The sequence below is a fragment of the Aristolochia californica genome, unplaced genomic scaffold, assembly GCF_029961685.1.
Source record: "Aristolochia californica isolate CCGP_79_NKW_82.1479 unplaced genomic scaffold, dmAriCali1.0.hap1 SCAF_13, whole genome shotgun sequence".
In the NCBI taxonomy this organism is placed as follows: domain Eukaryota; kingdom Viridiplantae; phylum Streptophyta; class Magnoliopsida; order Piperales; family Aristolochiaceae; genus Aristolochia; species Aristolochia californica.
The window spans coordinates 8,295,973-8,368,061 of NW_027181804.1; the positions used below are offsets into that span (position 1 = coordinate 8,295,973).

Here is a 72,089-nt window from a genome sequence, read left to right on the forward strand (position 1 = left end):
TCGAGGATTATGTTGTAATTATAAGTGTACTATACAGGTTTAGGGATTCTCTTGTTTTTTATGTTTTTCTAATGAGTGGGCACTATTCACCAAAAACTGTTTTCCTGTACATGAAGGCGTCAACACTAACACTAAATGCGAAGATGATCTTCATGTACATGACTGACATGATCTTCATGTTGGACATGAACTTGATCTTCAAGAATCCATTTGGGGCACTAACCCCCCCTTATGAAACAACAGTCTCAGGTTTTGTTAGATATTGAACTGAACCACATTAAAGGATGAACGAAACAACATCTTTACAATTAAATAAGGGTGGTATTTATACAATTTAGATTAGAAAAGTTAAGTTTTACATGATAAAGATAAATACAATATGGGATAAATCCAATGAGATTTTTACCAATAACTGAAGGGATTATGCTTATGCCTTATCATGCCCCCACAAGATTGGCCACTTGTTAGAGAGGTTAATTTTGTCTCGTAGCAATTGAAACTGTGAACTAGGCACTATGTAAGGAGATTTGTTTCGAGGTTCTTGGAAGCAAAAGGATGGTAAGAGTAGTCGTACTAGTAGCAGAGAATAGCAGCAGTTGGGGCGGACGAACTCACATTATTTGGTGAAGAGATGTAGAAGAGTAGCGACACTGGTAGCGATTGGAGTGAACGGAATCGAAGAGAACGCATTGTCCGGTGAAGAGATGTGGAAGAGCAGCGGCACTAGTAGCGGTTGGGACTGACGAAATTGCATCATCCGATGAAGAGATGTGGAAGAGCAGTGGCACTAGTAGCTACTAGGATAGACAAAATCGCATCGTTCGGTGAAGAGATGTGGAAGAGTAGCAACAGTGGTAGCAGTTGGGGCGGATGGAATCACATCATTTGGTGAAGAGGTGTGGAAAGCCAGCGGCACTGGTAGTGGCTGGGGCGGACGAAATCACTTGTCTAGAGAAGAGAGGTGGAAGAGCAATGACACTTGTAGTTGCTAGGAAAAGCAGAGGCTCTGGTAGCAGCTGGGAAGACAACGGTTGAGAAGAACAACGACTTTAGTAGTGGATGAGAAGAGAAATGGCATTGGTAGCGGGAGAAGAGCAGGGGTACTAGGAGCAATGGCTGATAAGAGCAGCGGCATTGTTAGTGGCAAGGAAGGGCAACGATATTGTTAGTGGTTGTGGTGGACGCAATCAAAAAAGTTGCATCATCTGTGAAGGTTTTCTTTTTCTCGCATGTGCAAAATTTGCACTTGTGAGTCACACGCTGCGTAGGTATGAACGTAGGACGGGGCGTCGGGGGGGGGGGGGGGGGGGGGGGGAATTTAATTTCCCCCCTAAATTTAGGTCTCCTTCTACTGAGATGATGTGGACGGGCACCTGACGGTGGTTGTAGGCAACAGGTAGGTGGCATGTGGTTGGTGGCAGCAGGGTGGAGGGATTTGGACGACGACTAGAAAGAACAATGACGAGCGCTACAGATGGTCAGTGAAAGCTGACGGTAGTGGAGGTGAAGGAAAACTGGGAGGGAATGAGAGTGACGGAGATGGAGATGAAGCTTGATGGTGATGTAGGTGATAGAGGTGAAAACAGAGTTGGAAGCAGCTATCAAAGGGAGTTGCGAGAGCTGGCTCGAAGGTGATGGCTTGAGGAAGGTCGACGTTTCGGCTGGAAATCGTCAATGGGAGAAGGAGTCGAAGAGGAAGGAGAGAAAGGCATGAAAGGGGTGTAGGGTCTTTGTTGGCGATAGGGATCGATGACAGCGATGGGGAAAGAGTAGAGCCAGGGTTTCGAAAGTGGTGCTACGGAGGTTGGGGAGTGGAGTTACGGAGGTCGGGCCCTTGGTTCAGGGAGAGATGTTGCAAAGGTTGGGCTTGTGGTTTGGGGAGAGGTGATGCGGAGGTCAGGCTTGGGGTTCAGGGAGATTGTTTTCCTCAATATCGACGAAGAGGGAGGAAGCAACAAAGGGGGAGAGGGAGAGAGTGAGGTGGATGGAATCGAGAGCGAATTGTGCAGGTGGTTCAGGTTGGTAGGGTGTGGTAGAGAGTGAGTTACGAGTGGAAAGGTAAAGGAAGCAGAAAAGAAATTTCAGTGGATGGTAGATGCAGAAGATCAATCTGCTCTGATACCATGTTAGATGTTGAAATGAACTACAGTAGAGAATGAACTGAACAACACCTTTACAATTGAGTAAGAGTGGTATTTATACAATTTAGAATAGAGAAGTTAAGCTTTTCATGATAAAGATAAATATAACATGGGATAAATATTTCAAGGACAATACATATGCAATTCTTGGGTTGCATCAGATGTTTACTGAACATCTAAGCCTGATTCCAACGTAGTCTCATGATCTAATTGTTTGATTCCCTTAGGAGCGACTAGTAGTGATGATGTCGTATTAGATACAATATTAGTAATTGAACCTCACAAGGAAGCTTCCATGTAGTGATAAAGATAATTTCTCTGAATAGTTTCTTGTTTAGAGATCAAAAGGATTCCTTCTCAGGAAGTGTACTTTATTTTTCTTTTGAAGATGAGATTAGCGATAGAGAAAAAGGGGAAATGATATTCACAAGTTTTCAACTAGCATTGTTCTAACTACTAAGTTTCCTAACTCCGTAGAAGGAAAAAACAAGGAAAGAAAAAAGAAAAAAGAGATTTGTTCTAGTCTATTTATTCTTACACGTTTTATTTTTTTAATTCACTGCCCCTGAAAAAAATCCAATTCTTTTAGAAAAAAAATGGTTTATACTTAAATAATTCAAAATGTAGGTGTAACTGTGTGTTTTTTCAAAAAAAAAAAAAGTATTTATTATTACTTGAGCTTATTAGTTGATTAACTAGTGCCAATGACTTAAAGGAGAATAAGAGCATACTAGAAATGGCAATATTTCCCCTAATGAGAATCTTAATTTTGAAAATAATCTTTATGTGGTGAGAGGTTATTTCAAATCATTCACTTAGTGGTGTGGAATCACTCTTTTGACCATGAAGTATTTTCTTAATAATCTATTTAATGTGATTAATTTTTGTGATCTTATCCTTGATTTGAGCAGACAGCCATTATGAAAACCCTTCACCATTAAAAATAGTTGAAACTTGTTCCTCTTAAAAAAAAAAAATTGGAAGTGTTCATTTAAAAGAAAACCCAGAATGAGGTCCCTCGGTTTTTTCTTTATTTTTCTTTTTTTTGGTCCTGGTAACTAAGGTCCCTTAGTTTTGTTTCCCCTTTTGAAGTTGATACTGAATTTAGTGGGGTTAAAATTTAAACATTGTGTTGTTTGGATCTCAAAGCTCCAAAAGTGAAGAAAAGACAAAGAAAGTCACAAAAGCATGAAAGAGATAGTCGAATGAGAACTTTTTCAATCTAAGGGGATCACATTTCCCAAAACTGTAATCCTGGAGAAGGGGAGAAATAAAAAGGATGAATGAATCTAAGAGATCCCCTGGATCAATTAATCTTTTAAGCTTTGGGGACCTCTTCATCAGAGGTGATAATCAGAGCCCAACCACTCTCTGGCAACTAAGGGGGGCACCAAGCCAAACCGTTCGAGCTTGGCTCAGTTTAGTCAAGCTCAAACTTGAAATAAGGTTTATTAAGTATAGCAAGCCAAGGTCAAGGTTTTCCAAGCTCAGCATGTTAGCTCATGAGCGGTCTCGTTAGTACATATTTTTTTACGAAAATAATTTTTACTCTAATTGATCTCGTCAATTTCCTCTTTAGTTGGTTGATGATTGTTCTTATTTACCTCAAACCTCAAAGATGATCGATCGTTCAACCCTTTTGAGTCCCTTGGCATAAAATGTTGTTGTTTGCCAATCGAATAAACACCATTGATGAGGGTTTACTCTTTCTAATAGGCCTATTAAAGTGGTTATTGTACACTAGTATACTCCATTGCAAAGTCTTGGACTCGTTTGTGATACAATTCAATGGTATTATGCCAATCAATATATTCTCTTTTTTTTATATTTTTAAATATATGTTGAGCTACTCAAACTCGAGCTTGAACTCATTTACAATGTTTGAGCTTGAGGTTGAGTTCAATTTAAGGATCAATACTGAGCTTGAAGTTTTAAGGTGAGAGCTTGGCTCAAACCTTATTTTACTCATTTTGCTGTTGATTGCCCCAAACCGCCCCTATAGAGCGGATAACTTCATTGTTCTCCCATGTTCAACTCACAACCCCTTCAAAGCTAAATAAAAAATTCTCTAATTCTCTCTCTCTTCCACCTATCATTTAGTCTCTTCAATAATTCAATTATTTGTGTCGAAATTTCTTTAGCCGACTGGATTAGGAGACAATGAATAACAAACTATCCTGCTTGGACACGGATGACGTGAACACTAGGCAATATCCAGAAGCGAATTGGAGTAAAAATTGCGGGCCTGAGATGGTTATTTGTTTAATATAAGTATGAGTAGTTAATGCAAGCTCATGAGTTCTGCTGAATCTCTATATAAGGCTTTGTAGCAACTGGGCTCTGTACTTCGGCTACTTGTTGCGGATTCTCAGATTACAACAACGTGACAGAGAAGGAGAGTGAGAGAGTGAGAAAGAGAGATGAGTCTGCCAGAGATGAATGAAGGAAAAATTATCTCGGATGCTTGGGATTACAAGGGTCGACCTGCAGAGAGGTCGAAAACTGGGGGATGGACAGCTGCTGCTATGATTTTAGGTCCTTAATAAACCAGCTTCTGGTTTTCTTTCTGTTTTGGTTTTCTCACTTCCGTGATTTTAGATCATTCGTGAGCAATTGATTCTCAGCTGATCGAATTCTCTGTTTTTTGAATTGGGTAGGGGTGGAGCTGTTCGAGCGGCTGACGACTCTGGGAATAGCGGTGAACCTGGTGACTTACCTCACCCGCACCATGCACCTTGGCAATGCCATTTCGGCCAATACTGTCACAAATTTTCTGGGAACATCTTTCATGCTCTGCTTGCTCGGCGGTTTCGTGGCCGACACCTTCTTGGGAAGGTTGTTGTTATATCATTCTGCTAATCCTGACCCAGAAATAAAGACTGATTTACTTGTGTTTCTGAGTCTTTCCTCTTCTTTGTTCACTTAGTAACATGAATTTTGCTTGGTACCAGGTACCTCACCATCGCCATTTTTGCCACCGTTCAAGCCACTGTAAAAGAACACCACCTTCCTCCTTTCCTTCTTACGATTATGAGCGAGAAGTTCTGCTTGTCTTATTTAAATTACTGGTTTGTGTTGTTCAGGGAGTGACTGTTCTGACTATATCTACAGTCGTCCCCAGACTGAGACCTCCTCCCTGCGGCGGAGGGGCACCCTGCCTCGCCGCCAACGGCTTACAGGTGACCGTGCTCGACCTTGCTCTCTACCTCACCGCCCTTGGCACCGGTGGCCTCAAATCCAGCGTGTCGGGTTTTGGATCCGACCAGTTCGACGAGTCGGACCGCAAGGAGAAGAGCCAAATGACCAACTTCTTCAACTGGTTCTTCTTCTTCATCAGCATCGGTTCTTTGTGTGCCGTTACAATCCTTGTCTACATTCAAGACAACTTAGGCCGGAAATGGGGTTATGGTATCTGCGCCTCCGGGATTGTTCTGGGTATTGTGGTCTTCTTCTCCGGGACTCGGAGGTACAGATTAAAGAAGCTTGCCGGCAGCCCGTTAACGCAGGTGGCGACAGTGATCGTGGCAGCGTGGAAGAATAGGAGGTTAGAATTGCCGTCAGATCTTTCTCTCCTTTACGACGTGCATGATCTCTACAGCTCCGGCTTGAAGCAGAAGAAGCAGAGGCTGCCGCATAGCAAGCAGTTTCGGTTAGTTTTCTTTCATTTTTCTTAGATTAATTCTCTCGAATTGACCATGATCAGAGTGCCCGAGTGTGGACCTGCTCGCTCAGGCTTTCCGTAGTCATGATCCCACGAAATGGATCCAAATAAACAAATCTGAACCACAGCGTCTCCGAACAAACAGTTCCCTTCCAGTTCTGGGTCTCGTTCAAAGTTCCGTAATTCCGTCAGTGAAACTCCCGATGGAATCTTGTAGCATCAGTTTGCTTTCTGCCCTTGCATCTCCTTTGTCTGTCACACGTTCGACTTTTGAAAATTTGGAGAGGAGAGTGACAGCAATGGCCATGGGCACTCAAACCACAGGCTCAAACAGTGCCTCAGGCCTCGGTTCATCGATTCTGAACGAAACTCGAAACCACTGGAAGAATCTGTATCCAATCCAAACTCGATTCTAGATGAACTGCTGCTCCACGAGATCAACAAATCCCATATCCAGATATTTCTAATTTGATACAACAGAAAACTGGTCTTTCACCTAGGTTTCTTGAATTTTCTACTCCGTTGGTCGCCTCATCACTGAGTGATTTGGCTCTTCCAAAGCAAAAACTAAAGAGAAAACTGGCTTCTTGCAAGGAAAGAGAAAACTGACAAACGAAGGACAGATCAGTTGGAATCAATACGGTCACGAGCAGTCTCTGTTTCAGTCTCAGTCCATCCCCTCTTCTCGTCTCTGTCTTCTTTACTCCAATCCGCACTCACCTACATGCCAGTATGCAACAACACTTCCTTTCTCGATCTCACAAATAGTAATAAAAGAAAACTTCTTGGCCCTTTGCACAAGTCATCGATCTTTTGTCCATCCACAGATATAAAATGTGTTCTTAGATTTCCTTCTTCTTTAATCTTTGTTTATCATACAGAGGTTCTAATCCCAGCGGTTGTGCAATTGCTAATGGACTTCTTTTTCTCAGATTTCTGGATAAAGCAGCGATCATAGCCCCGGACATGGAGCGCGGCCAACAGCCGACGAGAAAATGGCGAATTTCCACGCTCACCGACGTGGAGGAGGTGAAAATGGTGATCCGAATGCTGCCGATTTGGGCCACCACCATATTGTTCTGGACGGTTTACGCCCAAATGACGACCTTCTCAGTCTCACAGGCAACTACCATGGACGTCCATATCGGAAAATCCTTCAAAATCCCTCCGGCATCTCTGACCGTCTTCTTCGTCGGCGCAATCCTCCTAACAGTCCCCATCTACGACCGGCTCGTTGCCCCCTTCTGCCGCAAGTTTACAAACAACCCACAAGGCCTCTCCCCTCTCCAGCGCATCTGGGTCGGTCTGGTTCTCTCCATACTTGCCATGGTGGGGGCCGCGCTCACTGAGATCAAGCGCCTCCAGGCGGCGGAATTGAACGGCCTGACGAACGACCCAGAAGCGGAAATTCCCCTGACAGTCTTCTGGCTGATTCCGCAGTTTCTTTTGGTGGGTTCTGGCGAGGCGTTCACGTACACAGGGCAGCTGGATTTCTTTCTAAGGGAGTGCCCCAAAGGCATGAAGACGATGAGCACGGGGCTATTCTTGAGCACGCTCTCGCTGGGCTTCTTCTTTAGCTCCGCATTAGTGTCCATAGTGCATCGTGTCACCAGTACGAAGAAGCCATGGCTCGCGGATAATTTGAACAAAGGGAAGCTTTACAATTTTTACTGGCTATTAGCTGTACTGAGCGTGGTGAATCTCGTGCTGTTTACAGTTGCAGCAAAGTGGTACGTGTACAAGGACAACAGGTTGGTTGAGGACGACGGCAAAGAGGAGCTTGGAGAGCAGTTGAAGATCACCGAGGCGACTTACCAGGCATGAACAGACTGAGAAGATCTTTTTGCAAGTATCATCCATTGTGAGTCTCGCTTTTGTATGTATAAAAAAGGTTTGAAAAAGAAAGAAAGCTTCTGTCACTTTTCTGCTTCTCTTCACTCATGTCTCTCTCTCAATCTCCCTCTTTGAGTACAAATGAATGTCTCCCACGCTATGGGAAATGCCAAATCTGTCATAGTAGCTGTCTTGTCGTTTCCACTAGTTTGTTGAAGATCTAGTTTCTTACAAAACTTCTTACGGGTGGCCTTGTGAAAAGACATGTCTAGGGCAGTTATTAAAGCCTAAAATTAGTCTCCTTACCGTTTCATCTCACAAATTTGAACTTCTTATATACTTAATAGATTTTTGATGTAACCATTTAATTTGAATTAAGTCACTTAAATAGAGGGTTGATCCAATACGAAAACTCATTTGGTGTGAAACACCCAGAACGTTATTTCAACGGCTATCGCATATTTCACCCCAAATAGTTTTTCGTATTGGATCAACCGTAATTTAAATGTTATATTATTTATAACAAATTTTGCCGCGGAACTCCAGAGGTCATATTCAAAATTATATTAGGCATCATATATATAATAACCTCATCTTCATGTAGAGAAGATAAAGTTTTTCATTTCATTGGAAAGAATGGCTTCTTACATTAATCTAGCATTATTACCCGGTTGTATCACCAACCATTGTCACATGTGTCTAGTACAAAGGTCTCACTTCCAAAGGCAATTGGACATTAATTTAACCTCTGCAATCACGGAGGAATTGGATTAGGTGGGAGGACACCCTCGAACAAGTTGCAGGCGTAATGGCTGGAATAATGCATGAGAGAAAAAAAATCTCCTCACGTGCATGCCTCCATTTGAGAACCAGGGATGTTTGGTGCTATGCGTGAACGAATCAATGCGTTGCTCTCGTCCTCACTGTTAGGTGGTTCTTAAGTCTCCTCAATAATTGCAGTAAATTAGTGACCGATGAGGGGCGGTAGTTGCCCCTAAAAAAATCTTGCGAACAACCCGGCTCTGGCCATGGATACAGCTCAGAGACTTGAGATCTCTCTCCTTCAATGGCTTCTAGCTGGATACGTTACGAAGAAGATAAGCTTGATGAGGCCCCACGGAGGGGGCTCGCCATGCTTGAGTGTTGGGAATGTATTCGTGTAGGTGGGGATTCAATGAACGGAAAATGGTCCACAACGGCTAGAGACTAGACAGAAGAGATGACTCTGCTTGAGCTACTCTTAACTTAGATTATAGATGATCATGAGGTCGTAATCCTGATATGTCTTGCTAGTGTCCGTGTCTTCAACTGCATATGACGTTGTACGTGGACTCTCTTAAAATAATAGCCTCTGGTGCGTCTATCCACTAAAGCTTTTAGGGTTCCACATAGCAGGTTGGATCAATTGGATACTTGTTGCCATATTTATCGAATATTATCCTCTTGAATTTTTTTTTTGTTGATTTCATAAAAATTAAGACATGTTAGATTTAAAGAACCAATTGTACACTACAAAGGAGGCAAACATGTTAAACCGTTCCAATCAATTTAAATATCCGCTCCCTTCATCTAATTATGAATTCGCAATTATACTTTCATCGACGACTTAATTGAAATAACCTAACTATGGTGTTTGGAGAATTTCAGAAATCCCAGGCTTTAAATATAAAGCACGGTCAATCAATTATAATCAATTGATCGATCATCTAGGACATGACCATTTCATGCTATAACACATGATCGATCATCCCTCATCGTTTGATCGATCATCCTTCGTCAATTGATCGATCATAGTTGTCTAGGATAGCAAAATTAACATGGAATGATTGATTGATCGATCAGTCAGAACTCTGTCAGTAAGGGACTTCAAGCATGATTAATCAAATAAAAATACACTAATCGGTCATACTTGTATTGGACAACCAGAGGGAATCTTGATTGATCGATCAACTTAACTTTTTGGGCCAACGGTAACATATTTATCGATCACTCTATCGATAAAAAATCACCCACTGACAGAAAATTAGCCATTATGATCAATTGATCGATCGGTCACTTACTAGTGAACGATCATTCAATGGTCTAATTTTTGCTGACGGGTAAATAACGGGTAATTTGACTTGGGAAATCTATTATAGCCCACCAAACCATGAGTAAAAAAGAGAATGAGCATTTATTGGTATATCTTCAAGCCATAAATCTGTCTTACAAATTCTCTTTAAAAGTGCTTTAGAGAGAAAGAGAATCTTATATTTGAAAATTCTTCTATCTCTTCCAATCATCCTTACATGCATCATAGTACAAGTTCCAAGTAAGGGTGTAATTTCTCCCTTTCTTTTATGTATTTGTGAAATGTTCATCTAGAACCTATTAATCTAAATAGAAAGGCCTAACTAGAGTTAGAATCTAACAACAACCTCTTGGGGAGATTGACTTGTGTAAAGTTATGTATTGAGTTACACATGGCCAATGAGAGTCAGAATCTCTTTGTAATCGTCTATCTATTAGAGCATAATAGTGGAAATTTTTTCAAGCAAGGGTTCTTGGGCGGTGACTACCATTAGGGGAACATCAAGAACAAAAATCTTTTTGTCCCCGTGGTGTGTGCATGTTTATAATTATATTGAATTGCTTTTATGCATGATATTTTTATTACACTCACTAATCAATTTTAATTGGAAAATTTCAATTCATCCCCTCCCTCCGCTCCCTCTTGAGAAGCCACCTGAACCAACAATTGGTATTAGAGCATGCCAAGAACTTAACTGGACTCAAAATTGAAACCGATAAATGGCATCTCAAGATAAATCTGAAGGACAATATGCCAACCGTCCACCATTATTTAATGGAACAAATTATGGATAGTGGAAGGTAAGTGGAATTCTCCCTTCAATCCATGAATTGAGACATTTGGCATGTAACCAAGAATGACCCCTTTGAGCCCAAAAAACTTGAAAATGACATCTCGATTGCAAAGGAATTTAGTGAACTAACAAGAGAGGACAAGGAGCAAACCAAAACAAACTCCAAGGCCATAAACCTCTTGTTATGTGCCTTAGGACCAAATGAGTTCAATAGGGTCTCCAAATATAAGACCGTTAAGAAAATTTGGGAAAAACTAGACGTCACACATGAAGGAACCACTAGAGTGAAAGAATTTAGAATCAGTGTCTTGATAGTCCAATATGATTAATTCAAAATGAAACCGGGCTTTTCAATTGCTGAGATGAACTCAAAGTTCACTTATATAATAAATGAGTTGAATATCTTAAGAGAAGAAATTTTCTTATATAGGCTGAATGATAAATTTCTCAACGCACTACCAAAGTCATGGGACATGATGAAGATAGTCAATCATGAGAGAGCTAAGTTTAGAACCATAAGCTCGGAAGAGCTAATTGGAATTCTTCTTATATATGAGATGGAACATAAAGATGTATAGGAAGAGCAACCTAAGAAGAAGAACATTGCTCTTAAGGCCAAAATATGTGCTAAAATTAGCTCTAGTGAAGGAAGTTGAGATGAAATAAGTTTTATCACTAGACATCTTCAAAGAGTCTGTAGGAAAGAGAAAAACTTCCAAAAAGGCCAATTCAGAGTTCAAAATGACAAATTTCAAAAGAAAACTAATGTTTGTTTTGAGTGTGGTACGCCAAGACGAAGAAGGAACAATTGTCCTAAGTTAGAAGAAAAAACCCCATCCTCAAGTAAAAATTTCAAGAACAAGAAGAAGAAAGTTTTTATCTCAGCTTGGGATGCAATGGATGAAGAGTTTATCAGCTCGAAAGAAGAAGAAAGTGACGTAGGACTTATGGCTATAGAAGAACATGATAATGAGTCAACTACTTCTAAAGAGGTAAGTGAGTCATACTATGAGTATGAACTAGAACTACTTTTGGAAAAAAAATCATCCATAGTATAAATAAGTATAAAGAAAAATGCAGTGCTCAATTACACAAGATTGAGAAGCTCAAGGAAGAGTTAATTATCTTGGAGGCAAATAAAAGCCACATAACTAATACCTCAAGACAAAGTGGATTGATAGATAAGTTATCATATGATAGACTTGCTTTCGAAAAGAAAAGTTTCGATTTAGAATAGCAAGTCAGACTTTTATCTCTCAAATGTACAACCAAGAGGAAAGTTGGGAAGAACAAAACAAAGAAAAATAAGAAGTTCGCACTCATTCCTCACATTAGATGCCACCATTGCAATGAGGTGGGACACTATGCCCACATTTGCAAGGTTAAGAATGAAAATGACATTAAACAAATTTGGGAACCCAAATTGATTAAAAATATTGTGGTAACCCAAAAGAACTAGGGCAAACAAATTTGGAAGCCCAAATCACCTAACACCCCCCAAATGTTATCCCAAAGGGAAACCCCTTAAATGGGTCTCTAAGGGTTAAATCTCTTACGGTGTAGGTATCTCTATAAGCTAAGGCACTGAAAAATGTTTGGATTTTAGATAGCGTTTGGTCAAGGCACATGATTGGTGATAAAAAGAAGTTAATTGAACTCATCCCCAAAGATGGAGGTCATATAACTTTTGGATACAATAGCAAAGGTACCATTAAAGGAATTGGTAAAATCAGTACCTCCACCTCTTTCATATCTGATGTTTATTATGTTGAAGGGTTGATGCATGATTTACTTAGCATTAGTCAATTCTGTGATAAAGAAAATATGGTTTCATTTGAAAAGGACAAATGTTTAGTAAAAAATGAAAATGATGAACTAGTTCTAGAGAAACATAGAAATAGAAATTTGTATGTTGCAAATATAGTCAATATACCCTCAAACTAGTGTGATCTGTTTGGTTGTGAAAATTGATGAATCTTGGTTATGGTATAAGAGACGAGGACATCTGGGAATAGATTCATTGAACAAATTAGTGAAAAAGAACCTAGTGACAACACTACAGAATCAAGAATTTTTAAGAGAGAAACCTTGTGATGCGTGCCAACTTGGAAAGCAACACAACTTATTTCAAAGCTAAGAATGTAGTTTCAACCTGTTGATTTTCAGGACTCCATAGATCTAGCTCATGGAGAAAAGGAGAGACGACATATTAAGAGAAAATAGGAGGAAAAATGAGGATATGGACTTGTGTCCTAACCCTCCCCCTGAGGCTCAATTTATAGATGAATAAGATTATCATATTATAATAATACGCCTAAAACTTAAATTAATTACATTAATGTCATCTTTATGAGATGACTCTTTATTTACCATAATGCCACTACTGTGTGGGCTTGTGACTTTCTACTTGGTCTATGGGCCTTGAGCCCATCTTCCACCTCTCTTGGATGTGTGGACCTTCCTTGGTCTTGTGGGCTTGAGGCCATCTTCTAAAACATTTGGACTTGTAGGCGTTCTTTGGTCGTGTGGGTTTGGGCCTATCTTCCAACACTTTCCCTCAAGTTGGGGGTAAGAGAATATCATGATCGCCTAGTTTGCTACAAATGGTGTAAAGGATCTTCTCGTATAAAATGGCAATCCACCATATCTTCTAACACTCCCCTTCAAGCTGGTGGTCTCTTTGTTCATTTCCAAGAGAACCAACTGGCATAATATAAGAGAGAGTAAAATCATTCCTACTAGTAAGACATCACTCCGTACTCCAGTCAAATGGTCATAGTCACAAATACTTTTCGATCAATTTCATAGGCGAAAAAGTAGCCCTACTATGGGACACAAAGTGTACCCACTTTCTCAGGGTAAATAAAAAAATACCTCTTGGGTGAATAATAGACTTGACTCACGCCGGATGTTGGGAACACTCTTATCCTTTATACGTAGTGGGTGTATAGGCATTGCTAAAAAATGTAGTAATAAACTCCTCCATCACAGTGTCCCTCCACAGGGCACTGACTCTCAAATGGTAGGAGAAAAAATGCCAAATAAGGGAGTAAAAGGTAATCACCAGAAGATAGTATTTCGGGGCCACCATATGCTTTCTTCTTCATCAGAATAGCCAATGCTAACAACAATCAGCAACTGAGAAGTCATTCTTCAATAATAATGTCTCTATTAGAGAGACATAATAGTAGCAACTTAAATGGGTATGGGCCCAATAGCACGTACCAAATAATGAAAATCCTTAAAAAGGACTCATAAAATAATCTACAGATACTCCATCACTATATAAGGAAGCTGCACCACATAGTATGCTAGAATGGAGTAATAATCCAAGATGATAATCTAGTTGGAGACAAGGATTGAGTCGAGCCGAATTAGGTATCAAACCAATATAAAAGTTGTAGAAGAAATAGGTATAGAACTCGGGACCTTGACCCATATAACAAAGGCAATAAGCAAGTGGACCAAGTCTGATTGACCTGGACCAAGTTGACCCGGACTGAGTTGTGCTGAAACCAGACCAAGTTGACCCGATCCACTCAGTTAACCCAAGTGAAACAGAGTTAGTTTGGTTGCCTGCTCGCTAGGTTACTCGGGCAGAATAGAATAAAACAGAACATAACAGGTCAGCCTGGTTCGCTGGGTTGACTAAGCAAATTAAATAGATGTTCATCATGATCGCTTAACTGAATAAACAAGCTGAACTTTGGCTTCCCCACGATGCTTGCTTCTGAACAGAGCAGGACAAAAAGCTCGGCAGAGAGACAACAACTTTTGAAAAAAAATAATAAAGACCGTGGCAGAAATCTTCCCAAAGAAGTAGCAGCGAGCGAAGGAACAACAAAGGGAATTTTCCAAAAATAGATCAACCCAGCAGAGAACGAATTGGCTGTAAGATAATAAGCAGAAGCAAAAAACTTTTATGGATGTTGGCTGATTGATTGCACTTATATCTCAAAGAGGTGAGCAATCAGCAGCGTTGACAACAACAAGAAAAGGGAAATAATTTTTTCGACAAACCAACAATAACCGAATGGCAATAGAATAAGCCGTAATGCTAAGACGATTAATCTGATCCAGTGAAGAACAACAACTTCCAAAGATAGTTGTGTCAGACCGATTCAATCCAGCAAGAGTTTTCTTCCAGAGATAAATCCATCAGCAATGCAATTTCAGAATATTTGGTAACATTGGAGGGAAGCAATGGTTGAGCTTGATTTCTTCGGAATGGAGAAGCTGTAAAATGTTGCCAAGTCCTATGAGAAGCAACTTGGTCAGAACGTCAGAGTGATTCAGACCGCTATGGCGTAGATCGATCCGTAAGTGTTGAGGATGGTTTTCGCTAATGACAATTTTGACAGAAAATTCAGAGAAAATAACTATTATTTTCAAAAAAATGATGGAATTTTTCTCCCACGACAAGATATCCTATTGCCGATATGCAGCTAGCCCCGGGAAATATGAGGTTGCCAATGTAAGCTGACTATTGAATACGGTGATCTTCTTTGATTCTGTGATCTTTGGGGATTTATTTGATTGATTTAAAGAGAAAACAAGCAAAAGATGATCAAATATTGCGGATGATCCATTCAGTCAGATTATATCGATTTTTCTAGTTTGATATTGGTCTCTTGTATCCCTCACTTGAACGCTCTGGAATTCAATTGAAAAGTCCCCGCTTAGAGAAATTCTTCTCTTCAAGCCTTTTTGCAAGAAGATGTTAACCTACATAGCGTGTTCAAAGCAATTGGACGAGGAGGAGGGTGCACATGGTACTCCCAGTACGAAAGACGTCATAAAAAACCTAACTACACAAATCATGGACATTGTTAGGAATTAGACGCCAAATTCCAAATTAACGATAGCAATAATAATAATAGCGGAAGAAAGAAAAAGCAAACACGAAAACAAACAAGATATATACAGGTTCGCCTCAAGGCGAGACTGCGTCTTGTCTTGCACCGCTGCAATAATCCACTATGAGGATGAAGTAGTTTACAAGAGAAATCACACACACTTACAAGTGGTTTCTCTAACCTCTCTCCCAAGTTGTAACTGAAGATGCTCATCGGATGAATGATAAAACCCTAATAGCGACGTTCGCCCAATTATAAAGAGAAAATTAGGCCGACCGATTTAAAAGAGTGAAATTCTCAAACTACCCTTAATGAAACAACAGTTAATATACCATAGTCTAACAAGTGCCTAATAAGTGCTAATATTTCATCTTCATAGTAGATTACTGTTGCGGCAAAAGACAGGACGCAATCTCACCTTGAGGCGAACCTGTATAAATCTTGTTTGTTCTCGCTCTTTCTTTTCTTTTCTTTAGTGATTATTATTATTGCTCTCGTTAGTTTGGAATTAGGGCATCTAATTCCTAAAAAGTGTTATCATAGCTTTGGTTCGTGATTGAGAGCAATGGCATGAATTTTGATGGTATGAATTTTGCATTCTGGAGGATACAGATCGAAGACTATCTATATAGTAAAAAACTGCACTCATACTTTTGGATATGAAACCATAAGGTATGAAAGATGATGAGTTGAGTCTCCTCGATAGACAAGTGTTGGGAGTAGTCCAGTTAATACTGTCGAAGAACATCGCTCACAATGTGGTGTCAGAGAAAACCACAACTGGGATGATGAAGATTATATTTGACATGTATAAAAAGCTTTCCTCAAATAATAAGGTACATCTCATGAAAAAAACTCTTCAATTTAAAGATGATAGAAAATACATTAGTGGCAACGCATTTGAATGAGTTTAGCATGATTGTCAATCAATCGACCTCCATTCAGATAAAATTTGATGATGAAGTTCATGCTTTAATTCTTTTGGAGTCTCTGCCAAATTGTTGGGAGCTAATGAGGGTTGTGGTCGGCAACTCTATGGGCAACAAAAAGTTGATTTTTAACGATATTCAAAATATCATTCTTGCGGAGAAAGTTCGTAGAAAGAACTCTAGTGAATCAGCGAAATCTAATTTTACCATAAATGTAGATACTAGAGGCAGGAACCTTGAGAGGAATTCCAACAAGAGCAATGATAGAGGAAAGTTTAAGGAATGGTAAAACCAAGTCCAAATTCGGAAGGAATGTGGAATACTGGAATTGTGGCAAATCTAGTCACGTAAAGAAGAACAGTAGAGTACCGAAGAAGGATGAAAGGAAAAACGATGTTGCAAATGTGGTGACTGAAGAAGTACAAGATGTTTTATTCATGTCAATTGATAGCTCTATTGACTCTTGGGTGTTAGATTCAGGAGTCTCTTTTCACACCACTGCGCACCGTGAGATCATGGAGAATTATGTTGCAAGAGATCACGGGAAGGTGTATCTTACTTATGGAGAACCTTTGAATATTATCGGCATTGGCAATGTCAATTTGAGGGTATCAAACAGGCTAGTGTGGAAAATTCACAAGGTGAGACATGTACCAAAACTGATGCATAATCTGATCTCAGTAGGGCAGCTTGACGATGAAGGTCATAATGTAATTTTTAGTGGTGCTGCCTAGAAAGTCACTAAGGGAGCCATGGTTTTTGCACGAGTTAAAATTGGAACTTTTTATATCACTTCCAGTTACAGAGACATAGTTGCAGTTATTGATGTTGTTACTGATTTTGATGTGTGGCATTACAGGCTCAATCACATGAGTGAGAAGGGAATGAAAGTGCTTCAGTCCAAAGGGAAGCTACCGGGTTAAAAACTATAAATAATAGTTTGTGTGAAGGCAATATTTTTGGCAAGCAGAAGCTTTTCTAAGGCTGGAAAGGAGCAAAAGATAGCAAAATTGGAGTTGGTTCACACTGATGTGTGGGGGGCTTCAATTGTTACTTCCTATGGTGGTTCTAACTACTATGTGACATTTATTGATGATGCAAGCAAAAAGGCATGGGTATATTTCCTCAAAAAGAAATTTGATTTTTTTGATACCTTCAAGAGATGGAGAGCAATGGCTGAGAATGAGATAAACTTGAAGAAGAAGTGTCTACGGTCAGATAATGGGGGAGAATACATAGATGATGATTTCAAGTGGTATTGTAATAATGGAATCAGGATAAAGAAGACCATTCTTGGAAAACCTCAATAGAATGGTGTGGCTGAGAGGATGAACAGAACTTTGAACGAGTGCGCTAGGAGTAATAGATTACATGCGGGATTGCCTATTTGATAAATAGAAGTCCCTCAACACCATTGGATTGCAAAATACTAGAAGAGGTATGGAGCGGCAAAGAGGTAAACCTTTCTTTCTTGAAAGTGTTTGATTGTATTTCTTATATTCATATTGATTCTACTATTAGAAGTAAACTTAATTCTAAATCTAACATATGGTTTTTTATCAGCTATGGTGGTACCGAGTTTGGTTATCACTTCTGGGATGACCAAAGTCGTAAAATTATCAGGAGCAAGGATGTGATCTTCAATGAAGGTGCCCTATATAAAGACAAGTTGAGAATAGAGTATGAGAACACAAGTAATGAAACCAATAAGTCTAAAGTGATTCAATTGAGAGATCTTCCAACTATTGAGATGGAGAATATTGCTCATGAAGACCAAGAAAATATACCCGTTGAAATAAATCAAAACATTCCTGTGACTAAACTCAGGAGGTCTGTCAGAACAAGCAGACCACCACAGAGGTACTCCCTTGCATTGAATTATATTTTTTTGATTGATAAAGGTGAACTGAAGAGTTATGAGAAAGTCGATCAAGTTGATGAATCAACCAAGTGGTAGTTGCCCATGAAGGATGAGTTCAATTCACTATTATCCAATTAGACATGGCAGTTGACCAAGCTACCAAAAGGTAAGAAGGCCTTAAAAATAAATGGGTGTACCAAATAAAAGACGAGAATGATGGTAGCAAGTGGTACAAGGCAAGACTGGTGGTAAAGGGCTTTCAAAATAAAAAAGGCATTGACTACACTGAGATTTTCTCTCCAGTAGTAAAATTGACTACTATTAGAACAGTGTTTGGACTAGTAGCAAATGAAGACTTGCATTTAGAGTAGTTAGATGTAAAGACAACTTTTTTTCATGGTGATTTAGAGGAAGAAATTTACATGATGCGGCCATAGAGTTTCAAATCACATGGAAAAGAGAAAATGGTGCGTAAACTTTAAAAGAGCTTGTATGGTCTTAAACAAGCTCCAAGATAGTGGTATAAGAAATTTGATATCTTTATGAATAGTAATTGTATCTTGAGGTGCCAGGTGGATCATTGCTGTTATGTGAAGAAGGTCGATCCGTGTATCGACTCAGTGTAGGGTGTTGATTAGGCTCTACAACTTAACAGACATGGCCCTGAAGTTCTTTGGTGCATACCGTCAATGCAAACCTTGTATGGTTCAACCAGTAGCAATATGACCAAAAGTAAAGAAAAACAATTGGTTTCTGGAATCCTAAAAACCATACCTGTGAGTCCTTAAATCAATGCTCTGATACCATGTTGATTTTCAGGACTCCATGGATTTATCTCATAGAGAAAATGAGAGATAGCATATTGGGAGAAAACAGGTGGAAGAAAGAGGTTATGGACGTATGTCCTAACCCTCCCCCTGAGGCTCAATTTATAGATGAATAAGATTATAATAATATAATAAAACCTCTAAAACTTAAACTAATTACATCAATGCTATTTTTATGAGATGACTCTTTATTTACCATAATGCCACCACTATGTGGGCTTTTGGAGGTTCTCCTTAGTCTATGAGCCTTGAGCCCATCTTCCACCTCTCTTGGATGTGTGGGCCTTCCCATGTCTTGTGGGCTTGATCCCATCTTCTAACACACTTGGACTTGTGGGTCTTCCTTGGTCGTGTAGGCATGGGCCCATCTTCCAATACAACCTCTCGTCCTCTTCAACTAATCCACATGGATTTAGTTGGACCTACCTAAACCTTAGGCTTAAATGGTGTTAGAAGATGGGCCCAGGCCCACACGAGTATGGATAAGGTCCACACGTCCAAGAGAGGTGGCAAGATTATAAATAAGGTGTCATCTCACAAAGATGGCACAAGGGTGTAATTAGTCAAGGTGAACATGTCTACTTATGTCTTTTCTCATGTAAAGCTTATTACCTTAAGGACATTGTAGGCATTGTAAATTCCTCTAAAAAACTATAAGTAGAGGCCCTTGGCTTGGGGTAGACCATCAAGTTCTCTCCTCTTCTCGCAATTCGTGCAAACTCTCTCTCTTAGCCTAAAGGCTCTCCTTCTTTCTTTTCCTTTCTTTCTTCTATACCCGAGTTCTCTCTTTGCTTTCCTCTTTTCTTCTCTTCTCCCTCTCTTGATTTGATCGAGGTTCTAATCACGGAGTCAAAAATTCAACATGGTATCAAAGCGATGAATTTAGGATCCCCACATCAAGATGATGCTCTGAAGTTTCTATGAAAAACTACTCATATAAGGTTCGTGAAGCAAAATTGAAGCATGCTGAGATAAGTTTTTTGTCCTCGTTATTATCATCTATTGATGGCTTCTTGATCTCAGTTTTTTTATATTTGGAAGATGGTTTAGAGGCTATCCTCTTAATCCTATGAGAATATTGAGATTCATATGTCTCGGTTTGGAAGAAGCTTGTAAAGGCTGGATTTTTTTAGTCCGTACAAGTTTTTGGCTAAAATAGGTTATGTTGAGGATTTGTTTTTCGCATGGGAAGCTACTTTTCGTGCATGCAAGATTTTTCTATTGAAAATCTATTCTCTCGTGTTTTTTATGATCCAAGTTTGATATTTTTTGGTTTTAAAAAGTTATAAGAAAAAGTATGAACCAAGATTTATTTTTTTAAGAACCAAGATTCTTCAGTTTTTTTATTCAAAACTAGTTGTAAAGCCATGAGTTTTTTTCTCCTTGCATAGACTCCCACATGAAACTAAGGTTCAAAGATCTATTTACAAAAAAAAAAAAAAAAGGAAGAAGGAATTTAATTTGTTCTCTTATCAATCTTCTCGAAACAAGCATGAAGGTTGTTTTTTTTGGTTTGCTGAGCATGAACAACTGTGATTGGTGATTTTTTTCTTTGAGAATCTCTCCCTACCACATTGGAGATCATAGAAGATTTACTTGTTCAAGGATTTCAAGAAAAAAAAGGCAAGAAAAGTTGGTTTTTTTTACTCTTAAGCTTGGGCCATTCAAAAAAGAAAACTTCCTCTTTAGAACCTCCTTTGGCCAGCAACGAATTCTGTGAGATTTGATGGTGTTTGGAAAAATTACAAGAATCTAATTGATATCCTTGAATATTATGGTCTAGGAAATATATATCTATCTATATATCTATCTATCTATCTATCTATCTATCTATCTATCTATCTATCTATCTATCTATCTATATATATATATATATATATATATATATATATATATATATATATATATATATATATATATATATATATATATATATATATATATATATTTGTAAATGGTGCCATGCTACAAGGGAAAGCTTCCTTATTTATATTTGGAAGTGGTTGATTTGTGAAAGATCTTCTAAAAATCATGATTTGATAGAAAATTTTGATTATCACTTTTTAAAAAAGATATGATTTTTTGGCCAGCCAAGATTTTCCTTAATTCATTGCATGATTAATTGACTAATTTCAATAATTGAGTTCCGGTTGAAATTGGAAGATTGGGATTAGATTTTTCATTAAGCCAAGTTGGTTCAAGTTGAGAATTACTTGGGCTCTTTGATTTGGTTCAGTTAGGCTTGAACATTACTGTCTCCCTTCATCCTTTATAAGTTTTACTTGCCTCCCATGGCTGAAGAACATATTGGACATAAAATCAATATTCTTAAAATTACCACCATACCCTTAAGAGTATATTGGACATAAGAACGATATCTAAATCAGTTAAAAGGTTTCTTATTACCTGAGACCCACTAGGTCACCTCACCAAGCTCAAACTACCTATTGATGAAGAAGATAGTACTTACAATAAGTAGTTGAAAAATGACACCTTGGTAGTTAGTTAGCTTATCAATAGCATGGGAGAGCAAGTATCAAACAATGTAGTCTACCTGGATACAATCAAATAGGTTTGGGACACATGTGTCAAATTGAACTCTATCTCTGACAATCTACATGAGTACTTGGAAAGATCCAAAGGTCTTCTTCAAGAATGGAAGCTAACTCAGCCTAACTCCTTTGATGTTTCTGTTCAAAACAAGCAGAAGGAAACCTTAGAACCGGCAATCTGTTTGGCAAATATTAAGCCATATCTTGAGGTTGCTAAAGCTCAACTCCTTAGCTCCTCCATTATTCCCACCTTTGACGGTGTATGTGCCACCTTATTACGCATTTCAGACTCTTGTTCTCCCTCTCCTACTGAAGTATCATCAGCTATGTACTCCGGTAACAAGGGCACACCATCCGACCGAGGCCATGCTAAAAATTATAGAGGTGGTCGAGGAAGAGGTGGAAGGACTGGTCCCTGTAGAATAGGTAGTAAGGAATGCACTCTTTGTGGGAAATATGGCCACACCATTGAACATTGTTGGAAACTCCATGACAAACCTGAATGGGCCACAACTAATCAAGCTTCAGCTAGTGGCACAAAGGAGGACAAGTCAGCACCACCATTAGAAAAAAAGTCACCGATTATGACTATGACCTCTTCCAGAGATTGAAACTTTGATGGTCTCTCCTCCAAGCTCCTCCACCACTATTGCTGCCACCACTTCTTAAGGTATTCTCTTTGCCACTACCTCCTCTTCATCCAGGATTATTGACTCAGGGGCCTTCGACTATCTCACTAGTAACAAAGGTCTACTCTACTCTGTCTCTCCTTGTCTTTTCAATAAATTTATTACCATAATTGATCGATCCCAAACTAATTTTTTTGGAAAAGGATCCACCTCTGTTACACAATCACTTCCGCGTACAGATATTCTCTTTGTTATTACCTTTTCCTTGAACCTCTTAGCTATTAGTCAGCTTACTAAACATTTCAATTTCTCCATCACCTTCTCACCCGCTTCCTGTGTGTTTTAGGATCTTACAATGAAGCAGGTGATCGGTGGAGGTCGTGAACAAGGGGGACTCGACTACCTGGACATGCCTCAAATAAATGCAGTCTCAACCAAGCACACTAAGATAAGTCTATAGCACAATCTGTTTGGACATCTATCAACACAATCTCATCACCTTCTATTTCTTGTATTTAAAAATTTGTCCAATTTAAACTGTGGTGTCAACTAAGCAAATATTAGAGCACATATTCTCCTCAGCCTATCCTTAAAGATGTTGCTCCCTTTTTCTTTGGTCCACATAGATGTATGGGGTCCTTTGAGCGTCTCAAACATTTCCTGAGTTAAGTACTTTATTACATTTATTTATGATTTTACCTGTGTCACATGGATATTTCTTTTTAAAGAGAGATTTGAAATTTTATCCATCTTTAAGTCCTTTCATGCTATGGTGGTTACTCAATTTGGTTAAAAAAATAAAATTACTTTGTATAATGCCAAATAATATCTCTCTAGTGACCTTGACTTTTTTTGTCAAGAAAATGGCACTATCCATCAGAAGTCTTTTGTCTACTCCCCTCAACAAAATGGAAGAACCGTCATCTACTAGATATAATTCACGGATTATTATACACCATGAAATTACCATACTTCTATTGGCCACATGTCATACTTACTGTGTGATTTCTTATTAATAGGCTACTCTCATCCGTTCTCGGTAATAAATCCTCATATTCATTATTATTTCCCAATGAAGAACCTTGAGAGTCTTCAAGTGCACCACATTGAAGTAAATTTGATCCAAAATCTATCATGTGTATCTTCTTAGGATACTCTCGTACACATACAAGTTTGCTATAATCCTACTCTCCAAAGGTTACTTGTGTCTAGGGATGTGACTTTTTTTAAGACACTTCATACTACTCCAAAAACTCTCCTCCATGTCTCTCCTTCGTACAAGCCTCTTCTCAACTAGTTGTGCCTCGTGTTGTGGATACTCTTCAACCCCTAGAAACATTGGTTGACACCACGCATGCGAAGTTTATGGATCCCATCGAGGTAAGTCCAAGTTAAATTTGGACCACTATATGATACTCGGCCTATCGCCTTATGGAAAGAACCTAGAAGTTGCACTTGGCGCTCTACTTCTCACCCCATATCCAATTTTGTATCTCATCATCGTTTTTTTTCTTCATGTTGTCAATTTCTTGCATCTAACTCTTCCATCTTCATACCATAGTCCTACCAGGAGGTTCTAAGGCATCCAGGATGGAAGGCAACAATGGAATAAGAAATGCATGCACTATAAGAGAATCAGACATGGACTTTAGTTCCTCTTCCTTCGGGCAAGAAACTCGTAGGCATTAAGTGGGTATATACGGTTAAACATAATCCAGATGGATTAGTTGCTCACCTTGAAGCACACCTCATTGACAAAGGCTATACTCAGTGCTATGGGATTGATTATGAAGAAACATTCTCTCCGGTGGTCAAATTGAACTCAATAGGTATATTATTATCTTTTGCTGCTAATTCTTCCTAGCCAGTCTATCAACTTGATGTGAAAAATGGTTTCCTCAATAGGGATATTAAAGAAAAAAAATTTATGCAACAACCACCTAGATTTGTGGTTGGGGGGGAGTCAGTATGTCGATTGATGAATCTCTATATGGTCTGAAGCAGTCTCCTCGTGCGTGGTTTGATAAATTTAGCCAAGCACTGATATGGGCTGGATTTCACCGATGTTTAGTAGAGCACTCTGTGATTATTAAAGACACTCTCAAAGGGAAAGTACTTCTAGTAGTCTATGTTGATGATATTGTCTTAACTGACAGTGATTTTGATGGCATCTAGAAAACCAAAAAGAAGATATGTGAAGAATTCAAGACAAAAGATCTTGTACTACTTAAATACTTTCTGGGTATTGAGGTGTTACTGCCCAAGCATGGGATGATACTATCTCAGAGGAAATATGTCATTGATCTACTAGACGAGACATAAATGATGGGGTGTTGACTAGCAGATATCCCCATGGATTCAAATAGTAAATTATTTGTAGGCTCTGGATAAGATGTGGATATTTGGAAATATTATAGACTTGTGGGAAAACTTATTTATCTATGTGTAACTAGACCAGATATCTCATATGTAGTAAGTATAGTAAGTCAATATATGCACAAATCACAACTTACTCATTGGCAAGCATTGGAAAGAATGTTGCGATATTTGAAAGGAGCTCTAGGAAGAGGGTTTCTCTATAAAAACCATGGTCACTTCAATATAGAAGGGTTTTCAAATGCAGATAGGAAATTCACTTCGGGTTACTGTATAATGGTTGGAGGAAACTTGGTTACTTGGATAATCAAAAACTAGAATGTGGTTGCAAGGTCCAATGTAGAAGTAGAATATAGAGCCATGGCACACACAATCAGTGAGCTTCTATGGATCAGGCCCCTTCTCACTAAACTGGGATTCTATAAAGGAGCCTCAATGGATCTATATTGCAATAATTAAGCAGCGATTCATATCACTTCAAATCCGATTTTCCATGAAAGAACAAAGCACATTGAGGTGGATTGCCACTCTTTACAAGAAAAATTATAGATCGACATATTATCCCTCAGACATATCTCCTCATAAGGACAAGTTGTAGACATCCTCACAAAGCCAGTCACTCACAAAATCATGTCAACCATTTATAGTAAGCTAGACATTTATAGTGTTTTCTCACGCCCAGCTTGAGGGGGAGTGTTAGAAGATAGGTCAAGCCCGCACGAGTATCGAGAAATCCCACACATGCAATAGAGGTGGGATGATTATAAATGAGGTGTCATCTCATAAAGATGGCACAACGTGTAATTAGTCAAGGTGAACATGTCTACTTATGTTTTTTCTCATGTAAAGCTTGTAGCCCTAAGGGCATTGTAGGCATTTATAAATTTCTCTCAAAAACTATAAATAGAGGCCCTTGGCATGGGGTAGAGCATCAAGCTCTCTCCTCTTCTCCCAATTCGTGGATGCTCTCTCTCTTAGCCTAAAGGCTCTCTGTCTCTCTTTTCCTTTTTTTCTTCTCTACTCGAGTTCTGTCTTGGCTCTCGTCCTTTCTTCTATTCTCTCTTCCTCTTCTCTCTCTTGTTTTGCTTGAGGTTCTAATCATGGGGTCCTAAATTCATTAAAAGGGAAGCGCTTCAACCTAGAGGTGGTAAACGACTATTCAAAGTTGACATGAGTAGATTTCCTAGCCCACAAGGATGATGCTTTTCCATCCTTTGTTAAATTATGTGAAAAAAACTCAAAAGGAACAACGCTATAGCAATGTCAAAATTAGGAGTGACCGTGGAGGAAAATTTGAAAACTCCTTTTTCAAGGAATATTGCACAAAGCATGGTATAGACCATACATTCTTAGTTCCTTGAACTCCTCAATAAAGTGGTGTTGTTGAGAGAAAAAACCAAACTTTAATTGAAATGGCTAGAGCAATGCTTCATGCATACAACATGCCATAGGTTTTGGGTTGAAGTTGTGAACACCGCATGTTCTATCATTAATGAAGTACGCATAAGGCTACTTCTCAACAAAAATTCGTATAAGTTGTATACAGGAACCCTTCCCAACATTAGATATTTCATAGCCTTTGGATGCAAAGTATTCATATTGAAAGAACCAAAGGAAAAATTAGAGTTGACTCTAGAGATGATTTAGGAAATTTCTTGGGTTATTCTACTCATAGGAAGGCTTATAGAGTTTATAACAAGACATCTATGGGAGTAGAGGAGTCGATTCATGTTGAATTTGACGAATCTGATTAGCCAAATCCAACACAAACTCCAATATCTGATGATGAAGAGGAGAACCCCTTTGATTCATCCCTGGGATCTCAACGTCAAGACCAAAATCTTGAAGAGAAACCAATTGACCCAAATAACCAAGAAGAGCCACCTATAGAGCCCATGAACTATAAGTTCATGGTTGATCATCCTCTAGAACAAATTATTAGTGACCCTCAAGGCAAGATTGCAACTAAAAGGGCAAATCATGAAACTATGTCAAATAGTGTCTTCGTTTATCAAATAGAGCCCAAATGCTTTGTTGAGGTCGAAAAAGATGACTTTTAGTTTATGACAATGCAAGAAGAAATGATTTTTTATGAACAAAGCTAGAGAAGAAAATTAGGTAGTGAGAAACAAAGTTAGGTTAGTTGCCAAAGGAAACAACTAAGAAGAAGGCATAGATTTTTAAGAAACCTATGCACCCGTGGCAAGATTAGAGGCAAATAGAATCCTCCTAGCCTATGCTTGTCACATGAAATTCAAGTTGTACCAAATGGATGTAAAGAGTACATACATTCAAAAAGAATAATATATTGAACAACTCGAAGGATTTGAAGATGTGAGTAAGCTTGACCATGTATACAAATTGCATAGTATATGGGTTAAAGAAAGCTCTAAGAGCGTGGTATGAAAGATTAAGCATTTTTTTAGAAAAGAATGGCTACATAAGAGGAAGCGGAGATAAGACTCTATTTAAGCGGACATAAGACTCTATTTACTAAGAACCATGATCAAGACTTGATTATTGTTATAATTTTCGTGGATGATATCATATTTGGTTCTATAAATCCTTCTCATTATGAAGAATTTGCTAGTGTAATTATGAATGAGTTTAACGGGTGAAGCCATATTCTTCCTTGGACTTCAACCAACTCAAACCGAAAATGGGACATTCATAAATCAGTCCAAATGCACTATGAGATTTCTTAAGAGATTCAACATTGAACACCTTAAGTCAATTAGCATACACATGAGTTCATCCTTGAAACTTGACTCGGACAACTTCGGTAGGGTCATAGATCAAAAATTTTATAGAAGCATGATATGATCCCTACTTTACCTTTTAGCCAGTAAACTGGATATAATGTTCTTTGTATGCCTATGTGCTAGATATCAATCTGATCATAGAGAATCTCACTTAGTGGCAGTAAAAATAATTTTTCGTTATCTATTTGGACACCCAACTCTTCAACCATTTATCTAGTCTGTTACTTGAATGCTAATTTGGTCGGTTAGAAAATTGATAGAAAGAGTACAAGTGGTAGTTTCCAATTACTTGGAAATATGTTTGTCTCTTGATTTTTCAAGAAACAAATTCAGTTGCACTATCCACTATGAAACTGAATACATAGCATGTGGAAGTTGTTGTGCTCAACTTCTTTGGATGAAACAAAAACTATACAATTACGGCTTAGAGTAAATAGAAATTACAGTCCATTGCGACTACATGAGTGTCATAAGTCTAAGAACCCGGTTCACCACTCTCGATCAAAACACTTAGAAATTGGATATCATTTTATCAGAGAGTTGGTCAAATCCAAGGTTATTAGAACTGAGTTTGTCCCCATTCAAAATCAAATCAATTAGCGAATTTTCTTACGAAGCCATTAAGATTTGACTATTTCTCTAAGCTTTGAGGTAGGCATTAGCAACCCACCTAGAGTCACATTGACTTAAAAACTTGAGCTTAATGTACACACCCCATAGTTATAGTGCCAAAAGAGTGAAATAAAAATTAAAATATCACATTTCAGTCACTTTGCTAAGGTCGTTGATCGATCAATACCTATTGGTTGATCGATCGACTTAAGCAATTGCTCGATCAATCAAAATAGAATGATTGATCATTCACAAAGTGAATAGAGAAGATGAAGAGCCACATTCGAATTCTTAACCCATGTTTTCTTCCCAAATCATTTCTGTAAAGTTGGGTCCAATGCCCATCCCAAAATGACTAGCCAACTTAGGAAGCCTATTTCTCAACTAATAAACCCAAAATCTTTGTACTCACTAATCCATGTGGGACTGTTCCTTAACACTCCCCCTCAAGTGTAGGCCCTCTTTTGTGGCTTTACATGTGGATAATTTGAGTGGAGGCCCACATATGAATACATGCTCTCATACCATGTTGAATATATGGAAAAAAGAAATACTTCATTGACTTATTATAATCAGAGTACATAAACCTCTATTTATAATAGAGGAAAGTAGTAGAGCCCAATTATAATAAAACTACCTTTGTCCCAATTACACCCAAACACTTTAAGATAAGTCCTAGAATAATTAAATAACTCAATATAAATAGAAGACAAACATAACTCAAACTAGAACTCTTCTTTGAGGACGTGACCATAAGATAAAGATGTCAGCTCGTGGCTATCTTTGTGGGTCCCACTTAATCTTCTAATCAGCTCGTGGTTATCTTTGTGAGTCCTTGATTTTCCAACCTACTTGTGGTTATCTTTGTGAGTCCTTCTTGATCTTCCAACTTATGTGATAAGGATGACAATTTGTGGTAATCATGGTGGGTCCTACTTCTTATGTGATTGGGCCCATCTTACAATACTCTTAGATATGTGGGTTTTCCTTGGTCGTGTGGCCCATTTTACAATACTTTTAGAAATACGGGCCTTCCTTGGTCGTGTGGCCCATCTTACAATACTCTTAGATATGTGGTCTCTTCCAATACTCCCCCTCAAGTTGGGGGTGAGAGAATATCATGAACTCCTAGCTTGCTACAAATGATGTATAAGATCTTTTTTTATAAAATAGTAGTCCACTGTATCTTTCAACATTCCCCTTCACGCTGGTGGTTTTTCCAGTCCTCTATTGGTTTTTCCATGAGGTCCAACTGGCATAAGATAAGTGAGAGTAAAATCACTCCAAGCCGTATGATAGTACTCCCGGCACACTCCTATCTTCTATAGGTAGTGGGTCTATACGCAATGCTCAGAAGTGTAACAAAACTTCTCCATTACCGTGTCACTCCACATGACAATGACTCTCAAGTGGTATGAGTAATAAATTCCAATTCAGGGGGGTATAACATAGATGCAGTAATAAGCTCTTCCATCATGGTTATGTAGCATAGATGTAGTAATAAGCTCATTCATCACTGTGTCCCAACCCGGGCAGCGACTCTCATAGGCAGTAGATGTAGTAATAAGCTCCTCCGTCACATAGATACTGAGGCCACCTCTTCTTCAATAATAATGTCTCATCCAAAGAGACACAATAACTGTAGCTGAAATGGGTATAACACGACCATCTTCCAACATATATAACACGAACCAAAATAATAAACCTTGTAAAAAGACCCATGAAATAATCTTATATAAAAATTTCTTCTTAGATGCACAAACTTCATTTGTGTTCCCCTTTTCTTGAATATTTTGGTCGCATAAAACTTATCTATAACATATGGAATAGAATACCTCTTTCTTGTACTTCTTGTACTTCTCCCCTTCAAGCTAGGAGGTAATGGCAGTGATCCCAGCTTGAACCAAATATCATAGATGTAGCAATAAGCCCAAATAACATAGATGTAGTAATAAGCCTTCAAACCAAGGATAAGTGAGATATTTTCCTGATATAGCAACTCAAAATGTGACGCAAAACAATTAGCTTAAATTCGGATTTTCAATGCAACATGATACCAACATGACCTTTGATTCTTCTAATGCAAATATATCTTTAAATATAGATCAGATTGACACGAAATTTTCTCTTTAACTTTCATCCAAGTGTAACTTCTCTTCATAAAATATAATTATCATAAGATAAATAATCTAATAGATTTCGGTCTATGTAATCTGACCGAACTAAGTATTGTTTCTCATTTTTGCCAGCATGACCATTGACTCTTCCAAGATCAATATCTCCATATAAAAAACTCAGATCAAGAATTGGTTGAATATGTAAGAAAATAGATTTAAAAATATTTATTTTTATATATAATTCTCCGGATAAAGTCTCGTTTTTTATAGCATAAAATACCTCGGAAGTTGAAGATTTTTGCTGCTACTCGAACCTCTTTTGCAATCTGAGCTTCTCTGCTTCAAATATCGATTTCTCTTTGTAGATAACTCAGATCGAGAATTTTTTAATAGATAAGAAAATAGACTTACATATTTTTTGTTTGATATATAATTCTCTATATAAAGTTTCATTCTTGATAGCATAAAATATCTTGGAAGTTGAAGTTTTCTGTTGTTGCTTGAACCTTTTTTTTCCAATGTGACCTTTATTGCTTCAGATATCGATTTATCTTTGTATATAACTCTGATTGGAAAAATTCGTTTTTCTTTGGACATTATACTCGAATATCTTTTTGTAAATATATAATTTTCAATATGAAAAACTCATTATAGAGGTGAAAAAAAATAAAACAACTAATAGGTGTAGGGATTGAAAAAACGTGAAAAAATAACCAGATAATAGATAAAAAAAAAGAATCACATTACCTCTGTATGTTGACCAAGTCAACTCACAGAACCTGCTCTGATACCATGTAAAGTTGGGTCCAAGGCTCATCCTAAAATGACTAGCCAACTTAGGAAGCTTCTTTCTCAACAAATAAACTCAAGATCTTTGTACTCACTAATCCATGTGGGACTATTCCTTAATAAAACCTATTCTATCGATCTTTCAGAGCTCCAACGACCCCAAATCTCCATTCCATTTTCACTTTTGAGAGATTGTTCATCAAATCCAAGGCTAAAACCCTTATTTTCTCCATTTTTTCTCTAAAAAACCAAATCAAGCATCATGGTGAGAACAAAAGTCATTGTGAAAAAGGATACTCCAAGAAAGGAGAATGATGTTAGCGAGGAAATGCCAAATTGAAAGGAGCATTTCCTAACTCAGATTCAAAGAGATAAGAATCTCTGACACTTTATCTTTAAAAGCATAGTAGATCCAATTAAGATCAATCTCTCCATTTGCCAATGAGAGATTGTTGAATTTGATGAAATATTTGAATTACATAGGCATATTGGAAAGTGAGGAAGAGGTTTACCTCTCCTTTCTACACTAATTTGGAGGTAGAAGAACTCTCTTCATGCAACCTCCGGCTCATGAGCTATGTAAAGAACACATATATATAAATCAATCAAGTCTAGTGAGGTTGGTGCTCTTCTTGGGAGAACATCTATGGGATTAACAAGATTCATAAAGGAGAGTTGGCCCATGAATCTTTATCTGAACTACCCTCAAAATATCCGAGTATTGCTTGGGCGAACGTGTGAAAGCTCCTATTATGTCAAGATAAACTACTTAAGCGTGGAGCATCAGGTCTCCATGGAAATTGAAATGCACATTGTCCCACCTCACTACAACTGACATCTTCTAGCTATGGGCCATTGTCAAGAGGATTCCGCTCAATTATGGATACTTTATGACATGTCGTACGTTGGATATAGAAACAAGTACTTGAGGAGATGGCCTTCCCTTCACCAAAGAGATCACCGCTATCCTACGCCAGAGTGGTGGAGATCTATCGAATGAGGTATCTGTGGACACGACAAGGAAGATGTCCATTGGAGAAATAAAGGTTAAAAATTTTGGTTTTTCTAAGTAGCATGAACAATGGATTCACAAGGAAAAGATACCAAAGGAGAACAAGGAAACGATACCAAAGGAGAACTCTGCAACCAGCAGGTTCTAGAGACGAGATGAGTCCAGAACCTTCCGCGGATCAATATGAATTCGTAAACATGAGAAGAACAGAAGAAGGTGCATCATCATCTACCGATCGACTTTCCACCATTGAAGCAGCCATAAATGATGTTCGAGCTACTTAGGTAGCAATCAAGTTTAGCATTGTGCTGAAGGCATGACTACAAAGAATCAAGTAGTAATTTGACACCATCCTCAGCTGACTTTTGCCTTCTGCCTAGTTGAGCTTAGGATCCACCTAATTTTTTACTCCAGGTGTCCATGAATATACTTGCATATTTTGATTTCATACTTGTACACATTTTGTAATTACTGGAACATCTTTTATGATATGGCCTTTGAGCTACTTTTTATTCAATACTTTGTGTTTACATTTATTATCTTTTTGAGTACGACAAAAAGGAGGAAAAGAAAACATAGAGAACTTGGGTAAAAAAGACCTAGGCTCTCATAAAATTGCTCTTAAAATGATTAAAAAAATATGCACGGATTAAGGGGGGTGCTTATGATAAAATTGAATATTTAATAAACACCAACCCTTAGGGAAGTGTAATATTTATTTACTTTTTCGAGTTAGGTTTTGTCATCATAAAAATGGGGGTGATTGTTGACCATAGGTTGAGTCCCATATTGTTTTTTATGATAACAAAACTTAATTGAGCTAATAACTTGAAAATCTAATATTTCATATATTTAACGTTCAAGATCATCTCAAGGTCAAAAGTTTCAAAGCCAAAATGAATACCTCGAGAACAATTGAAGAACAACTCTTGAAGAAGCACCCATAAGGAAGAAGACAAAGAGAAGACTCGAGTTCAAGCATCAAAGACATAAGTTTAAACTCAGTTAATATTTGTAAGAGAGTATTCTAACTCCTAGTCCTTAACTACTAGTGAGATCGAAGATTTAGGATATAATTTGCTTATAGACATGTTTAGAATCATCATATGCATCACTTAAAACATGCTAACACACTTAGAGATAAATTCTCATGCTTTAAAAATATAAACATTTTAATTTGACATTGAAATGATTGATCAGTTACTGACTGTGATCCATTATCCACAACTGTGCATGCCAAAAATATATAGCATGATCATTTAACCATAATTGATTGGCCAATGATCTAGGACACAGTCGTCTCATGCTCTAACTCATGATCAATCATCTATCATCAATTGATTGATCATAGCTATCTAAGCAAGTAAAATTAACAAGGAATGATCAATCACCCCTCCATATTGATCGATTAGTCAAAACATTGCCGAAAAGGGACTTCAACTATGATCTATCATACTTATATTTCACATCCAGAGGGAATCATGATTAATCGATCAGCTTAACTTTTCTAAACCAACAGTAACACATTTATCGATCAGCCTATTGATCCATAAGTCACTATCTAACAGAAAAGTAGTCGTTATGATCGATTGATCAATCAGTCACTTACGAGTGATCGATCAATCAATGATCTAATTTTTGTCAACAGAAAAATAACGGCTAGTTGGAGTTGGAGAAGCTATAAATACCCCACCAAACTATGAGTAAAGAAGATAATTAACATTTATTGGTATATCTTCAAGCCATAAATCTTTATCTTGCAAATTCTCTTTAAAAGTGCTTTAGAGAGAAAGAGAAAGAGCCTTACCTTTGAAAAACCTTTTATCTTTTTCAATCATCCTTGCATGCATCATAGTATAATCTCCTTGATTATTCCATAGCATGCTACAAAGGAATAAGCAGTTTGAATATTTCTAGGAGAAGCATCTCTCCAAGTAAGGGTGTAATTTTTCCCTTTCTTTTATTTATTTGTGAAAGGTGCATCTAGAACCTATTAATCTAGATATAAAAACCTATCTAGAGCTAGAATCTAGAAGCAATCTCTTGGAGAGATTGGATTGTGTAAAAGTCATTTATTGAACTATACGTGGCCAAAGAGAGTGAAAATCTCTTTGTAATTTTCCAGCCATTAGAGCGTAATAGAAGAAAATTTTCCAAGTAAGAGTTCTTGGACAGTGACTACCACTAGGGGGAACATCAAAAGCAAAAAAAAAGAAAAAAATTGTCCTTGTGGTATGTGCATGTCTCTACTTATATTGAATTGCTTTTATGAAAGATATTTTGATTACATGCACAAATCAGCCTCAATTCACCCCCCCAGGCCAACAAAAGTCATTAAAGAAATGTTGTTTATGAAAAAGAACTTACATGAAGAGGAAGAATGAAAAATTAAAGACATTGAGTCTAAGTCTATTGAAAAAATGTCAACAACTCTAGCCTTGTAAAAGGATAACCAACAAAATATTTATTCTAAGTAAAAGTATGTTTTAAAGCATAGGACATGCATTGTTCATTAAGAATCATGATTTGCAAGCTTACTCAAATGTTGTAGAATCATTCATTCACATACATTTGGCCTAAATCATATTTAAAACTTATATTTATACACTGACAATATGCATGATGAATCGTTCATAGCAAATTAATCATCCTACAAGAAACTAGACAAAAATTATATAGCATAATTCATCATCCTTTATGAGTGTAGAATGCTGCTAGACATGAATTACAAAGCATGATTGATCATCATAAGGGTATGAATGATCATAAAAAATGTTGCTAGTCAAACTTATACCAAATCTTTGAAGACATTTTTTTATTCTTAAACTTCTAATTTTACCTTTGCATTAGAAAAAAAAACCAAATTTACACAAATTTCCATTTTTTCTGCATATCTTGTTGGCATTCCAAGTTCTATCAATTTCCATATACTTCATTACATGTTCTCAAAAAAAATTGGAAGCTTCAATTTTACTAGGAGATGATTCTCTCCAAAAAGAAATGTTAGTTTTATTTTTCTCTTTAATATTTTAATTACCTTCTTTTAAAGAGTTTTTTCTAGAACCTTGAATCTAGAAAGGAAGTGCCAACTAGAGTAAGCATCTAGTTGTGAAAAATATCTTAGGAAGAGATTCAGATAAGTATAATTAGGTATAACAATTGGCTTAAAGAGAGTTGGTTAATCTCTTTGTAATTTTGCTAGTAGAGAAAAATAATGATTTTTCTTCTCAAGCAAGGTTTCTTGGGTGGTGATTACCAATAAGAGAATACCCAGAACAAAAAATCTTTGTCATTTCATGGTTTTGCGCATGTGCTTAAATTTTTACTTATTTCTTATTTTTAAATGCACCTTAAGCGCAATCAATGTTTAATTCTTATGCTCGATTCACCCCCTCTTGAGATGCCACCGCCAATAGTATTATATGTAGCAAATGGTAATATATTTTAAAAAAATTAGCTTATGTACCATTTTGTTTATAAAAATGTTAATTAATTATTTATATGATTTTATTTTTCACTCTTTTCAAATTTATTTGTTCTTCTTTATATGTTGTGCATCATAGAGGGTTTTTGATAAAAGTTTTAATAAAAGAAAAACCTAACTTTGACCAACTTGATTTAGATCTATTACCAAGTTACTTAAGTAGGTTAGTAGAATAATTATGTTACATTTTTACCTCCCTTGCATGCATATCTCAATAAGGGAGGATGGGGCAAAGATGGGTATCTCACTTACCCTATGAGGTGAGATTGGCTTTCCCCTAAAAAACCAATGCTGAGTCGAGACAAATAAAGTGTTAGGTTAAAAGAGCATCACCTAGCCTGGGGTATAAAATGCATTTGCTTATATAAAATGCATATAGTGTCTATAATTTTTTTTTTTTTGTCTTCTCTAGCACCTGTTTTTTTCTCTCTCTATGAATCAAACGGGTCTCCACTTGTTAAAGCTTAAAAGAAATCTTTGGTGAGACTCCACATACCACAAACAGAAAATCTGAACTAGCCCTCTAATTTTGTGTAATTCTTAAAATCCTCATAATATAAATATATCATCCTTTTAATTCCAAACATGTCAGTCAGAAAACTCGTCTTCTAATCAAATAACAACAAATCAGTTTGCTACTCACGACACAGGCTTCCATTAAAGCTGTCCTGAAACGTTCTCTGAGCAACCGTTCTTTGAACGGTGTTTTACACTTCCATCTTCTCCGAATACCAAACGAAGCGACTCATTGCAAAGCACCCCTAGAAGTCGATCAGGCACCTTCCCGTTACGACCAAGTACTGATATAGAACACTCATGAAGAAGAGTTTCTCTTTCTCCCAAGGGAAGAACAGAAAAAAGAGATCAATGGCAAAAAGATTGCAGAAAAAACTCGAAGAAATAGAGTACGATCTCAGCGAGTTGATCCATCACCCTATGGAGACAAAGGTAGCCTTCCTCTTCGAAGCCATTCAACGCCGATTTATCTTTCTGAAAAACCTTCTCAGCGCAGAGATGGAAACCCACTCCAATGATCCCCAGTACTTGCACGACATTTCCTTGAGAATGGCACTCTTAGAGAGGGCCTTCCTGGACTGGGTGGAACTCACTAAAACGCCTGATCAAGATTTCGATACTCATTCAACACCCAATCCAGACATCGATATACCCTCCTTGTGTTCTTGCCCTAAATCTCCCATCAGTGAAGACGAGGAACCCAGTTTTCCGGTCGAGGAGGCCCAAGATGAAGAAGCGAACGTTGATCAGGTAGAACAGGACATTTTACCGGTGATTGCCGTTGTAGAGGAAGGGAGGGGAGGCCAGAAAAAGAAGGTTGTGTTTGGGAAGAAGGGTCGCATAGTGGCTGTCGTGGTGGCTGCTTGGGCGGCATGGATAGCAACTGCAAGCTTTTCTGTCCCAGGTTACTACGAGGAGCGTGAATTTCTCACGCCCACTTAGACAGGTTTCTGTAAGTGAAGGAATATATTATCCTGATACTGACGAAAGCTCTAAACTCTCGGCATTCTATCTGTATAGTGAAAGGGAAAATCCATAATTACTACAACATTTTGTTGAGAAGACAAAAGAAACAAAAGAAAATCCATTTCTTTTGAAAGAGAGGGATGGTCCAAAAGGAAACAAAAAGATGGAAAAATCAATTCTCTTTAAAATAATTTTCTTACTAATTTTTATTTTTTTTTGTGTGTCATCATATTTATATATTGGAAACAAAGAGTTATCTTTACTCTAGAAACAAAATAAAATCTTTTTCATGAATAACAAAAATAAGTATAAAATAAGACATCTAAAAGGGAAAATTACCCTAGAAAAACAATGATGGCAACTTCCTGGTGTGGGAGAGACAATTGCTTCACCGAGAATGGATCTGGAAATATGTGAAGCATCTCAGATAAATGACTGATTGTTTATCTGAGTGAAAACAAGGATCAAGCGTCGGAGACCTAGACAAAATTGCCAAGCTGTACATATATGAAGATAATCATCTTTACATTGACAAGTATCGTTCCTTAGCGTTGATCTCAGATTATATGAATTTACTCTTGGACAAAGACGAAGACAATATCAGAATGACAGACTACTTTTTCAGACATTTTGAATTAAATATCCAAGCACAAGGCCAAGAAGACCAACTAACACCACAAACCAGACTGAGAAACCACTAGCACGGCTTCTGCTGACTTCTTCTCTAAGCAGTTAATTGTTAATATTCAACAATAACATCAGTTTGGTAATCCCACTATTCAGATCTAGACAAAGCTAATATCCCAGTAGGCAAAATCAACTTATGAAGGATCCAAAAGGAGTGCATCCATTAGCAGCTATTTTAGGAGAGAGCCATAACATCATAAACATCCTTTGCCTCACTCCAAATTAAAGCTACACTAATTGATAGTGCCTTCCTCATCTTTGCCTTCACTACTATCTCTGTCAGAAGAGAATGGCCACCTCTTCATATCATATTAATCAGTGCAATCATCTTGTCTCCAAGGAATCATAAGGAAAACTGATTTCCCAAAACAATATTCTATGCATTTTTATTTTAAAACTATTCTTTTATCCAGCACAATTCTGCTTCAACAGTATTGCTTCGACAGAATTAAACTCATCCTCTGCTAAAGATTGTTAACTTCTTTAGGATGGTTAAAAATAGTTAGTTGATCATGAAGTTTTAATAAACACACTATCAAATAGATCACCTGATGCAGAATAATAGAGTAGTATCTGAGAAAATAAGGCAGCAGAGAATTTTCAACCAGGTCATCAGATGCCAACATGGTAAAACCTATTTATAGACTTAGATCAATGTTCCTGTTAGAGATAGTCAGTTTTCCTTTGAATGATTAAGACTGTTGGTTGTAAAATTTCAAGAAATAAATCAAAATGGTAAAGGCATCAAGTTGCAAGTAGATGGTGTTGAAAAGATCATATTTCAAGATAAAAAAGGCTGAAAAAATTTTCAACAAGGTATCCATCGACCTTTTCACTGTTGCTTGCATGCTCTTGTACCTAACATCAATACAGAAAAAGAGAGGAAGAATTGAACCATACCAGCTCATTTCAAAGTTTCTGACTTTGTAGAATGGCTGATGTTTTCTCCATAGTTAACTTAGAAATCGAGAGAGCCTGAATAGTAAACATTGAAATGTTAACTTCTTTTCAACACAGGATATTAACTATTTGTCACAACCCCACTGGCAATGATAATCACACCAGCATACTGACAAAGCAGTAGTTTTTCTTTTCCGATCCTCTCCTGTTTTATCTTCTCATTAGATTTCCTGGTTAATGCAAATCGAAAATTTGATCGTGTGTCTAGGTATGTCCTCATGCATGCCTGGTATTTTATCCTTAAACATGATCAGCACTTCCTCCAATCCCTGGACAACAAACATTCAGGTTGAGCAGGCACTAAATGATTAGAGCTGGATAATTCCTTTTGTAAGTAAAACGTGCAGTCATTCCATCAATGAGGTCAAATGCAAGTGGAGTGGGCCTTTCGCTCAATGGCCATGTCAGGGATTTCTAGCGTAAGTTCTTGGGTTAGTCTCACCAGGGTAAGGCATTCAACATTCAAAACAAAATAAATAAATCAGGAAAGATGCAAGTGCCAACCCCAATGTTTTTAGGAAAATAAGCACCAACCTAAAGCTACCAAACACACGACCAGAGAAAAATATAGCTGAACACCAACCTTAGCGAGTAACACTCAAATCACTTTTACCTGTCTCTTAAAAAACCTGTCTTCCTTTTACCTTAAAGCACTTTTAGATCCAAGAGCCCGATACTGATGTGAAAAAATAATATAGTCAACACTCAAAGAAGAGGCTTCTTTATGAGCATATTCGAAACAAATATCTACGCTGCACACATTAACTGATAGTTTCAAGTGGCTCAAAATTCAACTCAGATAGTAACACATAGCTACTCTTATGGTATCTTAATCGTTCATCAACCCTAATGTAAGAAAATTTGCATTTTCCACTTTCCATGCAGATCTTTAAATATATTATCTAATTTATTTTAATATATGGAATATCCTTTCATCATATTCAATTTAACTTCTGCTTCATTAAAGTTTAACATAAAATTGCACCCTCAAGGTAACTCTACAAACCATTGCAGCCACTAAGTGATTGACAAATGAAATACAGAACTCAAGAATTAATAGAGTATGGTGCTAAATAATTCTCACATTTATTAATTAATAAGTTCAAAGAGAATTCCTAACATGAAAGCGTAGAAAAAACTCTGCTAAGACTTCATAATTCTTTCTACATGATGCTAGACTACTGCAGGTGGTAAAATGTACGGCTAAACCAGATCGTAAGACATGGATAAGTAACAGACAAATAGTATTCCTCAAAAAGCAGTATGCTGATTTTTGTCTTAAATATAATATTAAAAAATTTAAACCAACTAGATCTGCTTGCTGTTCCATTAGGAAGACCAAGCTAACATAGTCGAGACTCTAATTAATGGTATGTGGTATCTTTTACTTTATTCACTTCTTTAACTTAATTTTCTCTTTTTTGTTTTGTAATCCACCATTGGTAGTATTCTAAACATGCAAAGATGACTTCAATCATGGCAGGCAATGAATTTCTCCATTTTACCATTTTTGCATCCAAATTGATATTTAGATAAGGGACCTTTAATTATATGGAGTGCCTCAATCTGAACCTTAAATTGGTGACAGGTAAATTTGAGGTTCTGGATATGATATCTGTTCCTCATTTTGATACTCATAAAGGACATCCATCATGCCTACTGTAATGAAAATGCCTCAAACTATGATTGTGGAGGAAAAGAAACTAGATGAGATGCAAAAGATAAGGGATTCAAACTCAGTTGCTGAATATTAACTCAATTATTTTTTTCCATGTCCATGCAGGATATTGCACAGTCTGCTTCAGGGACTATGAGTTGTACTCGAGCACTCCTATTCTTTCCCTATGAAATAAATAAATATCCAAAATAAAATTACCTCTGAAGATCTGTCTTTGGGTTCATCAGCCAATTTTGTTTCCTGAAATGAGTACTCTTCAATAATGACTATGAAATGAGAAAAAACCTACCTTAAAACAGCATGAATGGTGTCAGATGTCTGATCTTGACAAAGACTTACAGTATCAAACATGGATCTATTATTATGACCACCATCTTGCGTTCCAGTTCCTTGGAGATAATCCTTCTTCTGAACCTTCTGGCACTGGCAAAGGAGGATGGACAGGGGCGTAGATCACCCTCAATTTAAACTCCTCAACAGCCTCTCCACCAACTTTATCGAACTGGAACGAATTTCATCATTTCAGCCTAATTATCAGGAACCTGCAGACTGTTTATTAAAAATGTAAAAGAGAAATTTATCCCATCATGTCTGGAGTTATGTCCATAGTAGTTGCACCAAAATTTACTGCAACACTCTGGAGGAGAAACTTATTGTGCTTGCATTGTAACTAATAATGGAAAAGCAATAGAGACGAAAATCCTTTTGTGCTTGCATTGTAACTAATAATGGAAAAGCAATAGAGACGAAAATCAAGATTTGTGATCAAATAAACAAGCACCAGATAGAAGTAAAAGTAACAAGTAGGCATTTTTTTAGTAACAGCTAGACAAAATGCCAAGACATAACTGGCAACCAATACAAAATATTCACCTGTAACATGACATGTCGTCCCAGGCAAAACAATTCCTGTTTTAGGGGGAACACAGTATTTCTTTGGATTGGTTGTTTTACCCTGAAACATGAGGAAAAAGGAATGGTAACATCAAGGCATACTCGTGCTCCCAGGAATTAAATACTTCTTCCAAAAGATAAAACGGAACTAACTTGAAGGCCACATGTTGATCGGTCTTGTTAGTCAAATGCAGAGACTACATGAGCTCCGTTTATTCAATTCGACTTCTCCAAACACAAGGCAGAGATTTCAATAGAAAATTAATTAACCACAAAAATGAATCGAAGAACAGCGCGTTCGAGTAAAACAAGCAAAAATAAATAAATCTCTGCAGTTACCAAACACCAAAACGGTTGTCTCAACTTTCTCCCTAAAATCTATCCTGTGGAAGAATGTTAGAGCGCTTAAATGGCCGCAGGATTAAGAACTACCAGCATGCATGACGTAGATTTCAACACAGAGATCGAATACCACAACACGAAATAAATTAACAAAAAAGAGAAAAAAAGAAAAAGAAACATGAAAACAACAGAGAGAAACAAAGTACTCAAATGAAAACTTGAGTTCCGCAGCTCATTCCCAAATCCCGAACCTCACGCGAACAAACACCAGCTTTCACTCACTTGTTTTGACTGGAAGAAAAAACCAGAGACGGATCAACGCTAATTCGAAAAGATCCGAAGAAAAGACGCGACAAAAAACAGGCGAAAAATATGATTCTCCGATCTCTGTTTTGTTTGACTCTGCAATTTTCGCTATTGTCAGTGCGGAAAATGAAAAATATAATATAAATAAGAGAATTTGTAATATATTTAAATAGAACACAAAATAAGTATAGTTATTATAAATATTATATTATATTACTTAATAATTACGGTTTATTATAAATTAATATAATAATTACGTGTGATTAGAATAAATTAAAAAAGAATATAAGTGAATATAATAAAGAAATAAATTATTATTTTTAATAACATAAGATATATTTTAATATTAAAAATCAATAATTTAATACAATAATAAAAAAATACATTATTTTATCAATAACATAATATATATTTTTACGTATTATTAATTAATAATATATTGTTATAAAATTTAAAATCATTGGTTTAATTAATTATAACAACAATGGGATAATTAAACCAAAATAATTTATCAAATATTTATTTTAATAATATTTTAATTATGACTATTAAATTACTAATTTAATATAGTAATTATAAAATAAATATATTAAATAAATAAAAATAATTATTTTATAAATAAAAAATACGAATTATTATTTTTATGACTCTGGTTCAATTTTTCCTAATTTAGGAAAATTAAACCAGTTTTGTCTTCCTCACGTCGCCCTATGGCCGGCGACAGAGACGGTGCTCCGATGGTACGCCAAGAGGGAGGGCGAGAGGCTCGGCCTCCCGTGCTCTACAATGGCGGCTACGACGGAGTCGAGAGGGAGGCCGAGAGGGAGAAGATAGAGGGAAAAAAATTAGGAGAGGAAATCCGAACTGGAGAAAAAATTTGGGAGAGGAAGCGAAATGTGGAAAAAGATTTCAGGGGAGGGAGAAACGCATCCTGCACACGTATAAAACCTAATTCCCCGACGTGATTCAAATAAAAAGGATATCATTTTGGACTAACACTCTAATCGAATGAACTGAATAATACAAAAATAATCCTGATTCATTTTGGATTAACCGCCCTATTATAGGCTTCAAAATCACGAAGCTTTCAACAGAGATCTATGACAAGATCGACGTCATCGAGATTAAGAGAGAAGACGATCTCTCTCGCTCTCGCTCTATAGAGCAGTGTGACCTTTTCAATTTTTACAGAAGAAATAGTTCGATCACGTTTGAGGCTTTAACAGTCTAAGCTAACTGCAAATTCGTATATTAATCAATTAACTTTAAATGTGTTTCTAGGGTGCTCTGCATTCTGCAACTACAATTTAGTTTTCTGAAGGGTACGCCGGTAATTTAATGATCAGCTGAGGCTTAATACTGCGTCGAAACTCGGAAAGTAGATTTCTGGGCCCACCAGTTAAATTCCTTCTCTACTTATCGGCTACTGCTGGTAAGTCAGGTTTAATGGCGGCGAAATTGATTTAGGCTATTCATAGCCGATGAAATTCTCTGAATCTGGGTCGTTCGTTCACCGGGTCTAAGATGAGAGAAATCAAGATCGTTAGTTCATACGAGTCCCATGTAAATTTAGCTGTCATAAGAAAAACAAGAGATTGCCCATGCTCATCATGAATTGGCAATGTTACAGGAACAGAGCATGGGAAAATGAAAACAAACGTTGGTCTTGCTTCAGCACGAGCAAAATGAAATTAGCAATATATATATTTCATCATGAACCGGCACTGTACATAAGGCAGGCAAAACAGGGCCATAAAAGAATTTTCGACTGCTACCATTAATGCTAATGAAATAAAAATACTTTTTGATATATAGACATTCTTCTGAAGAGCTCGGACGAAGACTACATTTGATTCTCACGATCCGTGGAGCAATTTCGAGACAAAAAATTACATTAGGAGTTATCAGATCTCATCAAGCAAAAAGTCTTTGGACATTGTGACAGCTAGCCTGATGTTTTAAATATTTTTACGTAAAGCTTTCAAAGTAAAGAATAATTGGTTAAAAGCAACCACGGGCAGACCTCACTATCAATAGACACCGTCTGCATATGGCAAAACATTTTATAAGACGATTTGCAAACCAGAGATACAAAATAAAATTTTTTTTTTTCTAGGAGAAATGAAAGATATCATAAGAACTAGGGAGTCTTCACCTGCAATATGTACTGATTTATTGCTCAGCATGACTGGAGTCACCCTGAAAATCGTCGAAGATATGCGGACAGCCATCCCATTTCTTCTCTTCTCTAGCTTCCCAATACCCACCCACATAATGGTAAGGTCCATCTTCTCCATCTTTTTGGAACCATCTTGGCTTCCATCCTCTCTCCTGTAGCTTCCTTGACTGCAAAAACAAATTATTGCTGATTGGAATAGCATGTCTCTTTCTAACAGATGTCCAGAATATGTGTATGCAAGGGGGCGGGGTAGAGAAACAGAAAGAGAGACAGAGACAGAGAGAGAGAGAGAGAGAGAGAGAGACCATTCGTTGTCTTCTCTCCAATCGTTGCTTCTCTGCATTTGCCTTTTCAAACTCCCCATTCTCCAGATGACGCTGGTCAGGCCTAAGTCTTGAATCCGTCGGTGGAAGTTTCTCCTTAATTCGTGATCAAACACTTGTGATCAGAAGGCTAGAACAGAAAATTGAAGATAAATAAGAGAAAAAGGTAGTAAATTTCAAGGCGAACAGATTTAATCCGTCACCTTTACCTTCAGTCCTGAAGTTAGCTCATTAAGTGTTATGGCAAATGATGTTAAGTCGTAGCGTGTGAGATTATCAGGATGTTTACTCCTTGTCCACAACAATTCAGCATCTGATAATGGATCAGCGCACTTGGACCTGCCGCTCCCGTCACCATTTATATAATACATGCTGTCATCCCACTTTCCAATCAAGGTTGCAACTTTATTTCCAATTGTGTCTTCAACAAAACCTTGTACCTGCTTGCCACCATAACTATGTTCACTAGGCGATTCTCATCAAAGTTATGGTCACCGCAAATCGAGTTCACCAAATTCTAAGCACAGCAATAACAAGCTAATTCATGCCTCTAATTAAACACTTGTTTAATCCACAAAAGGAAAAAGGATGATATCACCCTGCATCAGGTACATTTTGCAAATCCAAAACAAAAATAAAACTCTTCTCCAATTGTACTAAACTATTTCATAAAGAAAAAGGCTAAAAGCCACTTCCAAGGGAAAGGTGTCCCAAAGGTGAATATGCCATATTTAACATCAGTTACCTGATGTGGATTGCGGTCAAGGAGAGTTTGTTCTTTAAACTTCAGCTTGCATGAGTACTGGTGGTTACCCCGTATATGCATAGTGCCATGGTGATCACAGTATATCTTTCCAAGTATAAGATTGTATACAGTTGTTGTAACCTGATATTTTGAGTGCATATGCTCAATTTCTTTTTGCATAAATGACAAGGATTCATCAGTTCTATCAAAAACCACAAAAATCAGGAGATACAACATACCTTACTCCACTGGAAGATTTCTCCATCATCAAACTCTAGAGTTAAAACACCAACAGGGTCAAGCTGAATAGAACGCCCCCAGAACTTGGATTTTATATTACTTTCCCCCCAAAATTTCCATCCTCTGCCTTCACAATGACAGGCAATGAGCATTGGATGGTGGCTAACCTATATAAAGTGGCAAGACAGATGAACTCACTTTAAGATACAAGAAATAACAACTTCCACATATTCATAAAAAGAGGCCTAATATGAAGCTTGGCCATTAAAAGATAACGATGCAAGTTTCACAACCATGCCTAAGAATCTTTCAGGGCCAACAGAGCACAAGGATTTACATGATAAGCTATCTGTACTAACACAGCCAATAAACCTTATCATCGCCATCATATTTCTCTCCTACTGGTTCATCATATAAACATGGCTAAGTATAATCTTAAAGTGAATCAAATGAAAAAATCTAATTCTATGAAGCATTTAAAGCCATTAAAAACGAATGCTTTTATGCCAAGAAAGCATCTAAAAGCCACTCAGAACACCAATTCAAAAAAAGAAAAAGAAAAATAAGCCACACAGAATCAATGCATTGATGCTGACCTTCTCAGAAAAGAAGCGAATCCCCATGTCAGGAAAATCGGCTTCATAAGTTTCACCAAGTAAAGGATTGAAGGGTTTGCAATGTCTGCCTTCTGAGGAGGCATATCCAGAGACTGCAAATGCAGCCACATTCAAAATTCTCATGAGACTGTTCCCCTGCATCCATACATTCACAATTCGAGGTAAAGAGCCTGTATTTCAGATGTCAATAGAAGACTGGATTGTCTATTCATACAAACAGAAAAAAGAACTCTGAATAATTTAATGGACCAGCAATTACAGAAAAGTTAAAGTTACACTTTTCTGTCTTATATTATTGTTAGAGACTTCAGTAAAAATTTTATAAACCGTACTGTAGTCTTTTTTTTTTGGTAATTAAGGCAATATTACATTAACGTAGAAAACCTTTTTTTTTAATTAAAAACGAGAAGCACATGCAAGGGTGGTGTAGCCAAAGGAAGAGGAATGACTGATCAAAGCTCAGTTTGTAATTGGAACCTTTGAGAAGAAATTATAAAATTTTTTGCACCAGACCTATAACATTACCCAAGAAAGGATTGCAAAATCATGTGCAAGATAACTAGCAACAAAGGAAATAAAATTCAAAAAAACTTTAATCAACTGTAAGCCAAATAAAATCTCCTGAGCAGGCCAGAAGAGAACTTATATAGCCTCCTTCTAAAGAATTTTTTCATTGAAACAAACCAAACTGCAATATGATTTGCCTAAAAGATTCAACCAAAAATAGACTAGGGTTTTTTAAGCTTTTAACCATTAAATCCATATAGCAAACATATAACAATAATCCAATTCAAAATAGAGACAGCAGGACATTTGCTACATGAAATGAGAATCTCACCACTTTTCCATATTCATATGCTCGATCCAGGAGATAAGAATACTCCATGTCTTCAAAACATTTCTGAAGAGATGAAATTGGTTCGTTGAAGTAAACAGGAAGGCAAACTCGAGTCAGATCTTTACCAACATTATCTTTAATCATTGACCATAAGCTAACACCTTTCTCCTTCTCAATAGGATCAGGCAGCTTCTTCCGCCTTTCTATGTGTGGATATTTACAGTCATGTACTTCCATTCTAACATGCATCTTTTCTACATTATCAAAGTCATTTTGAGGTTGAAAATTCATATCCTTGCCGTTCTTTACCACCCCATTGTGATGTTTAGATTCGCTGAAGTACTCTTTTGTATCAAAGAAGGAGTTCCCATCTTCATCAGATAACACCTCGAGCTCTTGCTTTTCAATATCATCAGATGACTCAGTTGTGCTACATTCTACCATCAGAAAGAGCACAAGGGATCAGGAACAAGTGATAATATAATAACATGCTCCAATGAGAACAGGTTATCAAACAGTCAGGCCACAATGCAATGAATTTTGCTAGTAAAAAAAAAAAAGATATAGAAGTTATCACAACATGCAACACAAAAATACATAATTCATTAAGTACAATACAGACTTCATAAAGATTCCATCAAAGAGGCAAAGTGCATGCAAGTTGTTACTACAACCACATATTTCAGCTCATAGATGTAAAATAAAGATTATAAAAAACTACTTCACCAAAAAAAAAACTACAACACTGTTATACAAAAGGATAAAAATCCACTCGCTTAATTTAGGAAAGTTTACTATTTCAGCCTGCTTGTCAATTACCTCATTTTCTAAGAGACTTGCTTTCATTAATTATCTCAGTAGAACAAGTATTATGATACTGCTGGCAATTGCAGTGTCCATCAGACGGGTGATCATTTTCGTCAATGCTCCTGCAGACCATCTTCTGTTTTACTCCCATGTTAACATGTCTAAAGATACAGGAAGTTTTCACAAAGAATTTTATAAGATGATCTTTGATTAGAGTAAGAGACTTTCGTCAGTTAGAGCTGAATGAATGGGCAGAAGTCTTCAAGATGTTATCATCATAAAAAAAAAATTAGTAACTGATTTCTTTGAGCTTGTACCCTGGCTCCTATCTCCACACATCCATTTTCATTTCCATAACAGTGTATGCCTCTTATGACATTTATTATCATTTTTAACTGCAAGCAAAGTTGTCTAAACCAGTTAGAAAATGATCTTACCACTAATTAAGGGTAAAAAATTGGCTTCTTAAGCTTGGGCACAATAGAATGCAGGCCGACTGACAACTAAAAACCGCCTAACATTATAAGTACCCAGTGAAAATCTATACACGTGCCACAAAAAGCATTCACATAGATAACAATATAAACCAAGTTGGTAGATATATAACCAATGTCAGGAACAGTAAATGGAATAATGTAAAATGCCACTGCCCATTCATTGCACAGGACTCAAGTTGCATTATGAACAAGGTCAACAAAGCCCTGGTAAGGAAATTTCTTGATTGGTATGCTTCCATAAGAAAATGGAAAGATATTTTGTCAAGTAGCACACTTGTTTTACGCTTCAAATTGCTGAAATGATAAACATCCACAAATGCAGTTACAAGTAAAAAAAATCTAACTTCGAAATATCAATAACACAAAGGGCACTCTTTTAAAAATGACTAAAATAAAAATTGCATAGTTGGTTATGCAGCATGAAAAATAAGTTGACAAAAACATAGAAGCATGTTATATACCACTATATTTCCCATGACCAGGGCTAGACATTTCATCCTTCATCAACTGGAATTGACCCTCGTGAATCTCAGTAGCTTCAGCCTCAACACTGGTTGCCTGCATAAGCAAATCCTGTCAACTTTGCAATGTTGAGCAAACAACTCAAATCCAGAAAATGGAAAAGTTAGATAAACGTATTAAGCACTATCAAACTGCATGTTTACAATAATATCAGCTTCTTTTGAAGTAATTCAAAACAAGAATAAACTAAAAGAGGACTTGGCTGAATAATTTGAAGAAGATTGTACATGTAGCTTGGTGTCAAGGATTCCTCCCATGGATTCCAGTCCCCAACCTCAGTAGCAGGTCAGGTGTCAGCCTACCACCAGAAACTAATGAGTAATGCATATTACCAAGAAAAATACCTCCAGCTGCCTTAATGTGTCAATCAAGCTTAATCTTTCTTCATAGAGCAGTTGCAATTGCCCTTTTAACTCAGAAAATTCCGATAGCATAATTTGCTCGCAGTCTTTGACAAGTGCCTCACCAAGTCCCTCTTCAAGTAAACGATCCCTAAGCTTCTCTGTTGAAATTGATATAACCTTTTGCATAAGAGACACATCATCATTCAATGGCCTCTCAGGAAACAAACATCTTGCTGACACCAAAGCCTCTATCCAAGCCACACGATCATTTCTTGAATCAGTCCGTAGATGAAGTGTCTTTGTGCCAGTGAAAATATAAAATCGTCTGTCATCAGACTTGCTCACACGAAATGATGAAACCTAGGGGAGAGATGGGAACAGGAAAATTAGTAACCAAAAACTGGAGAGAACCATTTATATATCAGAATTCTAAATGAGAAACAGACCCCATTGCCCCATGAATGTCACACATATAACAAAATGAATAATGTCACTAAGCTTAGTGAAACATAAGATTTCTACAATTACAGACAGACTTTCCACGGGCTAAATTAGATGGGAAAGTTACTAATGTGAGTACGTAACCTGACAGATTTTGTACAGAAATAAATGATGAGGACAAAGCTAAAGCCACTCGAAAGTGAATTCCAACAATATTTTCTCTTGGACCCACCTCCTTCTGCTCCTAGAACTTCCCCACCTGAGGAGCTTCTTTAATTGAAATGGTTCCAGAAGCTCACTGATTCATCACATTTTCAGCTTGATGACAATTAGCACATTGATACACGACGCTTATTTTGATGGATCATTTTTATACCATTCAAGACCTACCATTTCAGTGGGCATGATTACATAAAAACAGATAGCTACTTGGATACTTTAAAGCATCAAGTCCCAACTTCGTTGTTGAGAAGAATGTGGTACCCTTAATAAGGGTCCAAGCAATTCTTACTCATCCAATGGACATAAGTCCAGATTTTGTTGGAGAATAACCTCTGCTTTATGAGTAGAAGGAGAACTCATGCTAAGCTACCAACTTTACTATAACTAAACACCAGACAATTTTTCAGGGAAAGGTTCACAATAATTGTACCTTTTACCAAAAAATCAACGATGTGTCAGCTATCATGAGACATGTTGCAATACCCCCACTCTATCTATACATCCTATAAAGCCAACCAAGCTTAATGCCATAATTAAAGAATAATTAATAACATGAAACACCATGACAGAAAAATAAAAAACAGGTCATATGAGGCATATCTTTATGGATGTTCATAACCGGGTAGCTGAGTGTATCAGGATTAGTCTCTTCTCATTTTCTTCACACACACACACACACACACACACAGAGTCAAGCAATCAATGACCTTACCCTAAAAGAATAGAATCAAGATAGTTTTTCAAATGATTTCATGGGTTTGAAATTGCTCTTATTCTTGCACTAAGTTTAAGACCTCTTTTCAATTTAAATCCAAGCAATCATAAAGGAAGATTGATTGTAGCTTGGTTGTCATATCTTGTGAGTCTGAGTCTAATATCCAAATGTCTAAATGGACCATAATCACATGCATTATAAATTTTAACTTTAATTACATGTAGTTGTGTCGGACACTTTCCATCGCTGAAGACTTGCTTCTTTCTACTCCATCCAGAAGCCATATGTTTACGGAGAACTAAATGTTACCATCCGCACACCAAATCATGAGTTTTAACACAAACAGATTACAGGTGTAATGGGAATAAATTAATCTTATTAAACTTCAAGATTCCTACAAAAAGGAAAAAAAAGTAACCGCATGGAACCATAAGAACTGATATATCACCAAATAGGATGGCAAAAGACCAACCGATGGGCCAAATGCACGCAGAAAATAATTAAGCGAGCAATTAGATACTAAATTAAAAATAAGAAAAGTGTTTAATGCTGCAAAATAACAGGTTTACTCCTTTCCTTACCAAACACCCAAAAATTCCTTTTTACTAAACAAAAATATTATCGAGAAAGAGAACGGCTGCAGATTCTAGACGCATAAAGCGCCAGCCACTTTAAAGTTCAATGACATGGAAACCCAAAAAGTCTGTTTCGCAGGAATTGTTGGCGGAAGTTTCTACTTTCATGTCCATACTCTGTTGTCTATGGGAATTCGAGCTAAGCCCAACAAGACCGAACCTCTAAAGCCCGGTGTTATAGAAAATGGAGAAGTCCCTTAAAAGACGATCACAACGACTCCTCGTAGAACTCTACCCCCGTGAAAATTTTGAACAAAATTTTGTCAGAAAAATTCAATCAGGCATAAGATGTTCAAACCCCAAAAACACCGTCCAAATACTGTTTTTTCCTTATATTGTTTTTCTCAAATAAATGCCAAAAATGTTCACCTCCACATGCCAACCGAATATTTCGGTCAGACCAGGTAAAACCTTGATATACGTCCGAAATCCTAACTATACAAGACAAATTAACGCGGGAAGCAGACGGTAAAGCATACAAACACGGGGCCATCGATGCGGGAAAGCGACCCCCTTAACTCTTTGCTTAATGAGCAAGAACTAGAAAACAAAAAGGCTTAGTAAATGGGAAAGGTAAAATACGCACTGCCTGACCGTTAAAAGCGAACGAGAGAGAGAGAGAGAGATCTCCAAACCCGCCAGTTCAAAAGACAGAAAACAAGCTCCCAGCTCCCAAGTGATGGAACCACATGGAAAAGAAACGGATGAGGGGAGGATATCTTAGAAGCGTGGGATCCGTGATGTGACCCACAGCCTATGAGCTTATTGTCACCTAGTTAAAGCTTTTTGATGTGACCCACTTCCAGAGTCACTACAAGTGAAACTGTAAAAGGGTTCTGGATATAAAGGTGAAATAACCAAATAAAGAGCAAAAACAGAACAGAGGTTAAGAACTTTTAAGCATTTGCATCAGAGAAACTGAGAAGGTCATCCAAAAGAGGAAGCCTGTTCGTTACCGGCCAAAACACACAGCTTTTCCTCGTGTGGCAGGCACGAAAGAGTGAAGAACGACGAGTAGAAAGCAACGGGCCTGATACCTACATGCCTTAACCAAACATTTTTCCAGCTGCTGCAGGGGCAGTTAGAAAGAGATCGAGAGTAAAAACAAAGGATTCTTCAGGTGTTGCTGAATTTTTTAATTTCAGTATTACTGTAGAAAGAAAGCCACGAAGTCCTCGGGAGCGTCGAAGTGGTGGAAAACGCGAGGAAGGTGCAAATTGTTGAAAGGAGGAAAAAAAATATGTATCCGTATGTTGAAAGTTCAGAGGCACCGTATATCCGTACCTTCAGGTGGACGACGCCAACCGTTTTCTGTTGCTTCCTCCTGCTTCCGCAGCGGTCGAGGCGTGACGCATTCCCGATCACGCGAACCTCCTCGGCGGAGGCAAGGTTGTCCGATCGGCGAATCTTGGAGTAGGAAAGAATGCCATTCCGCAGCAAAAACCACCGCGATCTCCACCCCTTGCCGTAGTTCGTCCACTTGTAGAGAACCCCTGCCACACTGACATTAGATCTCCCCTCCGTTCCGGCAACCCTGCCGTCAGATCCGGACGACATCGGCGCCAGATCCGTCACATACTGAACCCTCACCGCGGAATTCGCCGGCGACCGGTCTCCTATTCCGGGACTTTCCAGAGAAATGCAGCACAGTGGATGCATCTCCCGGACCCGCATTACGAATTCAAATCTGAATCACCTCCAAAACGTCTCCGATTCCGCATTCAAGAATCCAACCACTCGTCCGGCATTGGCACCTCCACCGCGATCAAATCACTGCGACACGAAGAGATAAAAGACAAAGAAAGATCTCTCCAAGAGGCCAGAATGGACCCGAGAGCGACCTCGTCAAAGGAGAGCTCCGAAACACAAACGACTTAATAATATACACGGCGGTCGCAGGAGGAGGAACAGGAGGCGAAGCAGTTGACAGCACTGTTTTGAATTACCATACGAGGGAAGATTCGAAGCCGGGACCTTCCCCCTCCTCTTTTCACCCCATTCAGGCATTAAATAAGCCGCATATATTGAGTTGATGTGATGAATGATGATGATGATGAATAGATAGATGGTTCATGGATGGATGGAACATATAAATCTCGCATACGAAGCCCGGCACTCCACTCCTCCGGTGAGGCGTTCCTTCCACCCAAAACTCTCCTCCGTCAGCGTATTAAAGGATTACGTGTCATTTTTTTAGGTTGCTGACTCCAAATTCTCGTGATATCGACATTAACGAGAGTTTTACGAGATGAGATGATATGATTACAGGGCTGTGCGGCTAGAAGCTATCATTTCCAATTGGGTGGCAACTGGCAATTAACTTGCAGTTGTCGGCTTTATTTTATCAGGGTCATCCATCGAGTGGTTCGATGCAGTCGTCATAATAACTGACGGGTCGGACTCGAGCGGCTTTTTTTCTTTTTTTTTCTTTCTTTTTTCGCGAGCGAGATAATGAATAATATTAAAACGTTACGAGGAGGTTAGCGGTTTAGTTCGGTCAAAACTCGGGTCCCGAGTCTTTTAACTCGGGCACAGTTACACTGTAGCGGTTTCGATTCCGGCTTTCTGTGGGCACCAACACAGGCAGTAAAACCCCAATCGAAGGAAAATACATAAAAAAAGGGTCCCATTTGAAGCGTCGAGCAAGGCGCACCCTCCACGTTTCCACGCTGTTAAGTGAGAGTTGAGGGCGGCCAGGGACTCAGGGACTCAGGGGCCTAGGGCAAGTAGCACTTATACGTGCGGCACGAGTTCGTACGAGCTCAGGCCTTAGAGCGCCGAGGAATGAAGGATTCGTTTCAGAGGCACAGTCGACCTCGGTGAAGAATCAGGGCCGTTGGTAGAGATCCCACCGAAGCCTGACGCGTGCTAGGGGATCCGGCGCCCATACGGGTCAAGAAATAGGAATAATAGGGAGCCTCAGCCTCAGGGCCGTGGCTGCCGATGGGAATTACGAGAATGGCCCCAGGCAGGACGAAGAAAAAGTTGCTTTTTTACCAACCGTTGGAGGAAGGTCGGTTCACCAAACCGGGCCCACCGAAAACGACCAACCCCAAACACCAAATAATTGCCTTGGCATCTTCGCTCTCAAAGCCATGCTGGACAAAGTGGCCACACCAAAAGGCGGAGTGATTATTGACTAAAAGCTCCACGACTCGTTGCCCGAATTTAATGGCTTTGACTCAACATAGCGTGGAATCAAGTTCAATTTTTCCTCTTGAACTTGAATGCGTTGTTACGCTAATTGACATGTAACAGAATTCTAAGAATTCGGAGCCTACTTTCCCACTTAGGGATACCTCAATGATTAAAGCATCAATGAACAATCAATTTTACCGGTAAAAAAAACGGAATGCATAGGAACAACAAAGATAAATTTTAATAATAATCAAATTTAATGAAATTAAAAGGTTTTTTAAGCTGCGTCTCAATGTGAGACAAAAATTGCGCTATTTGTTCATGTAGCTAACCCCGATTCCAATTCATAGTGAGACGTGAGTCGGGAAATGTCAAGAAAAATTAATGAACTGGAACACCTTCGAATTACAGTGTGAGACAGTGAAGCTCCAATGGCTTCCTCCTCCCCCTGGCTCGTTTTCATGCTGGGGAGCTTCAAAGACCAAAACCCTACCCTCTGAGCTTCTTAACCTTTGAAGCAGCTTAACTTAGTCACACATCACTTGTCACCTCTCCCCATTATCCCAAACCCTAGCCATGTGTCGAAAGCGGAAACCTCTCCCCATTTCCTGCAATATGCCATCATGTCCCATCCCATACATATATATATATATATATACTTAGGTTGTAATATCTGTTTAATGGGAGAATACTAAGCTTAATAGCATGAAAGAATATAATTATTTATTTGACATTATTTTATTAATTTATATCTGATTGTAAGAAAGAGAGAATAGTATATTAGGTTGCAATATCTAAGATAAGAGATTTGAGGGTTTTTATGGGATGGGAGAGTGCAGAGGGAGGGGGGCGCATGGTTCCCTAGGGTTATGGGGATGCAAATTTTATAATAAGGTACTATTAAAATGATAAAAGCCTTGGTGGGCATCAAGTGACGCAAACTTTGTGTCATGTGCCGCACGTGGGTGCTAAAAGCCACTTGTCATCGGGCAGAGGCTTAGAGGTGTGTAGTAGCTCGCGGCAGCGGTGAAAGCGAGGTCGAAGGCGCTTAAGCGTTTCCTTTTTTAATCCCCAACTTGGGATGCTTTCTTCTTTCAGACTTAGCGGGGAGCACCAGGTGAAATTTTTCGTAAGTGACTTAGGTTTCGCCATATTCGCTCCAAACTCAGAGATGACAAAGGCGGCAGCGTCGTCTCTGGATTCAACTTTTTTCCTGCACGAGATACGCAAATCTTATCGAGTTACTGCGACTAATTTTAATGAACTCTGATCAAGTAATCGTATTCTTGCATTGGGTATGCAACCCCGGAGCAAATTTCTGAAGAGTTTTCTTTTGGTTTGGTGACAGTTGTCCTGTTTCTGGGTATCTAACTGCATCTACAGAAAATTTGAAAGAAATGACAAGTTATTTTAAGGGTACGAGGGTACTTGTTTTTATAAATTTTCTATTTTCGATTGCTGGAACTCTAAACTAATGATGCTTGATCGTTAATCAAGTAATGCAGCTTTTCTGAGTGGGTGACAAGAGACTGGAAACCAGTGTTTTTTCTCTGGCTGGAAGAGGAAGAAGAAGAGTGAAAAAACCAAGAAAGATAAAGAGACAGAGATAACTAGGAGCAAAGCGTAAAAGTGGTGCGATCGACAAAGGGTACAGGCAGATTTGATTGAAGGACGTGAGTGGTAGACTGGTAGCAGGAAAGATACTGGAGAGAGTGGTGAGTGGGTCCTTAAAGAGGACCTCGGCCTACTCAGAGGAAGAAGATGAGGCTAAGAGTAGTCAAAGGCAGAAAAGAAGACACGTCCATTATTTCACATTTTCCCGAACATTGAGCACATCTTGCAGCTGGATTGGCACGTGGTACTGACACGAGTGCCTCTCTCTTGGAGAGTCCCCACTCCCCAGGCATGGTTGCCTCCTCGGCCCTTCTTCCAGAACCCCTGTGCGGTGCCAACCGTGCCATGGGAAAAGAAGAAGACAGCGAAAGGGTTTCACTTCCATGGTGTGAAGTTTTACGAGTCAGAAACCAGATATATTATACCTGTCGACATGTGACTGCTAATGGCCGGATAGTTTTTCACAAATTATTCTTCACTTGAGGTTCCCACAAGCTGCTTTACATTTCATCTCCTGGGTTGGATCTGTTCTTGCACAGCTGCTCAGCTTTTTAATACGACGTACTGCTTTCTCACGAAACAGAAGCTTTTCATGGTATGTAATCTTCAGTCGAGTATTTTTATGCAAACTTTACTCTTCATCATGCCTGACAGCCTGAGTTCTCAGAGATGTTGCTCAAAGTAGAAGACATGACAGCAAGGGAGAGCATGAACAATGCAACAAAGAGGAGGAAGAGCAGATTTACCTGCAAACCCAATTTTGATTCTTTCGATTTAATCAAGGATTGACAATGGGTGGTCAATAATTTCAGCTGGATCAATCGAATAATTTCAACTCGATCAATCAATCTTGGGGGTAAGAAATTATAGGTGGGTTGAACTTTGGTAGATAGAGCTTTTGACTTTGAAGATACGAGAGAGGAAATATTCTCACCATAAGTTGGTGAGCGTGTCAGTTTGATGATAACCATGATGGATTTTAGTGATGACGAGAAAGAGTGAACTGTTTGCTCACAAATATGTTTCATGAAGACTGAAAAGAAGTTGATTAGATAAAAAAGAGGCAAAGGGGGGCGTGCAGAGGTAGGTGGTACTGATCCTTAAGCTCATAAACCAACGCATGCCGGAGGTTGAAGACGATTAATTAGAGGCTCCGCATGGCAGAGTACAATTATTGATCATAAAAGGTCTGGCAAAGTTGAATTTTATTGTCAAAAGGTTTAGCCTGTGCAGTGGCACCACTTCAGGTCTGTGAAGTTCTGAATAATTTAGACAAAAGAAGAAAAATCCAAGTAGTTATGAGAAGCAGGAGATTAAAAAAAAAAAAAAAAGAAATGGTAGGAATTTGAATAGAAAGTGAAATGCAAAATTTCTTTTTCTTCTTCTCCGTGCTTCTCTTAGAACAGGAAACGATTGAAGCAATGATGGCATCCACGAAATGATAATCTAAAGAACTTTACTATCATTAAGTTTGATGAGAGTAAGATCTGCCTCTCCTTTTCACTAGAAACCCTCCTCCGTTAAAAGGTATCCTAAACTTTGACCAGACAGGAAAAAAAAGCAGCGTTTCACTCAAAACCCAGCTCATTTTACCGGGATTCACCCAAATCTAGTCAATCCAGCAGCCAATAGCCCTGGCAAAGACCAGCTCATTCATGAACAAACACTGATTCACATTAAAGCCAATTGATTTTTCCAACCACAACGCACAGCACCTGGAAAAAGACTCTCCACTCTGAGCAGTTGGAGCTGGCAGACATGAGGTCACTGAAAATAACATAAATCTGTTCCAGACCATGAAGGAAAATCCCAGAATCAAGAGCAAATACATTTTCTAACTGGCATCAGCTGATTCAGCTTATCCTCTCAATCCATGGTGAAAGCTCCCCCTTGGAAAATGCTCTGCACAATGAGAGCAACTGCGTGCACATCCAACGAACTTTGACAGGACCATACAAAATATATCACGGTAGCTTCGGGTTCTGATTTTCACCTTTCGTTTTGCGGTCGAGATTTGAAACACCACCGTGATAGGATGGTTCCACTAATAAATGTAAAACCCAGATTCATGCAACACAGCACCTCTGCTACAGTTGTCTCGCGAGGAACTTCTTTCCAGAAGCCAAAATAATTGCATAATGCTTCGGCCGTTTAGCCGGAGATGAAGCCTACTATAATGGGTAGTGGTTGGTTCTTTTCCCTCCAAGAAAATCCTTGCCGAGACACAGCTGGGCATGGCGACCCCAAAGGCAGAATGTCAGGGGAGTGGGCGCCTCAAGGGTCCAATCGGCGTCAAATACAGCATCCAACTTGACCAGATTCTTACGATTTTGAGAGGACTGCGAAACTGCAACCTAGCGCCGCTCAGTAAAGAGATCCCAACGTGAATTGAGACAAGTAATGTCGGGTTACAGTGAGGGGTCGCGAGAAGAACTCCAAGAGGAATTTTCTGTCCGTTCATATGAATGGAATCTTACCACTTTTTTTGGCGTCATTGGCAGTGGCGCTGAGTGTGGATCGAGCAAACGGAGAGTCAACTTTTCGTGGAGAGACGTGATGAGACTGCAAAACTCTTTCGGTTATCAACTTCTAGGGCGAGCCAGTGGATGTAAGCATAGACAGATGGACAGCTCCGGTGGGTGATGGCGTCCAATAAACTGCACAAAGATTAGTTGAAAGGTGATTACTGGGACTGTTAGCAGCACTGAGAAAGTGACGATTATGAACTAGAGTGTTTTTTCAAAATCACAGTTTCAGTTCAGTAGAAAGAAACAAATGGGGACTTATCAGGGATTTATGCCATAATAGGGCAAAAAACCCATGGATTCAGTTTACAGAAAGGTCATATCAGAAAGCTTGCTGTGACATATTTACTAGAAGAAGAAGACGAGGTTCTTTACTTTTCTTTTCAACTTTCTCGTCAAAAGATTTTTCTAGTATTCCCTGACATAAAGTTCACCTTTGAGTTTACTTTTTACCCTTCCATCCCTCGGAGAGAAAATAGAATAGATGCATCGATCCGGGCAAAAGCCCTGACGTGCCTCAACTTTCAGTCCCCAGTCGTGAAACAGGAGCCGTTCTGGAACAACATAAACGTCAAGTGTAGGAAATAACGCCAAGCATCAGAAATCACGAGTGTTCTTTGTTCTGCAAAATTAAGAATTTTGCTCAAATTGATTATCGCTATCTCGTGCATGGAATGATAGAAAAGCTTTAATGACTTGAGCTCATTATTTTGGTGGACTTTTGTTTCAGTAATTGGATTACCATACCTCAACACGTTTCCAACAGTTTTGAGCAAATTGAGGTTTCTTATTTGCCAAAGAACAATTGCCAAGGTAAGATAATATGAGATATAAGAGATGATAAAATCTTGGAGGACATAGTAGCGCATTGAACCACTTACAAATGGATCCAGAACTCTCACACAGATGCATGTCCACAAGGCAATACAAACTCTTCCCCGACAACTGTTAAGAGTGAGATTCATCTATTCAATAGATAAAGCAGAACATAAGCAGCTGAAGACCTTCAGACCAGTTAGTAACTCACCTCACCACAGTGCATACAGAACAAGATATTACAAGAAAAAAAAATACAAATTCTACTAAATGAGCGTAAATTGTCAACTGGGTGTACCATATGGTCAAATACTTTTGAATGCAGTGGTGTTATGGATTCCAGTGCAAACTAAGTTTGACAATCCTCAAGCATGAGCCTCTGATATATCTGGAACACCCAGCAGACTAGAAAAAGAATTAGGAAATCTCCATGACAGTTCTGCACTGGATAAAATTTTTTACCCTCAAGTGATGTTCAGAGTTACTTCTCAAGACAAATATGAAACCACAATTCTTCCCAGGAGGTTACCTGTAAGAAGACCCGCTAAAAAAATACTAGCCATGCCTATGGTGCTAGAGTGTGTATTTTGAAACTAAGCTTTTAGCTCATTTTGTAAAATTCCATATATAGGTAGCTGTTTTGGTAAAAAGGACTCCCATCAGAAAAACAAAATTAGCTCCAAAGCTTCTGAGGAAGTGGCCCAGCAAATCCAAGCATCTAAAGAAAATGGGATGATCCACTAAAATCCAAACTTCCACTGCAGCCACCATCATGAATTTGGGATAAGAGAGATCTCAATGAGCAAGGCGATAGATTGACAAGCATTGGCTGGACCAAGAATGTGTATAAGGAACCCTTAATAAAAGAATCCTACATATTGTTAACCGTAAAGTTGATGGATAATGCCCATGTTCCACCAAACAACACTCACATGATTCAGTCTAAAGACATTATAAGATGGCATCCTCTCATGGTTAAATTGCACGCACATTTGGCAACATGTCAACAACAACAGCACTTGTTTGCAAAGAGCACCGGAGGGAATAATGAGATTTGAGAGGAAAATCAACAATTACTGTTTTTGTTCTTTTTCTTTTTGAAAAAAAAAATTCCATTAAGCAGCCTGAAGTCATAAACAAAAATGAGAAACAGGGAGCTAGAGGGGTGATCATGACAACAAGCAATTGGTGATCATCAACTCCTCTTTGGCCAGCGTGTCGCATTGGCAAGATGTATTTACATGAGACCAGATGCATACACAACTCCTACCTAGATTACAAACTTCATAATAGGAATTCCATTGCATCCAAGGAGGCTTGCTAGATTTCTTGCACCAACTAATGACAGTGTTGGAGTCTCCCTTGATTTCCAGTGGCTCCCTCCTGTCTTTGTTTCTAAATTCCTTACATCCTCCAGAATGACCACATGTTTAAGAAAACCTTCCTCTGTAAAAGATCATACATGAGGTTCTAAAGTGTGTAGCAACTGATTTGTCTCCAAGATTGTCCGTGAGTTGCGGTGAAAGGTAAGGAAGAAAAAATTTTATTCTCAGTATGCAGACATACTCTCTGCTGTAACCACTGGAGTCATCCAACCTCTCAATAATGTATTCAAGTTCTGAATTGCAGTGGCATAGCATGGCACATCTTTGCAGCAGAAAGGCAATGAAAAGAATTCCTCTTTACAAATTAGAAGCAAGAAATGAAGTAATAAGAGAAATATTATATGTAATATCGGTGCAATTTAAGTTTTCTTATATATCCTTGTCTACTTACATCATATATTAGACTTCAAAAAGAGCTCCAAAAAGTTCTAATGTCATAGAAAGCCTACAAGTTGCACCAATTAAAACAATGCAGACAAAGTGTGAATTTTACCTCTTCTAATACATTATTCCAGTTACAAATGCAGATGGACTAACTGTGTAGATTTCCAAGTACATTATCATCACTGATGAATTAGCAATAAGCAGCGCAAGTAGAAAGTACTGTTAGTTTTATGTATAATACTCATTACCTGTCATATCAAGGCAATATTACATTAACCAATAAGACAAGCACAAGAACAGTCTGTGTATCATAAGAGTATTTGTGCTATCATCTTGGCACAAAGCAGGGATAAAGCAAGAAATCAGCTTGACAGCAGAATTCACTTGCATGCCAGCGGGTACTAAGATTGTGCTATATTTTAGATAGAAGTTTCAACTAATTGAGTTTCTCTTACTCATTATTTGCTCCTAAGAATGACCACCGATCTTCAGCAATCCACAAAACAGAGACTGAAACTCGGAAGAAGCCCTGGGTTAGACTTTCCTCCAATTAAAAGTATAAAAGTTTGGTCTGTACACAGAAAAAATAGGAAGTGCATTCAAAAAAATAATATACAAGCAGAGCCTCTACCACACCCAGACAAGAATCCGCAACCAAATCAAACAAATAATATCTACCCAACAAATTCTGGACGCCGAGTTCAAGAGAAAGGGCACACAACCAAGAAGGAATGCTGGACGACCTGATCATGAGAAAAGTCCCAACCTGAATCCTTGAATCCTTTCACAGCTTCAACCAGCACATTCAAAGGATAGATACAAGCAACAGGTGATGAGGAAGACCCTAAAGGAGTGGCCGCTAGGGAAAGATGAGTGATCAGCAGAGAATACGAGCTGCATCCCTTTGCTGTAGACTGGAAGAGGCCGGCGGACCAGGACTTTGATAGAGCCAACAAAGAGGAGATCGAAGAGACAACTTGAACCTAGTGAAAAAAAAATCCAATTTTTCGTGAGCCGATCATTTTGATTCAGGTGAGACTAGGCATTTACCAGCCTTATCATACTAGAATGTTTGATTAATCACTGTTTTAATGACATGGCATCCTACGTGTGCTGCCATGATGTAAGTCAGCGCAAATTGTGGAGGGAGGATAGTTGAATCTAATTCCTTCAGAATCTCAGTCGTGCCGGGTGAGTAGTGAGTTTATTCGATTTTAAATATCCTGTTAAACATTTCTGATAACAGCTTTCATAGCTCAGTTGGTTAGAGCACCCGTTTAGTAAGCGGGAGGTCTTGAGTTCAAATCTCAATGAAAGCATTTTCAGTTTTTTTTATTTCATCTCCTGAACTGACCTGATTGTCCGATCCCGAGCGAAGCCAGACGAGTTATCCACCAGCCCTTGCTTGTCTCACAGTCCTCGCCATTAATTATTTACGACTCTGTACAAAATAAATTTCCTGAAACTGAGAGAGCAATCAGCATCGTTTCCAGGAGCAATGAGTCCGTAATGGAGCTACGATCTCCATTTCATTTATGATCTACAACACGCCTCTCTCCACCAATCTTTGGCCCCTTCAAATCGCCATTTACTCGTCTATTAATGGGATTAGCGGATCCACGCCTCCCCTCCCCTCCGGGGTCCTCCTCTTTCTCATGGTCGACCGTCTTTTCTAGTTTTCTGTTTCATTAATGGAGTGAGAGCGACCTATCGGTTAGCTGGAAGCCGGGAAGTCTTCATGTTGGACGCATTTTGATTTTGAAGCTCAGATGAACCATGGTAACATGATGGGTATTTGAGGCTTTTTTGGATTCTACACTCCACCCAGAAAATTACACCTGAGCAGCTTTCTCTGCATCGAAGGCCAGTACGGAGGGCCCTGAGGCAGATGCCCCTGAATAATGGAAAAGAAGCTAGCAGCATTAAGAGCGCTTGGGAAGAAGAGCATGCCCTGTCGTCTCACCGGAACGACGCTTCATGGGCAAGCCTACTCCTTCCATCATCTTAATTTCTGGAGTAGGTGAGGGAGATCCATAGTGATGAATCGAATTATAACTCCATGGGATCCTCCCAAACTTTTACGACTTGTTAATTTTTAACTTGTAACCAGTAATTATTTTCCATGACCTATTTAACTATATGAGACTTGGTGGTAGAGGTATATGAATGATTTTATTGATGTTATGATGGTACAAAGGATGAATTTAAAGCTTAGTTTATGCTACATTTTGAAAGGGTATGTGAGGGAAGAGAATTGATCCAATACGAAAAATCATTTGGTACGAAATAATTATCTTTATCTTAGCCGTTTGATGACTATTTCAATTGTCTGATCATTTCACACCAAATGGCTTTTCATATTGGATTAATCGTGTATTTTACACCAAATGACTTTTCATATTGGATCAACCGTGTGTGAGGCAATTAAGCCAACAAATAACCATCAAAACTACTTGCACAAAATAGCCTCTCAAGAATCATTATGTCTTTCAACCAACTTCATCAATGTTATTCAAACCGGCTTAGCTACCCACTAAAAAGGCAGTTGAATTTAGTTTAATTGCAAATAAAACAGGTCTAGATATCATAATAAAAAATAAAAATATTAATAAATAGAAATTAGAAAAGAAGGGAGAGGAGAGCTACTTGAGCTTGAAAAGAATCCCACAATTATGAAGAATGACTCTTTGGACTAATACAATAAATTTAATTTCATTAATAGAAATTTTTAATAATAAAAAAAAGTCAGTAGGAGCTAATTGAGACCTATTTTCTCTAATCTCATTTTTAATTTGGCTACAATCCTTGAAATTATTACAGATATAATTGTCATTAAAGTAAAAAAAAAAAAGAAAAAGGAAAAAGTGCCAAAGTAGTGAAATATAGAGGCTGTTTTCCTTCCTTTTTAAGCATGATGCTATGGATCTAATAATGGCCACCTAGTTGAATATATTGTTGTATTCAGTTTCCATATTCTCCTATCCTATGATATATTGGAGGGACCAATCATTTAATTGCCACCCTTTAGGTGGATCTACAACAAGTAACATTTGACTTCTAAATCCTAATTCAAATAAAACCCCATGATTGCTTATACACTGAAAAGATTTTAAATAGGGAACAGAATAGTCGATTTTCAGGCTAAAGTTGTTCCAGCCACCCCACTGTTGAAACATAATCATCCCTTCCGATTTGCCAGATTTTTTTTCAAATCCCAGAGTCTCTCTGGTGTTTCTTTTTCCTTCCTGGTATTTGACCCTGAGAAATGTGATTAAGGAATGCTTGGAAAGGTTATGAAAATGGAGGACTGGACTCCATGTTTTCTCCGGGAGACAAGGTCGCAACAACGGATGAAACATCTACTTCGCGTACCCAACTCTCTCTATCTTCAAACCATTTTGTCCATTTCCTCTCTCTTCTCTCTCTCCATGGTCTGACTGCAAATGTCAATTCCACATGCATCTTCCATGCAAGAGACAGCTAAACAGACATACCAATCCATGGCGCTCAACAAGGAAAAGCACAGTTGATAGGGTTGTATCAAAGAGGAAGTGACAACAAATAATACATACAAAAAAACCACCCAAAATACAGTCTCGTCGCCATTACTGGATTTGAAGATTGAACAGTTCTCTCTTCACACAAAAATGTTAAAGCATTTTTCAACTCGTTCTTTTATGTGTAGGCAAAAAAGTTCAAAAATGCGAAAACATCTCTCTGTTTTCGTAGACGAAGCAGAAGGGTAAAAAAAAACTAGGGGAAGATCAAAAGAAGAAGAGAAAAAAAATGGGGAATTGAGGAATTTGTGCTTAGACCTTGTAGATGATGAGAAAACATGGCAGGAGGGCCCGGGAGTCGAAGACGATGAGCGACTCGTCTTCGCCGCTCACTGAGTCGAACCCGCAGGCGGTAGCGCCTTCGAGAAACGATTCTACGCCTTTACAAACGCGGCCGGCAATGACTCGGCAGACAAGCATCGCGCGCCTCCCCCTGCCGCCGCCCACGCTCTCGTGGGCGCCACCGCTGCCGGCGAACGTCCGAATCGCTGTGCCTTTGCCGGAGAACGTACACAACCCGCTCGCGTCGCAGACGCTGCCCAGAGCGGGACCCACACAGTGGAATCTCATGACTTCGTTCCCGTCCGCCACGCACCGCGAGCTCTCCTTCCGGCTTCCGGGACCCCCTGCGCTCGCCCGAGCTTTCACCATCTCGCGGTACTCCTCAAACCGAGCCACGGTCCCGGACAGGTTCTGCACCTTGAACAACATCTCTATCCTCCCCGGGAACGCCTTCTCGGACCAGCTCGTCTGGAAGATTATCTCCACCACGTTGCGCGACGAATGGCCGTCGGGCAGCTCCGTCAGACTTGGGAAGTACGAGTTCGAGCTTCGCGTTGAGGGTTTAGTGTGAAGTCGGGACTTGAGCGACCGATTCGGGCTGGACAGCGACTTCTGCCTGTGAGACTGCGAAGCCGATGGCGGAGGATGGTGCCTCTTCTTGGGCTTGTTCTGAACGACGTCCTTGAGAGATTTGGCGCTCCTGGTGCAGCCAGAGTTGGGGAGAAGATTTAGGGCTTTGGGATTCGGCTGAAAGACATCCTCGAAGGCTCTCGATTTACACTGTAGCGACTTAACCCATCCCGTCGCCATTAACGACGACCTGCGCTTTTTTTCTTCCTGTCCGTTTGCATACATTACAAGAAGACGGAAATGGAGCAGAAATGTGTCTTATAATAAAAACTCACATGGCCTTTCCCTTGTCTCACTCTCATCTCCTCTGACCACACTACCCTTCAATTTCTCTCTCAACTTAATTAAAATTTAAAAAAGGATTAGCCCATAATCTCCTTCATCATCAACTCATGGCAACAAATCTTTTCAACGAGTATCTCTCCAAGCCATTTCAAAATCTTGTTAATTGTTAGATAATGATGGCTGTGTATGGCTACAAATCCATGCAAAAATACATAAAACTTACTGATAATCTAATTAATACCCATCTTAGAAAAAAGCAATCTGATTAATGAAATGCTTCAAAAATTATTTATCGGTTACCTCCCATTTAAGAATCCTTAAATTAATCGACTAAGAGAGAAAATGATCAAAGATATATCAACATTTAATGTAGTAGAATATATTTATTGATGCAGGCAGAGGTGTCTGGTGCTCTGGTTCAGATTTGATATTGTCCATGGAGATCAATGGGAGAAAGAAGAGAAGGGAAAAAAAACATCTTAAACTTACTCGGATTGAGTTTTTAGAGCGTATCATTTCATCTTTAACTCCATCTGAAACGAAGAAGGGTTGCTTCTAATTCAGTTTTAGAATGAAAATTAACTCAGTGAGGACATGCACGGTTGATGGGTCACTAAGACATTCCCTACCAACTCCTCCTGTAACTGTATTTCTCCTTCCCCGAAAACTGACATTAAGTTCTGAAGCAGACGCCTCTCCGAATTTCTCTCCTGAAAAAAAAAAAGATAGAAATGGCAGAAATAGAGAAATCTCTTTATTGGGTAAGCAGATTTGTCATTTCAAATCTAGCTTAGAAAAAGAAGGGAAAAGAGAGGTTCTCGTATGTATACAAAAGTGGGGAAGAATGAGGTTCTTTTGGGAGTTTGAAGCAGCAAAGAGAATAGAAGAATAGAAAGGAATGGAAACTGGCGAGTGAACAAAACTAGCACTGCTAATTTAAACTCAAAGGTTATTTTTGTAGTCTTTCAGTTGTTTCTATTACCAGAAAAGCAATTTTCTATCAGAAAAAGGACCAGCGGTAGAAAACAACGCGATGAGATTCATATTTTATAAAGCAAAAGATTATTCCTCGAAATCCAAAAAGCCGTAGAAGAGAAGGGGACTTGGTGAGCAGAAAAGAGTGCAAGAGTGCTGCAGGCTTACACCATTTGAAACCTTCGGAATTCGAAATGTTGAATAGAAAACGGGTCCTCCTTACCAGCCTTTTGCCCCTCACGCCTGAAGAATCTCTAGAGCCCCGGGAATCGGGTCGTATTAGAGCGTGCTCCCTTCCCCTACAAAGCTTGTGCATGAAACCTTATTTTATGTTCATGACCCCTTTATATTCTTCTTCCTCGGAACCTTTCCAGACATCTTTCCGAAAAGATTTTCCCCCATTTGAATGAGACTGAAGAGGTTGGTAATGCAGACACTCGCTAAGTCTCTGCATCTTTATTGTCTGGTCTAGTTTGTAAAAGTGATGGAAACTGGTTCCTACTTTGGAACACATGAGGTCAAAGAACGAGACAGATTGGAATGAAAAACTGGAGAAGCATCATAAATAAGGTGGTCAGGCTTTGGTCTAAAAGAAGGGTTTTCTTTATTGACTGTGCAACTAAACTATTGTCATCAGATATGGTGAAGAAATAGGGGCAGTATGAGCCTCATTTGTTTAGTATTTTATGGATTAGTCTTTCTTTAATTTATGAATCATGACCCTTACTGATTTTCAGCACCTCTTTGACTATCGTTTTGGTATTGTTGAGATTATAATTAATGCTCTTTTAGACCAGTAAGAGATGACATTTATCGTTTCCTACTCTGATTGAGTTAACAATTAAAATAATTCACAGATTAGTAAAATATAAGAGACGGGATGAAGTGACGATATTTTGTACATAAAAGAAAGTGTCCATGTGCTATTAAATGCTACGGGATACTCGCATAGAATTGTGGGGTGATAACGTTTGGTGGGTCCTGCGCTGCCATAGTATCATAACCGGGCCCGCTTGTCGTCACCCATAGTTCATCTTCTGCAGGTATACGCAAAGCCGTAAAGACCATGCACGTGGTCTCTAGGCTCTGGCAGCCATGGCTGGGGCTTGCTTGAGGTTTCGAATCTGTTAAAGACTTTAATGCTGAGGTTGACGGACTCACGATTAGGTTAAAGACACTCACGGGCGATGGACTGCAGCATCTCTTCCATCTTCGAACAAAGGTCGAATAAACAAACTTACCCCTTAATTCTAGAAACGACGGACATGAGGAGAGAAGAAGATGAAATGCAGACTCAGACTGCGTTTGTTTTGCTGCTTTCATGTCAGATGCGAAGACAGGCTTTTGAAGTCTTCTTTAAGTTATATTCATGGTTGGAAGTTGAGGAAAACCGTCAGGAACATGGTTTTGAAAGCGCACTTTGGGAACTGAGAACATGAGCAACTGAAACCTACCCAAGGGTGAGTCGATTGCGGTGGATGAATGTGGAGTTGCAGAGAGCAGAGGTGTAATGGAGCTGCACGACGGAAGACGGCTGTTGATGTGCACCTAAGGATCCTAAAATGTGGCCACCCCCACGCTTGACTCTCCTACTCGGCCACCATGTAACGCTTCCTTAAGCTTTTAAGATTATATCTTGTATTCAGATTTGATAGTATATGTACTAATAAAAAGGGTTTATTTCCTTCAATCATATTGTCAAATAGATTCTCAAAAGAATAATTTTTCTCTGATGTATTCTTCTCTCAAATGGAGGTTATTTATCGATACAATTACAACCTAAAATTAGGTCCAAATCAGATCCTAAAATCATGAAAAATCAGGGAAACAAATCATTTCGATATACAAATCCAAAAATTATGGTAACAAATTAAGAAATTATACAGCTCATTGCAACACTCCCCCTCAAGTTGGTGCATACATGTCGATCATGCCCAACTTGTCAATTATACCATGAAATACCTTCCTTGATACTGCCTTCGTGAGCATATCAGCCAGTTGACTCTCAGATTGAATAAAAGGAAATTGTATAATCTTTGCATTGAGGTTTTCCTTGATGAAATGATGATCAATTTCAACATGTTTAATGCGATCATGTTGAACAAGATTTTGTGCAATTTCAATGGCTGCCTCATTATCACAGTGGATATTCATAGGTTCAACATAATCAATCCCTAAGTCCCTCAGTATATTTCTTATCAATAATAATTCACATACACCATGAGTCATGCTTTGAAATTCAGCTTCAACACTTGATCTTGATACTACCTTCTGTTTTTTGCTTTTTCAAGTGACAAGATTACCTTCCACAAAAGTAAAGTAACTAGATGTGGATCTTCTGGTTGTCTGATCACCTGCCCAATCAGAATCTGTGTATCCTTCAATGTTAGAGATACATTTTTTTGAGAATAACAAACCTTTTCCTGGAGCACTCTTTAAGTATCTCAAGATCCGATAGACCGCTTCCATATGTTCTTCACTTGGTGTATGCATGAACTGACTCACAACGCTCACCGCATATGCTACATCTGGCCTTGTGTGTGATAGGTAGATTAATCTTCCAACTAACCGTTGATAACGCCCCTTGTATGTTGGGGTTTGATCTGGGAAAATTCCGAGCTTATGATTCATTTCTATGGGCATCTCTACTGGTTTACAATCAAGTATTCCGATTTTGGCTAGAAGATTTAACACATATTTTTGTAAGGAAAAGGAAGACTCCATGTTTCGATCTTACTTACTCAATTCCCAAAAAATATTTAATTTGTCCGTGATCCTTCATTTCGAAATTAGTGGCTAAATACTCCTGTAAAATTTGCGTTATCTTCTGTTAAGACCATATCATCAACATACACAATTAAATTTGTTACTTTTCCTTCTTTTTATAAACAAAGTATGATCTGAGTTACTTTGCTTATAGCCAAACTCCTTTATTATAGTCGAGAATCTCCCAAACCATGCTCAAGGCAACTGTTTCAGTCCGTACAATGACTTCTTCAATTTACAGACTTCACCTTGACACAAAAAAACTACTTTTAACTTTGGGTGGTAGCTCCATATAGACGTCTTTTTCTAATTCTCCATTGAGAAATATATTTTTAACATCAAATTGTTGCAGAGAACAGTCTCAATTTATTGAGATATAAGAATGTGAATTGTATTGATCTTAGCTACTGGTGAAAAAGTATATTGATAGTCTACCCAATACCTTTGAGTATATCCCTTCGCAACTAGCCAAACTTTATATCTTTCAATACTTCCATCCGATTTGAGTTTCACCGTAAATACCCATCGACATCCAGCTATCTTCATTCCTTTAGGTTGTGGATCAAGTTCCCAAATGACATTCTTTTGCAGAACCCCCATATCTTTGTTCATTGCCTTTATCTATTTTAGATCAGCTAATGCATCCTGCATATTATTAGGAATAGAAACTCTAGATAATTGATCAACAGTAAATGCATATGATTTAGTCAACCTATGGGAGCAGATTGAGTATTTGGTCTTGACTTAAGGATCATGTTCATACTATTTTTTTGGAACTTTCCTATTCAATCTTTGTGGATATTTAGGAGTTATATTTTCTGTAGGAACACATATTTCATTTGACTCATGAAACACAAGATTCGTCTTTACCTAAGGAGGAACATTATGGGTTGATTCTTCAGTTGATGGTATAGACGGAGACAACTCTGAGGGTTCTTCAGAAGAAATTAATGATTCACTCTCGGCTTCATGGTTGTGATTGTGATCAAAATATTATTCCACATCATGATGACTTGGTTGCTTAAAATATTCATTCACCGCTTCTAATTCAATAAACTCAGCACCTCCACTATTTTTTTGTTGAACATTCTCTTCACTTGAGCTTTACCCTTGAAAATAATTCCAAGAGACTCCCCTTGAGTAATGAGGCACTAATTCATGGAAAGAGGCATCTAGAGTCACATGGAGCATTTGGGTGTGTAGATCATAACACTGATATCCTTTTTGAAATTCAAAATAGCCAACAAAAACACATCGTTTGGCACATAGATCAAGTTTATTTCACAAGAATTTTGGGATATGAACATGTACAAGACACCTAAAAATCTGTGGTTCAAGATTCGGAAAATGGGGAATGAAAATTAGGGATTGCGGTTTGTGTTGAAGAGTTTGAAAGTCTATTACTCGAGAAGGTGTTCGATTTATGAGATAGGCAACAAATTTGACAGCTTCACCCTAATCAAACTGAGGCATGTTCATGCCAAAGAAGAAGGCACGCACTACTTCCAAAAGTTGTCTATTCTTCTTCTCTGCCAATCAATTTTGTTGGGGAGTATAGGTGCATGAGGTCTGATGACGAATTCCATTACTGTTCAAAAAATTACAGAGAGAAGCATCGACAAACTCAGTACCATTGTCAGATTCCAAAACACGAATTTGCTTTTGGTACTGAGTGTGTATCATTTGGTGAAATTTCTAAAATCTTAGACACACATCACTCTTTTTTATAAGCACAGATACCCAAGTCATTCTAGTGCATTCATCAATAAATTTCACAAAGTAACGAGCTCTAGAAATAGAGGGAACCTTTGCAGGATCCCAAACATCAGAATGAATAACCTTAAAAGGTTCAAAACTTTTATTCAAACTTGGTAAATAAGAGATACAATGGCTTGAATGATAGAGGGAACCTTTGCAGGACCCCAAGCATCAACTGATTTTCTTTCGTGGAAGTCATCATAGCTTTCCTAGCAATCTTTTTACGAGGTTTTTTTAAGAAGTCCCACCACTCCGGATAGCCAATAAGCTCGTAACAACGCTCTTGCGAATGACATTTCTCCCCACAGTGAGTACATACCCGATTGTTAGCTTTTCCAGAGGATTGAGTGTTTCGATTGTTTGATGGTCCTTGTCGAGATTTGTTGACCAGCATAGCTAAGTTCTCAGAGATTGAACGATAGCACCCCATTGTCTGTCTCTATTGATGTCTGTCTCTATTGATATTCTCTTCAGAATCGAGTTTTGGGTCTTTTCTCAAGATTTCTCCACGAACCTAATAAAACTCAAAGTCGAGCCATTGAGAAAAATATGAACTCGAAGCCTATCCATCGCAGAGTGCAACTAGATTAGCCCTTCGACTGTTCCTTCCTAAGATGTAGTTCTATGATCAATCTCCTGGAAAATAGCAACAAGTTCATAATAGTACGTTGATAATAGTCTACCATTTTGTTTGGTAGAAAAAGACCTCTGGTTTAACTCAAATATATAAGTTTCGTCTGATCCATCATAGAACATTTTTTATACAACTTCCCATATCTCCTTGGCGGTGGAGATGCGAAAAAATCGCTACAGTAGCAACGGACTCATTGAGTCAATAAGCCAACTTTTCATTCTTTGATTTTCAGTAATCCTTTCACCAAGATTGGGATCTCCAAATTTTGATTTTTTTGTTTCTTCGGTGAGATATCTAGCTTTGTTGCGAGCCTATACATATCTCCATGAGTTGAGACCATAATGGGTAATTTGTCTCATTGAGGATGATTCTAGTTGGAAAGGTAGAATTGTCATGGTGTATGATAATTTGCAGTGTTGGTGCTGGGATAAGTTCAGTTGATGCACCTGTAGAGGTAACCATCAAATTCACAGTAATTTTACGAGGGTGATGAAATTCGAGGACGAAAAAATTTGACGAAGAGTTTCTATTTTTCGTAGAGTCAACAACAACTGCGGCAAC

The 72,089-nt window shown here is 38.3% G+C and overlaps 3 protein-coding genes, 1 long non-coding RNA gene and 1 other non-coding gene across 9 annotated transcripts; 2 read left to right on the forward strand and 3 right to left on the reverse strand.

Annotated features, from left to right (window-relative positions):
* The first annotated feature begins 4,561 nt into the window (after positions 1-4,561).
* On the forward strand, positions 4,562-7,817 carry LOC137948149 (protein NRT1/ PTR FAMILY 6.3-like). The gene is made up of 5 exons (XM_068794116.1): positions 4,562-4,676; positions 4,799-4,976; positions 5,093-5,132; positions 5,225-5,790; positions 6,735-7,817. The coding sequence occupies exons 1-5, from the start codon at positions 4,562-4,564 to the stop codon at positions 7,624-7,626; spliced, it is 1,791 nt and encodes a 596-aa protein (XP_068650217.1). The 3' UTR covers positions 7,627-7,817.
* A 27,990-nt stretch (positions 7,818-35,807) lies between these two features.
* Positions 35,808-41,689, reverse strand: LOC137948736 (uncharacterized). 3 transcript variants are annotated; one of them, XR_011111657.1, is made up of 7 exons: positions 41,160-41,689; positions 40,986-41,067; positions 40,452-40,614; positions 40,311-40,352; positions 38,375-38,703; positions 37,127-37,190; positions 35,808-36,833 (listed from the first exon to the last, which is right to left on the reverse strand). It is a non-coding gene; the product is annotated as an uncharacterized lncRNA (long non-coding RNA). The 3 variants fall into 3 exon arrangements; XR_011111655.1 differs by having other exon boundaries at positions 40,452-40,661; XR_011111656.1 differs by lacking the exon at positions 37,127-37,190 and having other exon boundaries at positions 40,452-40,661.
* Positions 41,690-42,879: 1,190 nt separating this feature from the next.
* LOC137947584 (oxysterol-binding protein-related protein 2A-like) lies at positions 42,880-52,971 on the reverse strand. 3 transcript variants are annotated; one of them, XM_068793392.1, is made up of 11 exons: positions 52,064-52,971; positions 48,767-49,126; positions 48,362-48,458; positions 46,597-47,033; positions 45,738-45,893; positions 45,141-45,308; positions 44,902-45,042; positions 44,366-44,596; positions 44,139-44,252; positions 43,810-44,000; positions 42,880-43,173 (listed from the first exon to the last, which is right to left on the reverse strand). In XM_068793392.1, the coding sequence occupies exons 1-10, from the start codon at positions 52,451-52,453 to the stop codon at positions 43,827-43,829; spliced, it is 2,268 nt and encodes a 755-aa protein (XP_068649493.1). In that variant the 5' UTR covers positions 52,454-52,971; the 3' UTR covers positions 42,880-43,173; positions 43,810-43,826. The 3 variants fall into 3 exon arrangements, with proteins under 3 accessions (XP_068649493.1, XP_068649492.1, XP_068649494.1); XM_068793391.1 differs by lacking the exon at positions 42,880-43,173 and adding an exon at positions 43,408-43,698; XM_068793393.1 differs by lacking the exons at positions 42,880-43,173; positions 44,902-45,042 and adding an exon at positions 43,408-43,698.
* An 8,915-nt stretch (positions 52,972-61,886) lies between these two features.
* Positions 61,887-61,960, forward strand: TRNAT-AGU (transfer RNA threonine (anticodon AGU)). Its single transcript has one exon. It is a non-coding gene; the product is annotated as a tRNA-Thr (tRNA).
* Positions 61,961-64,277: 2,317 nt separating this feature from the next.
* LOC137948910 (uncharacterized) lies at positions 64,278-65,888 on the reverse strand. The gene is made up of 2 exons (XM_068795126.1): positions 65,885-65,888; positions 64,278-65,317 (listed from the first exon to the last, which is right to left on the reverse strand). Exon 2 carries the CDS (start codon positions 65,288-65,290, stop codon positions 64,451-64,453), a length of 840 nt encoding a protein of 279 aa, XP_068651227.1. The 5' UTR covers positions 65,291-65,317; positions 65,885-65,888; the 3' UTR covers positions 64,278-64,450.
* Between the last annotated feature and the right edge of the window lie 6,201 nt (positions 65,889-72,089).

Excerpts from the sequence above, each read along its gene's own strand:
- LOC137948910 (XM_068795126.1), bottom strand. The coding sequence starts at position 65,290 with ATGGCGACGGGATGGGTTAAGTCGCTACAGTGTAAATCGAGAGCCTTC.
- LOC137947584 (XM_068793392.1), bottom strand. The coding sequence starts at position 52,453 with ATGCGGGTCCGGGAGATGCATCCACTGTGCTGCATTTCTCTGGAAAGT. Across the intron at positions 48,459-48,766 it reads ACACATTAAGGCAGCTGGAG|GCAACCAGTGTTGAGGCTGA; the intron begins GTATTTTTCTTG and ends TTGCTTATGCAG. Across the intron at positions 47,034-48,361 it reads TGGTCATGGGAAATATAGTG|AATGTAGCACAACTGAGTCA; the intron begins GTATATAACATG and ends TTCTGATGGTAG.
- LOC137948149 (XM_068794116.1), top strand. The coding sequence starts at position 4,562 with ATGAGTCTGCCAGAGATGAATGAAGGAAAAATTATCTCGGATGCTTGG. Across the intron at positions 4,677-4,798 it reads AGCTGCTGCTATGATTTTAG|GGGTGGAGCTGTTCGAGCGG; the intron begins GTCCTTAATAAA and ends TGAATTGGGTAG. Across the intron at positions 5,791-6,734 it reads CCGCATAGCAAGCAGTTTCG|ATTTCTGGATAAAGCAGCGA; the intron begins GTTAGTTTTCTT and ends TCTTTTTCTCAG.